The following is a 72,089-nucleotide window of genomic DNA, read 5'->3' on the forward strand; positions in this document are numbered from 1 at the left end:
ATAGGCAAATTCTCATCATCCACAGGTTTACCTCTGTGACAGCCCCACTTTCCCCTAAGGCGAACCAAAGGGTTCGGCGGACTGCCTGCCCAGCTCTCGCCGGGACTCAGTCGATCACTTCAAACAACCATAACAATATCTAACCACGATCCAACTTAAAACAAAACGTATATACAATAATATCTCAAGAAGAAGTACAACCGTCAAATATACAGAGGTTTTCAAATCACCATACAACCAGCCCGTGCCAAGCACTAGGGCGAGAACCATTACAAAAGAAAACCAAGGGCTAGACCCAGCTAGTCTATACCGGTTCTCGTCCTTGCTCGCCTTCCCCTGTTAAGGAAAACAAAACTAACGGGATGAGCTATAAGCTCAGTGAGGTTCCGAACACGTAGGCAAACAAGAAGTGCATTGCATTCATTACATGAAACCAATAATTCAAGATACAAATACAAAAGAAAGCGATAAACACATTCATTAAAAGGATACGTGCTCACAAGGAGCCATTCGTTCATTCATTCTCCTTTCGTTCCCTTATACCTTCAATCATTTGAAAATGCATTTGTATATAAATAAAACCCTTATTCATTCATTCGTTCATTCATTCATTCACCAGGCTCCACCAACCTCCACCAACCTACAAGGTAATACTCGAGTATACCAAAACGTCTACCCAGGTCCCTAATCGCCCGACCGAGTCCGCTTCTGGCTCGAGACGACCGGTAACAAGGGGCAGTGGCCAGTTCAGCCAAAAGGCTTACATTCATGCACAAATAACATTTCAATCATTCAATCATTGAAAACTTTACAATCATTTAGGCCGAGTGCGATAAAGTACACACTTGCCTAGAAAACTCGTTTTAATAATCATTGAAAGCATTTAACATGTTATCAATCATTCATACCAGCCATATAATCATGGAACATAACAAACAAGGAACACTCACCTATACACGCAAAATAACGTCCACTTCTCAATCACCAATGAAACCTAAAAGTAAACAAAGAACACATTACAATCCATCTAGCATGATTTGGATGAAATCAAGGATTACCCGACTACTCGCGAGTAAACGTTTAAAATGACTTTTAAAGTGTCAATAGAGCATATGGATCCGTGGACGGAAATTACTAGGGTTCATAAACCAACCGTGAAGCCAAACTCAAAAGGTTATGAAATTTCGGGCAGAAAACACTTTAACCAACGACAAATCGAAATCCAATAAGGTAAGCTAAGAAGTATTGTTTCCGGAATCGTTTATGTAGCTCAAAATCAATAGACTATATGCCTTGATGAAAATCATGAAAAGGTGGCAAAACTATCTCACTTTCACTCTTAAAACTTCACTTAAAAGTTATTCACTTGTGGCCGAGAGAACCCTAGGTCAACCTCTATATTTTGGTAAACAGTAAGTAAACGTTTGGAATTTCAACCCAAAGATGTATTAGGTTTTAAAATGGTAAAATGATCATTTTATTTGCCAAGCGGAAATATACAGGTTCAAATAGAAATTTAGCCTTCGGCCACCTTTTGAAAGAGCCGGTAACATTTTCAGTAAATACGTCCAATTCGTCACGAAATACATTCGCAAAATCACTTTAACTTGCTCACATTACAAGAAGATAAACGGACGGTATGTCCCTTGTGTTTACCTATTTTCCAGCCATTAATGGCTTCATTATTTTCCTCAAAATAGTCCCAACATCTCATATAGAATAATCTCATTTCCAAAGCCGTTCACTAGGCTTAAAGTCATATAAATACAAAAATCAAGCTAGAAACATTTCTGGATAAAAACAGTTTTTTGACATCATTTTGCGGTTTTGGCACCATTGGCGCTACGATTATCGGATGGAGGTGCAAGACACACCGTTTCGAAGCTAACAGATAGGGCTAAAATGTTGAAGAAGGCCACTCAGTCCAGTTTGTAGTGCAACTTGGTCAAAATTGACATATATGAAACCAGAAACTCACAAACAGGTTGGCTAACCGCACAATTGTTAAACAGCAATAATTCAGGCTACCGAAGTCCGATTGAAGTGTATCTTATGGTGTTTCGAAGCTAAAACACAACCCTACATTTCTTATGAAGACCTCCATGGCCAAATCATGCATTTTCATGATAAAAAAATGGAAAACTACACAAAAACAGAATTCTGGGCGCGAAACAGGTTTCATGGACAGTCAAGGGTATTTAGGTCATTTCACATGTTACAGTGGTCGGATCAAGCTGAAAGTTTTCATTCTACTAGTTTATACTATTGGCTACAACTTTCATGTTTTGGCCAAAATCTAATTCAGTAGGGATCATGGTGAAAAGGCACGGTCAGATTGGGTGAAAAGACAACCCTGTTCGCTGAACTCCTACCTAGACCAGTCTGGGTATTTCCGTCTTATCTCAGGCTACCGAGCTCGGATTGAGCTGAAATTTTACAGCCAACTAGAAAACATCATTACCTACAACTTTTATGTTTTGTGCTAAGACCAATTCGGCCTCTAACCGGGTCGAACAGAAACGGGCAGAAAGGAAAAAAAAAATGGACCCTAATCTGGAAATTCATGCATTCATGTGCCAATCTTCCACAAAACAACATCTAAAACAACTAAAAATCACTAATAAGCAATTAATTGAAGTAAAGAGGAAATTTGTAAGCAAGGTACCTTGACACCTCAAAAAAGATGATAACTTAGGGTTTTTCTTTCACAAATCCCTCCACTAGAAGCTTTAATCCTCCTTAATAAGTAACTTTGATGGAGTAATCCTCACTTTTAATGGTTGGAAATCAAGATTGGAGCAAGGGATTGAAGTACAAGATGAAGGATTTCCTCTCTTTTCTCTCCTCAAAATTTCAGCCAACAAGGGGAAAAATGAAGAAACATTTGGTCAAAATAGATGTTTAGTAAAGTTAAGAAAAGTTAATCAAAGTTCCCATCCAATGGTTTCATGACACTTGTCCCTCTCATTAATGTCATGCCTAACTTTTTTTGTCTTTCTCACACCTATCCACTTGGTACCTCTAAATATCTCATAGCACCCGCTAAATTAAACCAAGTATCCAAAACTTAACCTAACTGGCCGAAATTTCCCGAATTTCGCACTAGCGGGTCCCACGTTCGATATACGCTCTTAATTTCTCAAAAACTAACCGATACTAGAAAAATCATTTAAAAACTATATTTACTCATAAAATTGATCTAGAAAAATTTTCTAATAAAGAAAATGCAGAAAACGTGCAATTAAGAAAAGTACGGGTCCTCACAACCTAACTTGTTGGCAAACATCTTGAGGTGCGTCTTAGGATTTTCAGTTCCATCATACTTGCTGAATTTTGGAGTTTTGAATCCCAACGGTAGCTGAATATTTGGGAAAAGACACAATTCATCGTAGTCCAAACCACCATGCCTGCTCAACCCTTGATTCTTTTTCATAAAATCATCGAATCGATCCAACCTTCTTAACAGATCTTTATCAATGGGTGTAGGTTGTTCTTCTATCGCCGCTTTCCCTTGAGATGCAGTATCCAGTACAAAAGACTCTGTAATGTGGTGGTGAGGTCCCTGAGGGTTGGGGGGAACGTTCAGATTGGTTTGTGGAAGGGTTTGAGGGATTTGGCTACTAGTTGGGTTCACCAATACATAATTCGGATGCATATAGGAAAAGTCTGAATTTAGTCGGCTAAAGGTATTTTCAAGAGGGTTAGAGAAAGGAGGAAAGAAAGGTGTTTGGGTATTGGATGTGTGGGGTGGTTGGTAGTCTTGTGCAGGTGGGTGATTATCGATAGGTTCTTGGTCGTTTGGGACACCACCACCACTGTTGCTGGTGACCAACTGATTAATTACACGCCTTTGCGAGGCCATTTCAGCACTTAACTCGTTGAACTTGCCAAGTATCTCACTTAATTGAACTCCCAACGCTGTGAGGTCCGGTGATGTAACTATAGCAGATCTTTCTGAAGTTTTTGGTACTGAACTCATGTTTACAGACTGTCTCAAGGCTCTACTTCGGGACCTGGTGATGATGGGGCTTTTTCGAGTAGCTATTGTGAAAAATACCTGATAGTGGAGAAAAGAAACTGATTTAGGATTGAATTTTCTGTCAAAATGCTGTAATTTATTCAAGAAAAAAGAAAAGAAAGAAAAAAAAACATGAGTTAGTAGATATTTAAATAATTTGGATGCATGTCCTATGGGAGAACCCTTTTCTGCCAAGGGTAGGCCTAATATGATGCAACGCCTTCGTGGTAAAATCCCAATTTCAAACATGTAAGTGAATGTAGAGATCAAAGTAGAAATTCTCATTAAACACTGACAAGTTTAATCATACTTTACAGCATCATTGATGGTTCGGCTGACCATTTTTACAAAATCCTCATGTCTTGCTAAACTAGTACGTTGAGACTCCCTAGAACTTCCTATACTAAGTTTCCGAATTCCATCTTGAATTTTATCAAATGCATCCAGTGCTCTTTCCAACTTTTCAGTTTTTCTTGTCTCCCACTTTAATTGTGCTCGGGTGTCTTCCAGGGCATGGTCGCCCACTATGAGTTGCAATTGATAATCCTCGAGCTCTTTTTTCAGCTTGTCTATCTGCTCTTCAGGGCTAGCGAGAGCGGACTGTGACTTCTCTCGTGCTTGTTCGACTGTCAGTTTGATCCACTCATTATATTCTGAAATGATCTTAGGTTCTAATTTGTTGACTTGATCCAAGTGCAAGTTCTCTAAACTAAGAAGATTTCCCCAAGCTTCCAATACCATGCTCCGACTTTCAGCAACTGTGTTGAGTCTGATATTTTCAATCCCTTGTATCATCGAAATTCTTTGTGGATACCCAAATTACCTCATGACTCGTTGCGGAACATATGCGACCAATCCATTAGTGCCTGCTAGGGAGATAAAACTGTGTTGGGTAATCGTGAAAATCGGATCCCTAACTTTTGTCCAATCCAAAATCCATTGTATTTTTTCAGGTGTCAAGTTATCGAACTCTTGAATAAACTGACTCGGAGATGCAATCCGATAATACTTTTTGACCCTTTCTCGGTGTGATTCGATCCAATTCTCTGCGGGGAGACAAGATCCCAAAGGATTGAGCGTTCTCTTCGCTAGATGCTCCATTGCCCACATTTGAAGTATCAAATTTGACCCATAAAAGAAACCTCTCTTCTTTTGACATCCAGTAGCGGCCGTGAAGATGTCGGCAATGATCACAGGTATTAAGGTAGGGGTCATTCCATTAATTCCTGAAAATAGGCTCTGAACCATGTTGATAGTGAAAAACGTGATCTTTCCATGCTTTTGCGGGAACAACAACAGATTGATCAAAGCTAATCCAAACGCTTGCACTCGTTTCTCTACCCATTGCTCTTTACTTATGAAAAAATCGGTTTGGTACTGTTCATAGGACCCTCTTTCACCAAATCGCTCATACAGAAACTCTAACGGGCACGATCTCGTATCCGGATATTGGTTCATACTAGCTTGCCTTAATCCCAAAAACCTATAAAACTGTTCCCTTATTCCACTAGTTGGATATATCATAGGATAACCTTTCCTGGGTATCTGCAGTAATTCTTCTATTTCTTCTAAAATTGGTGTTAATTCACATTCACCGAATCGGAAAATAGAACCTTCAGGATCCCAGTACCCAAGTAAAGCTTGAATTATTGCAATATTCGGGGTTATGCTTAGAAGACTCGGTAAATGTCCCACATACTTGAACAGTCTTTTCACCTCATGTCTCATATTATTTTCCTAATCTTTTAGTTCCCGAGGTATCTGGTTCAGCATTCTACACGGAGCCATCTGAGAAGAAATTTCACTTTTATTACCTTACCACGGGATTTTACCCCTTAGGCAATACAAAATTGTAAACATGCAAGTCTCATTGGATTACATATCCGAGACAAAAATTGGCTTATTCCTAACGTGGGATTCCCTAGGCGGCATTCCCTCTAAGGTTAATGCATGATGACAATTGATTAAAGCATATTAAATATACAATAAAATAATTGAAATATGACCTAAAAGTGCCCCATTTAGATGCCAAGGTCAGCCTAAAATGATGTGCAGTACATATGCGTATGCAATTAACTAAAATTTAAACATGCTTGATATAAAAGGCGGTCTTATCCTAAACGAATACCATGTTAGGACTCTTATTTCTAAGGTTTGTGTATGCAGAAAAGGAGAAAACAAAGAGAAGTTAGTTCAATTGATATATAACACATAACACATTGGAGTAAACAAGAATAATATGAAAAATAAAAGGCAATTAAAGAAAGAGGAGTGTAATCCCTCCTCTCGTGCCTAGTGTTCCTAATCGGATAGGTTGACTCTAACCTGGGCAATTTCTATCATGGATGCATGAGGTTTGGCTTACTAATACATCTAGACTCGATAAAGTTCAGGCTCCCAAGCCTTCAGACAAAAGGGCGGAGGGTCATCAATCCCAAGGCCTTCGGTCGGTGGTTTGAGTGATCCCTTAGGTACCGCTATGGGCGCAGCGCATACCATCCGCATACCTAAGGAAATCGATTCTAATCCTACAAGGAAATGTGGGATGGCGCCCACAAAAAAATAAAAATAGGGTAAAAAGCAATGCATGCACGTATGATGTGCTTCCTTTTGAGGGGAGAGATTATAATTAAAACACGTGTGGAGGTTCTAAGGTGATATTCCCCCCACCCAAGATGCAAGCGCGATACAAGTATACAAACATAAGTAAATGGAAGTAAATAACAAATCATCGCATACACGGATATCAAGAGACGGTCGCGTGTGTGAAATGCAAAATATCCTAAAAAGAAAAATACAACCTAGAACATCCAAATATGATAAATAAAAGGGTTAGGAAGAGAAAAGACAACTAAACCAAGTGCTTGGACTCTCTAGCGTCCCCAGTGGAGTCGCCAAGTTGTCGCGCCCCATTTTTCGCAATAGAAAAAATGAAATATAATGAGTTTTATAAAAGATGTGTTTACAAGGGATGTGATTTTATTTTAAAACAAGCGAAAAAGGATCTAGAATGGGATTTTAAAAAAAATGCGACAATTTGGGTCCAAAATTTAGTCTAAAAGGGTTTTTAAAAAAAATAGGAATCGCCACTTGGTATCGAGTTTGGGTGTACCAAGTCACCCAAAAAAAATGTTTTTAAATAAAATAAAAATAAAACCCTTTTCGACAAATCCAGGTCTTTGAAAACAGAGAAAACGAGTTCGGGAGTCACGGTTGGAGAAAGGGAAGGCAAAGGTTCAATTATCTTAAACCTAAGGCACCCTTTCAACCTAGTCTAAGCTAGTTGCGAGGTTTAGTCAAAATTTTCCTAATCTAACCCTTAATTTTATCATGTTTGGATGTTTCCTACATGGATGCAAATCTAAATTTATAAAAATATCGAAGGGACAAAATGTTCATTCAAGGGTTTAATTGAACCAATCGCATTAATTGCGAAGGCCAAAAATACTTCCTTGAAAGGGTCACGAGTGTGCAAATGATGAAAAAGAAACGTAAAGTAAAGAAAAAGAAATTAAATTATATACATAGATATAAGTGATCAAAGAAAAAGGGAATGCAACATAAAGGGTACGGGAGGCAAAAACTCGTGACATAATTTTCTTATATAGGGATTAATGGGGTATTTAAACTAAAAAGTTATAATCACCCATTTTTCATGTTTAAAAAATAATTCCCCTAATATGAACAAGCAAATGGACCTACTTATCATACAATTTCTTAAATGAAATGCGATTCTAAGTGATATGATTAACACATATAGAGGATAGGGGATAATATAATAGGAAATATCATACAAATGAGAAAAGATCCTAAAAATGAAAATATGTATGAAAATGTAGTGAATAACACACAAAGATGAATCTAGCGCAAGACGACCTAAAAGGGTCTAGCGTTGGACTAGCCCATCTCTAAAAATCCTTACTAGCGTTGGACTAGCAAGTAAGCGGAGGGAGAAGCCACAACTAGCGTTGGACTAGTGTGGTGACGTCATGCATTAACAATTCATAGTGAAACAAATAAAGCATAAATTAAAACAAATAAATACGTAAGAGCACGTAGCTCGTAACACATAAGCATAATATCTAGATGCAAAAATCCTAAGGAAAGCGGGTAAGGCACGTAACACATAAGCCACATAAGCACACAACCTATCTATTAAATCGGGGAGCGCCTAACTACAATCTAAAAGGGGAAATAAAATAAAACAAATCTAATTATCCTATCTATTACATTTTTTTGAGGTATTTAAATGCCTTTCAAATAGTTATAAAATTAACTAAACAAATATAAGAAAATTTAAACGAACATTCAAATCAAATAAACAAAGCATATAAAAATATATAAACACATAAGAACACGTAGGAGCACATAAGAGCACGTAATTGACATTGAAATAATAATAATGGAGTACCTCCCTTTTGAAGTGGTGACTAAACGGAGTCAAATTGCCCTATTTATACTCAAAATAAACAAAAGAATCATGACACCAATTTAATTGAAAAAGTAATAATAATAATGAAAATTCACCTTAATATGTCAAACGTAAAAAAATTTAAGAATATCTAAGAATTACAAGTTAAACATACTCAAAAGTAACATAATTAGCTATTAAAGAAAAGAAACAATCACAATAAAGAGAGTCAAAATTCACTAGGAACTGAATTGCAAAAATTGAAAAACTTTTGGGGATAAAAATTATATTTTTCCAAAGTTTAGGGGTCAAAATTAAATGAAAGATAAAAATTCAAGGATCAAAATGAAATTAATTTAAGGACCAAAGTGAAAGAAATTTAAAATGTTCTGGGCCGAAGTGAAACTATTCCAAAGATCAGGGGTTAAAGTGCAAATTTCACTAGGAGATCTTCTTAAGAAAACAGGCCACCGAGCCATTCTCTATTTTTCTTTGGGCCACGGCCATCTGGCCCAATCGAAGTCCAGGCTAAAATACACAGGCCAGCCCGTCATTTTATTACTTAAGCCCAATAAAAAAAAGTATGGGCTCTGACCTCCTAACCCAACCAAAACCCAAAAGAAATAAACCAAAACCCAACTAAAAAGAACCACAAGCCCACCCGAAAATAAAAACAATAGCTCAAACCATTTTTTTTCTTTTCTTTTTTTTCTTCACCGTCCGTTTCTTCTTCTTCTTGCCTGGCCAGCTGAAGCTTCTTCAGCTATCGGCCATGGCAGCTGCCGCCGCCGGACCGCCGTCGCCGGCGGTCGTCGGCAACCTCTCCTGTTACCAAATTTCACCAAAATACATCCCCTCACTCGATTTTTCGCGTAAATTCCATTTTCGAATTTAGTTTTTACAAAAGATGATCCGAAAGTGGCCAAAATGTCAAAATACAGTCCAGTTTTTATTATTATTTTTTTTAACACCCAAATCTTCACCAAAAAAATATATAAAACCTATACTACAACACTCCTTGTAATTTTTACAACCTAAATATCAACTAAAATCAATAAAAGTAACAACAGATATGATAAAATTAAACCAAAACAGTCCAAAAATAACAAAAATCCTTCAAAACTTTTAACACTCAAAACTTAAAAATTTTTTTGAATAACCACACCTTTTCAGACTTACACTAGCAAACGGTCACCTATTTGACAAGAAAACATGTACAATGTTAAGCTTTTTAATTCGTTTGTCATTTTGGCATTTTTTCAAACGGTTAATATGCATGCATGAGAAACATTTCCTTTTCCTTCATCTAGTTCATGCCATTTCCCAAATTTCAGCAATGCAACAACAACAATAAAACCCAGCAAACAAGAGAAATTAATATACAACCACAACAATAATAAAAAAAACAGCAAAAGCAAGAGAAATTAGACACTGAAACATGGATTGTAATATGGTAGAAGGAAAACTAGAAAATACCTCAATGTAGGTGGTAGTTTCTTGACCAAAATGTTTGATGCAATTTCCACACCTTGAGCGAATCTCCCTGGCTCCCAAAGTTTCTTTCGTCTAGCCTTTTCTCTCCGTTGAGAACTTAAGGAAGGCCAAAATGGGGAGCTTTGTTCTTGTGTGTTTTCTGGTGTGAGTCAAAGAAAGGGCCGAGGGATGTATATTGAGAGGGAGAAAGAGTGGAGTGTTTTGTGTGTGGTCTATTGAGAGAGAGCCGAGTGCCGAGAGTTGTCTCCGAGCTAGAGTGCCTTTTTTTTTTTATCGTCTCCGAGACCAGAGAGTCAATATTGTGAGAGAAAAAGAGGAGCTTGTGTGTGTGTTTGGTCAAAATGATTATTTTTTACCAAATGACAAGAAAGTTGAGTGTAGGAATGGGTTAAGTGTATTTTGTGGGAAAAATGATGAAAATGTGTAAGTTTAGTAATAATTTGATTTTGACTGGATTTTTTTTTTTGATTTTATTTTTGTTGTTGTTTTGTCTTTTTTTTTTTAACAAACCTGCAAAAATGAGAAAAATGCACATTAAAATGCTAGAAAATAAATAATTCATTAAATAGAAAATCTTGAGAAAACATTTAAAATCGACAGAAATTTGGTGTCTACAGATACATTTCAAGTACCTGATTCACCCTCTTAGATTGACCATCAGTCTGAGGGTAGTATGCAATGCTTAGGCATAGCTCAGTCCCCATCAGTGTGAATAGTTCTGTCCAAAATTGACTGGTAAATACCTTGTCTCTGTCTAATAACATGCTTAATGGCATTCTATGTAGTCTGCAAACCTGATCCAGGAAGATTCTGACCACTGTTGGAGCATCAAAGAGGTGAGTTAGGCTGATGAAGTGAGCATACTTAGTGAATCTGTCCACTGTCACCATGATAGTGTCCCTCCTTTCTGAGGTAGGCAACCTCTCAATGAAGTCTATGGTGACATGGCTCCAGGAGTACTAAGGTGTGGGTAATGGTTGCAGGAGTCCAGGATAAGCAACATGCTCATCCTTGCACCTCCTACAAGTATCACATTGCAGTACTGTATCCTTGACTTCCTTGTACATCCCTGGCCAGTGAAAAAGCTGCTTGGCCCTCAAGTAACTGGCTTGTACTCCCGAGTGACCTCCTAGTTGTGAGTCATGAATGGCAGTGATGATTTTTCTTCTAATCTCTCCTCCTTTTCCCACCACCACTCTCCCTTTGTATCTGACTATCCCATCCTGGTAAGAGTAGTCCTGTAGGGAGTTTGGTGTAAGGATCAGACCCTTGATCATCTCCTGAACTTCTTCATCCCTTTGGTAACTCTCCACCACCTCCTTTACCTACTCAGGGATGACACAGGTCATTTCTGTAAAATCCCCTTCTTCCTTGCTGGTTCTCCAGGACAGTGCATCTACAACAACATTCTTCCTACCCCTCTTGTATTGAATTTCATAACTTAACCCCAACAGCTTAGTGAGCCACTTCTGTTAGAGTGGATTGGTGACTTTTTGTTCTAATAGATATTTGAGGCTCTGGTGATCTGTTCTGATTATGAAATGATAGCCCTCCAAGTAATGCCTCCATTTGGTGACTGCAGTAACTAATGCCAACAGCTCCTTTTCATAAATGGATAGCCCCAGATTCTTTGTCCCTAAACTCTGACTTAGGTAAGCAATAGGCCTCCTTTCCTGCATAAGCATAGCTCCTATCCCTCCATAGCAGGCATCGGTTTCTATGATGAAAGGCTTATCAAAGTCTGGCAAGGCTAGCACAGGTGTGCTGCACATAGCCATCTTGAGTCTCTGAAATGCCCCCTCAGTCTCCTCAGTACATTGGAATCCCCCTTTCTTCAGTAATGATGTCAGAGGTTTGGCAATAGATCCATATCCTCTTACAAATTTCCTGTAGTACCCTGTCAATCCTACAAATCCCTTTAGCTGCTTCACATTTTCGGGTCTTGGCCAGTTCACCATTCCTTCAATCTTCTTAGGATCTGCCTGCGCTCCTTCAGCAGAGATTATGTGGCCTAGGTACTCAATTTGAGTCTGTGCAAAATAGCATTTACTCTACTTGGCATATAGCTGGTGCTGCTTCAGCAGTTCTAGCACTTCTGTCACATGTTGAAGATGGGCCTCTAGTGTAGGGTTGTACACCAAGATGTCATCGAAGAACACTATAACATACTTCCTCAGTTGCCCCTTGAAAACCTAGTTCATTAAGCTCTGGAATGTATCAGGAGCATTAGTCAGCCCGAATGGCATCACCTTAAATTCATACAGTCCCTGATGAGTGCTGAATGCAGTCTTGTGCCTGTCCTCTACTTTGACCTTGATCTGATGGTATCTTGCCCTAAGATCAATTTTAGTAAAGTACTTAGATCCATGCAACTCATGAATCAGTTCATCAATCAGAGGCATTGGGAACTTATCCTTCACTGTGAGCTCATTGAGTTGCCTGTAGTCTACACAGAACCTCTAACTCCCATCCTTCTTTTTGACTAACAGCATAGGAGAGGCAAACGAGCTGTTACTAGGTTGTATAATCCCCATCTATATCATCTCCCTTACCAGCCTCTCTATTTCTGATTTCTGCACATAGAGGCATCTGTAGGGTCTGATCTGAAATGGTTTGGCTCCCTTCTTTAGTGGTATTCCATGGTTATGACTCCTAGGGAGAGGCAGACCCTGAGGTTCAGCAAAGGCATCCTTGAACTGGTTCAAAATCTCTTTCAAGCCTATTGGGATCTATTCCTGTCCTTCCTGCTCCTCTTCTACTATAGTGAGGTATGCAGTAACTCTATACTCTTTTTTCTTCTCCACTTGGCCAACTTGCCCCCTTTAATGGCTATCAGTTTTAGATCACTAGGTTCACCTTTCAATTCCACCATCTCCTTTCCTTTGCAGAATTTCATGCTCAGTTTGTTGAAATCAAACTCGATGGGGCTGTATCTGGCCAGCTAGTCCACTCCTAGTACCATATCACAGCTCCCTAACTTCAGAGTGTTGAAGTTGTGTTGAAACTCATACCCCTGAACCTTCCATTCCAAGGGTCTGCTGAGTTGCCTGTACTCCAGCCTTTCCCCATTAGCTACTCTAACTGTCAGGGGTGTTCCTGATACCTGTAGTCGTAGATGAGAAGCCAGTCTTTCATCCAGAAAACAATGTGTGCTACCACTATCCACCAATATTAGGAGCTCTCTTCCCTCAAGTGTCCCCTTCAGTTTGAAAGTGCTATGTCCATTTCCTCCAGCCAAGGTGTGAATTGATACCTCTATCCTCTCATTACTGACTCCTCCTTCAATACAGTCACAAAACTCCTCTCCTTCATCCACTACCCCACTAGTGACCTTAACCAGCTCAGATTGCTTATCCTCCAAGATATACTGAATCTGTGTTTGCTTGCAGATGTGGCCTAGAGTGTATGGTTTTGCACATTTGTAACATAACCCCCTCTCCCTCCTGTAGTTAAATTCTGAGGGAGAAATCTTCCTGAATTGGTCTGCTGTTGTACCTCTCATCCTGTGTCCTTTATTGTCATTGCTCCTAGGTCCCTTAGAGTCATCATTAGGCGACTTGTGCCTCATATGTGTTGTAGATTTGGCCTATTATTCCCCATGGAATTAGAGTTGAGTGGGAATTTCTGAGGTATTATCCTTTGTGTCCTCCTCATAACCTCCCAGTCCTTCTCTTGTAGTTTAGCAGCCTCTGTGGTATCTACTAAAGTGCGAGGTCTAGCCATTCTCACCATGTTTACAATTTCACTCTTCAAGCCACTTAGAAAACAAGATTTGTAATAAGAATCAGGTTGGTTAGGTAGGAACGGCATTACCAGGGATTTCAGCAGTTCAAATTTCTCCAAGTCATCAGCCACACTCCCAGTCTGTGTCAGCTTGTTAAACTCCTCTATGGTCTCTTCTGGTGTTCCCTCTCCAAATCTCTCACACACTACCATAGACAACTCCTCCCAGGGAACTATATCTCTCCCGTGATACATCCCATGGAACCATATGTCTGCTTTCCCTCTGAGGTGTAGTTGAGCCAGATCAGACTTCAGTTCTTCTTCTACCCCTTGGATTTGGAAGTACTTGTTGGCTCTCCTGACCCATTTCCTGGGATTATCTCCATTAAACACAGGGAAGTCAAGTTTTGGCAGCCTAATTTCCTCCCTTCCCTTCTGTTTTCTCAGATTTCCTGTTGACCAATTCCAGCTTCTGATGCCCTCCAGAGCTACTTCCCTCATCCACTCTTTCCTTATCAGTCAATTTGGCCATCATCTGAGCAATCATATTCATCACGCTCTCATACTTCTGATCCAAGTTTTTTATGATTTTCTCACTACTCTCCTGCCTGTGTTCCATGTCTCTCATAGCTTGCTCCAGTCCATCATTCTTGTTGGCGAATGTCCTCATGACACTCCCTAGCTCAGTCAGGTCCTTCCTCATCATCTCTTCCTATGTTTTAGTCATCCCAATGGCTCGTAGCTGGCTCTGATACCACTGTAATGGTACTAGACTGAGCTAAATAGAAATGTAAACTTGACAATAGAAATTGATAATCGTAACTTGACAATAATCAACTAAACAACAAGGTAAGCTGAGGAAGATAACTCAGAAGTTGCTTTTATTAATGAATGAAGAATTACAGAAAAGGGCGAGAAAATTAAGAAGATGAACAGAAATAAAGGAATTTGGGGGAAAAGGGAAACAGAATGAGGTTCAGCTCAATTCTGTTGAAATTACACCAAAATTGTTCCTCCCTATTACATTCATCCGACACCTTATATAACTATTAGCTAATAACTAATTTCCAAAACTTCCAATTACACTCGCCCACATGGCCAAGTGGCTGAGGGTCTATTACAACTATTTGAAAGTTTGTTGCTGAGTTTCGGTTGTCTTCTTGCGCTTTTGTTGCAGAACTAATTCCCAGCAAAAGTATGGTTTTTGGAATCACGCTTTTGCTTGTTTTTTCTTCCTGTTCTCACGCCTTCCTTCCTTCTATCTTCACGCCTTCAATTGACTTCATGACATCAACAAAAAAAAATTTGCAGCCACTAGGGTTTCTTTGTCCCAAACAAAATTAGGGTTCATTTTTTTCTAGTCGCTGTCTGACTTTGTTCTTTTTTATTGCCTTCAATACTTGTTTCCAAAATCTGGTGTTATTGTTGTTTCATAATTTAGTTAAATTTTTGAGTAAAAGAAAAAAAATCTGTTCATATCTAGTTAGGGTTTTTGAGTTGTTCTCATAGTTTTCTTGAAGAAACCTAAAGTTGTCTTCTAGGGCCCTTCTTGTTCGAGGTACAAAATGGGAAAAGCAGACTGACCTTGTAAAAATTCTTGGAATCTGAAATCAAAACATGAGTTTCTTGAAGTTCTTGATTGTTAAAAGAGTCAATCTTGAATTCTTGAAGTCGTGAGTGATATTCTTGAAGTTGTGCGAAGAAAACCTAAATCTGTCTTGTTGAAACCCAAGGAATCTTTGGGCTATTGGGGGATACATCTTCAAAACTTTCTTCTTTCTTGAATTCTGAAAATACCTTGAATTCTTGAGAGAATCTAGAAGTTTAGCTGGGCTCTTGGGAATCGATTCTTGTCCAAATCAAAGCTGCAAATTTCCAGCTGCCAAAGACCTAGTATCCATCTTGACGTTTTGGTTGTTGTATAAAAAAAATTGTTGCAGCCACGAATTTGATCCATAAAATATCCAGAATTGAGGCTTATTTGTGTTTGTGGAGTTCTTGTATCAACTGAACAATTACGACAAGAAAATAGCTGTAGTTTCTAATCCAATTCCTATTCGGATTCCTTGAAAAGCTTAACCGCCAGCTATTATCCAATTTCCTTTGGGAAAACTTGTGAACCAGCCTTGAAATCCTTGTTTCTTTGGGAAAAGTAGGTAGTTCTAGATTTGTTCTCAGATATTTAGTCCAAATAAATTTTCCAGATCACATCTGTCGTTATAATCGGGTAGCATCCTGTCAAACTGTTCTAGAGTTGGATTCCTAGCAGTTTTTGTGTCAATATTTTTAGTTTAATTCTAGTAGTTTCTAACCATAAACTCCAGTAGTTTCCAACCTTAAACACATCATCAAAATTCCTATTTGTCGAGTGTCAAATTTCTAGATTTTGGTGTTGCCTTTTGAACTAGTCTACGGAGTCATTTTTTACTAGCTATTAAGTTGTTATCTCCAGCTTAATTCTAGTAGATTTTCATATTTATTCTTGTTCCAAAAAGTCAAGTTTTCTCCCTCAAAAATTCCAGAATGTCATGAAGCTAAAGCTAAAGGAAATGAGAAGTCGTGGTCTCGGTAGAAGAGGCATGGAATGAAGTGAAGAGGAAACTGCAGGAAGTGTGGAGTGAAATCACGCTTTTACTGGAAAATCAGCTCAAAGAACGTGACTGCATCATCAATGGTGGTTCTGTAACAACCTCTGACACCAGCAAGCCATGTGTTCGAATACGATTGCAGCATTAGGGAGCTAGTTATTAGTTAGTAGCTTTATGTAGGAGATTTGATGTCATTAGCAAAGAGAATATTCAGATTTCAGTTTAGAATTTGAGAGATTTTTTCTCATTCTTTACTTTCCTTTTTCCTCAAGTTTTCCTGCCTTTCTGATCATCTTCTTCACTGTAACCATTCTCTCTGTATCTGAATTTGTTACTTAATGAAATATTAGTGTTTGAGCTCAATTATTAGCTCTTAGTTTCAGTTACTGTTCCATTACATCGCCATTAATCTACTGGAGTCAACCATCTTTTGGTTCGATACCATTACAGTGGTATCAGAGCCACCTACGAGCCATTGGGATAACTAAATCACAAGAAGAAATCAAGAAGGATCTTACTGATTTGGGAAGTGCTATGAGAACTTTCACCAATAAGAATAATGGATTAGAGCAAGCAGTGAAGGCCATGGAACATAGACAGGAAAGTACTGAGAGGGCCATTAGGAATCTGGACCAAAAATATGAAGGAATGATGAATATGATGGCACAAATTATGGCCAAGCTGAATGACAAATGGAACGAGGTAGAAGGCAGTAGTCCTGGAAATGATCAGAAGATGGACATGATCACGGGCAAGGTTAAAAAGATAGAAGGGAAATGGGGAGCTAGACTACCAAAGATGGACTTCCCTATGTTCGATGGAGATAACCCCAAAGAGTGGGTCAGGAGAGCAAACAAGTACTTCCAGATCCATGGGATAGAGAAGGGAATGAAATCAGACATTGCTCAACTCCATTTTAAGGAGAAGGCAAATATTTGGTTCCATGGAATGTACCATGAAAGAGGGGTGGTTCCATGGAAGGAAGTTGCAGTGGTAGCATGTGAAAGATTTTGGCAAGGAGATCCAGAGGAAGCCCAGAAGAGTTCAACAAACTGATGCACACTGGAAGTGTAGCTGAGTACCTAGAGAGGTTTGAACAGCTAAAATCCATGGTAATGATATCCCTTCCTAGACAACCTGATTTTTATTACAAATCATGTTTTCTTAGTGGCTTGAAGAATGAAATAGTGAATATGGTTAGGATGACAAAACTTCTTACCCTAGCAGATACCATTGTTGCTGCTAAACGATAGTAGAAAAATCTGGAGGCCATTAGGAGAACCGAAGAAAAAATGATACAGAAACACCCTTCTTCACCTACTACCCCAATTGTTAACAAATAGAACTTCCCTCCACAAACAAAAATGAGGTGGCCTAACTCCTAATATAGGAAGCCAGAACTCACTCTTAGTAAGAATAGGACAGGAGCACATATAGTAGATCACTTCAAAAAGATCACTCCCTCTGAACTTAGCTATAGGAGAGAAAAAAGGTTCTGTTTCAAATATGCTGAGCCATATACCTTGCGGCATGTTTGCAAACAAGCTCACATGCACTACATCTTGGTGGATAAATTTGTAGGTATAGGTGAGACACAAGAGGGACAAGGGGCTAATACAGAAGAATTCTATGACTGTCCTGAGGGTGAGTTGAGCAATGAGAACATTGAGGTTTCTATCCATGCATTGGCCGGGTCGGGTCCGAACGCTAGCAGGAAGAGAGGTAACAATACTTGTGGACAGCGGTAGTACTCACTATTTTGTTGATGTAAGGTTAGTAGAAACTTTACAATTATAGGCCATTGGGACACCCTTGACTGTCAATGTCACCAATGGAGAAAAATTAGAATCTAGATAGCTATAAGGAACTTTGCGGTGGGAGGTACAATGATATGATTTCCAACATCAATTCAATATATTAAAATTGGGGAGCTGTGACATGGTGCTAGGAGTAGATTGGCTGGCCAGGTATAGCGCTATTGAATTTGATTTCAAACAACTCTCCATGAAGTTTCTTAAGGGGAGGCAGCCAGTGGAAACAGGCATATAGGATCACTGCCTGGTTGTATGTAATAGAGGAGAGGAGTGGAGATCTTGAATTTGATACCAACAGGGATGAAGGAGTTGCTAGGAAAATTTGACGGAGTTTTTGCTGAACTACAGGGCATGCCTCTAGTTAGGAGCCATGATCACAGCATTCTATTGAAGAAAGGAGCAGCCCCATTCTAGATCAGACCATACATATGCCCCTACGTGCAAAAATCAGAGATAGAGAGGTTGGTGAAAGAGATGTTGCAAATGGGAATCACACAGCCTCGCAACAGCCCTTTTGCATCCCCAGTATTGCTAGTTAAGAAGAAGGATGGAAGCTGAATGTTTTGTGTGGACTATAGGCAGCTCAATGAGCTCACCCTGAAAGACAAATCTCCTGTGCCACTAATAGATGAACTAATTGATGAACTACATGGCTCTAAATTCTTTACAAAGATTGACCTGAGTGCTGGTTACCATCAGATCAGAGTTAAGGTGGAAGACAGACACAAGACAGCTTTTAGGACTCACCAAGGGCTATATGAGTTCAAGGTTATGCCCTTTGGCCTAACCAATGCACCAGCTACCTTCCAGAGCCTCATAAATCATATTTTTAGGGAGCAGTTGAGGAAATATGTCCTAGTTTTCTTTGATGACATATTGATTTACAGTCCCACCGTGGTAGATCACTTTAAGCAGGTAGCAGAAGTGCTGAATAAACTGAAGGAGCACTACTTGTATGCCAAAAGAAGTAAATGTTCATTTGCACAAACAGAGGTAGCGTATCTTGGCCACATTATCTCTGAAAAAGGGGTGATGGCAGACCCTAAGAAAGTGGAGAGCATGGTGAACTAGTCCAAACTAGTTTCTATTAAGGAACTAAAAGGATTCCTTGGGTTAACAAGGCATTACATGAAGTTTTTGAAGGGATATGGGACTACTGCAAAACCCCTTACCATGTTGCTGAAGAAGGAAGGGTTTGTTCCACTAGAATGCAGAAGCAAATGAGGCTATTCAGAAGCTTAAGTTGGCAATGTGCAGCACCCCTGTGTTGGCCTTACCTGACTTTACTAAGTCTTTTGAGATTGAAATTGATTCTTGCTATGGAGGTATTGGAGTAGTGCTAATGCAAGACAAGAGACCTATAACCTTCCTAAACCAGAGCTTGGGACCCCAAAATTTGGGGATGTCTATTTATGAGAAAGAATTGCTGGCCTTAGTGACTGCTGTCACCAAATGGAGACCCTACCTGGAAGAGAACCACTTCATCATTAAGACTGCTCACCAGAGTTTGAAGTACTTGCTAGACCAAAGGGTCACCACTACACTTCAGTAGAAATGGTTCATCAAATTGCTAGGACTGAGTTATGAAATTCAGCACAAGAAAGGAAGAGAGAATGGGGCTGCAAATGCACTATCCAAAAGAGCCAACAGGGAGAAGGGAGACTATGCTGAATTGGTTTGTGTTATTCTAGAATGGATGAAGGAGGTCATAAGGAGCTATCAGGGAGATGAAGAGGTGCAGGACCTTATTAGGTAGCTGCTACTCGTACCTGGTAGTCTACCAGATTACTTTTATTAGGATGGAGTGCTCAGATACAAGGGGAGGATAGTAATTGGTACAACAGGAGAAGTAAGAGGAAAGATTATTGCTATATTACGTGAGTTACAGCTGGGAGGACACTCAGGAGTGCAAGCCAGCTATCTTAGAGCCAAGCAACTGTTTTACTAGTCAGGTACGTATAAGGATATCAAGAATACTATACTGCAGTGTGATGCTTGTAAGAAGTGTAAGAATGAATGCACAGCCTATCCAGGGCTCCTGCAGCCACTTCCTATCCCATAATATTCTTGGAGTCATGTCACAATGGACTTTATTGAGTGTCTGCCTATGTCTGAGAAGAATGACACTATTATGGTAATGGTGGACAGATTCACCAAGTCAGCTCACTTTGTCAACTTGTCACACCCCTTTGATGTACCATCAATGGCTAGAATATTCTTAGACCAGGTCTGCAAGCTGCATGGAGTACCTCTCAGCATGCTCCCTGACAAGGATAAGGTATTCACTAGCCAGTTCTGGATTGAACTGTTCACTCTGCTGGGATCTGAACTGAACTTAAGCACTACATACCACCCTTAAACAGATGGCCAATCTGAGACGGTGAATCATGTGTTGGATATGTACTTGAGGTGTATGACTTACTTAGAACCTAAGAGGTGGAATGCTTGGCTCTCCCTTGCTGAATGGTGGTACAACATCACCTATCACACTACCATTCACATGAGTCTATTTGAAGCTTTATATGGAATACCCCCTCCCCAATTGGCACTTGGACCCTAGACTCACTCCAAGATAGCCACTGTGGAAGACCATTTGAAGGACAGGCAAAAACTGGACGAGTTGTTTAAAAAGAATCTCCAGGAAGCTCAGAACAAAATGAAGTTATATGCTGACCAGAGGAGTGAGAGAACCTTCAGTGTAGGAGATTGGGTATACTTGAGGTTGCAACCTCACAGGCAAACTACTGTGGACCTAAGAGGAAATACCAAGTTATCCATCAAGTATTTTGGACCTTATCAGGTGATCTACAAGGTAGGGAAGGTGGCGTACATGCTTAAGCTACCTGAAGGATCTAAGATACATCCTGTATTCCATGTATCTTTGTTGAAGAGGAAGATGGGAAAGAGTGCAACTCCTGTGTTCCAACTACCAAACGTAGACGAAAAGGGACATCCGAGGCTGGAACTAGTGTCTATACTAGATCGCAGAATTGTCAAAAGGAAGAATGTTGTAGCTATACAATGGCTCATTCACTGGTGGGGCACTACACCAGCTGAAGCTACGTGGGAAGATACTGAACGAATTGAAACGGAGTTTCCTGAGTTTGAATCTTGAGTTCAAGATTGTTTAAAGGAGGGGCAATTGTCATGAAGTTGAGCATAAGCTAAAGGAAATGAGAAGGTGTGGTCTCAGTAGAAGAGGCGTGGAATGAAGTGAAGAGGAAGCTGCAGGAAGCGTGGAGTGAAATCATGCTTTCACTGGAAAATCAGCTCAAAGAACGTGACTACACCAATGGTGATCCTGTAACAACCTCTGACACCAACAAGCCACGTGTCTGGATACGATTGTAGCATTAGGTAGTTAGGTACTAGTCAGTAGCTTTATATAGGAGATTTGATGTTGTTAGCAGAGAGAATATTCAGAATTTAGTGCAGAATTTGGGAGATTTTCTCTCATTCTTTACTTTCTTTTTTCCTCAAGTTTTCCCGTCTTTTTGACCATCTTCTTCACTGTAACCATCCTCTCTGTATCTAAATTTGTTACTTAATGAAATATTAGTCTTTGAGCTCAGTTATTAGCTCTTAGTTTTGGTTACTGTTCCATTACTTCGCCATTAATCTACTGGAGTCAACTACCCTTTGGTTCGATACCATTACACAGAATCGTGTCACCTATTTGGGTCATTATACATGCTCTTTGGTTGATGAGTTAACTTGAACACTTGAAAGAACTTCTAATTTATTCAAGGGAGGTGACAACGGCCTTGAGAAAGTTGTGGTGAGACTACTAGAGTGCTCTAAACATCGATGTGATACACGAGTGTTGAGCGCATACATGTGAGAGAGTGAAGTGAGGACAAATTTTTGTCACTTCCTCCTTTTTGCAGGTTTCACTCTAAGATGTCTAACCAAGATTGGAAGAGATTAGATGAAGTTTTAGATGCAATGAAGGAAGAATTTGATCAGATTTTAGATGAAATTTTTGAGAGAAAAGGAATGCCAAGAGATAGGGTTCCTTACAATCTACTTCTTCAAAGTCAACATATTCAAGAAGAAAGGAGGAGGTTCATTTGACAACTTCCAAATCTAAGCATGTAGTTGAAGATGGATTTGATCAAGTATGGGAGACTTAGCAAATCTTCTACAACAACTAGGGGTGGGTACCGGTTGGGTACCTGTCCAGTCCACCATTTGGCTGACCTGACCAACACCTAGCAGGTCAGTTATTTTTTGACCCTTACCCACCTCGTATATTAGTCGGTACTCGATTATAAGATACCCGTTAATATAGGGTCAGATCAACTGGCATCCGTCCCACTCCACTTATCATTTAATTTTTTTAAAAAAATTATTTTATACTAATTTAATTTTATATTTTACACATTCATCTAAGATTTAATAAAGATTTTTTCTCAAAAAAATCTCCCATCAAGAAACAAACATGCAAAGAGAATACAAGAAAAAGAAAAAAATTAAAAGAATTCAAAATCAATAAAAAGTTTGCAATAAGTAGCATATTTTTTTAACTATATGTTCCACATTAATTAAATTCTTTTCTATAAAATAAAAGATCACGACCTCCACAAATGAATCTTATTAATAAACTATAGTCTCTCATATTTGTAATGCAATTTGTTCAATGAAATTTCTTACTTAACTCTAAAAATATTATTTTAGAGTATATGTATAAAAATAAAAAAATAAAAATGTATATATCAAGGCGGACAGGGTGCCCGCGGATTTTTAATTATGTGACCCTAACTCGCACCGCATCTAAACGGGTATCCAAACCTCTTTTGACTCAATCAAATAATACAAATCAGGTATCCTAATTTTCTAATTGGATATGACTAGTTTTCGGGTTAGCAGATAATTTTGCCCACCCCTAATGAGAACAGCAAATGAAGAAGTTAGTTGACTGCAATCTTCAAGGATCATCTCAGGACCTTGTCGTACCATTGGTTGAGAAGGATAACATTAATAATGTTATACATCCAAACTTTGACCAAGAACAAGCTGTGCTTGAAGTTCTAAACTAGCTACCAGTCAAGAGTTAGCTAGAGAGATATTGTGTGAGATGCAAAATGAGACTATGAGGGGTGAGGCAAAATTTGAGGAGAGCATGAAAGAAAAAGAGAGTGAGCATTCAAAAGAGCTGAGTGAGAAAGAGAAAGAACAAGAGTTGAATTTGAATGATCATAAGAATGAGGGCATGATTGTAAAATCCAAAGGAGTTAATAAGAGAGCTTATTGTTTTACTAACGATAGTAAGAGAGCTTATTATTTTACTAAGTATCTAAACTTTTCTTTGTTTAGTGTTTCTTCTTGTGTGCAGGTTAAGCAAGGTGTTATTACCATGATCTTAACGTGTTCCATCCTTACATTCATTGGAAAGTTGAAGAGTTTTCATGGAGTTTGTGTCTTAAATGTTATATCTCTTTGTTATCAACAAATGCTCAATTTCTTACCTAGGGCTGATTTGCTTGTTGAGAAGCCTAATGATGTTTCCAAGGGAGTAACTACACTTAAACCTTGTTCTATACTTAGTATTTAGATGATGATGTTCCATTCTTTCTTTGTCAATTTTCTGGTTCTTGAAAAACTGATTTTGCTATTTCATTTATAGGAATTAAAATTGTCCATCTCTGTCTAGCTCTACCCATGCAAGATGTGCCAGACGAACAACAACCTATGATTAATTTTACAATTTTGAACAACTAGATTTGGGACTTTGCTAGTCCATTGGAGCATTGCTATTTGAGTGGTTTTATACCTATAGATACTTATTGTGTGATTTCCTGTGTAGGTCTAGATTTGACAAACCATGTAGAAAGGTAGATTCGAGAGCTTAGGAGTGCAAAATGGAACTTTAACAAGCATTATATGAGATGGTTGATGACTTGGAAAGTGTCTGTTCGTGAACAAGAAGGGGTTGTCCAAACAGCATGCAACTTGGCTCATAGCAATTCATCTATTTCCAACATTGCTGTCCTATAAACGCACCAATGATTTGAGGGCAAATCGCCTTCAAGAGGAAGGGACTGATACGAGTATGAGGTCTCAAAGTATGGAACTATTTCTTTACTACAGGGGCTACTCAAAGTCATTTGGAAGAAAGAGATTAAAGACCGAATTTTCCAGCTTATTGCATCATGGACTAGCATCTTGAATCCATCCCTTAAGTAGGGTTTATGGACCGATAAAAGGTCCAACTAGCTGTTTCGTTAGGAGTTTTGTCAAGATACATTAAAAACATCGTTGCAATCTTTTCATGAATAACATATGACATATTTTTCAGAAAATATTCTTGACAGAAGCGCTCTCTTAACTCTATGAGCATCCCTTGAACACTTAGAAATGTCTTGGTGTTCATTTTGCTAATCAATTAAGACATCACCCTTGATTGTGGCACCTACCTACCATTCCTTGGGTTCAATAGTTCAATTGGTTATGGGTTAAGATCATGTCAACGTTTGCAACTACGGGGATTTGAGGGGCCCATATAGAAATTTCACTGTCAAACTTGTGTTAATCATCAAAGATCAGAGGCTTGTTAATGCGAATTTCGTTTCATCAGCAGAATTCATATCACATCTACATCTGATTGACTTGGCATTGACTTATTCAGCTTCTTTATTGCATTTTGATTGAAGATCATTGTATATATTTTTTGTATTATTTACTTAATACTTATTTAATATGATATATATATATATATGGTAAGAAGATAATTACGTTATGTGTGTAGTGAATTACAACAAAATATTTTGTACATAATGCATCTTCAAACTAATTGGTGCTCTTTTTTTTTTTTGGTTCTTAACTGTTTTATTAGTGATTTCTGCCTCTGATTTTGTTTCTCTTTTATTTTTTTGTGATAAAAATGAAGGTTTTTAAGTCTTTATTGTCGCAGTTTCATACCTCTGTGGCTCTATCTTGTCGGAGACACTCATTTAGTTGTTGGTTTGGGAGCTTCTTGAGTCACTGAGAACGATACATTATCATTTTGAATATCTTATTCTTAGCAAGATATTCAAGAATGCCTGGCATTAACGATTAAGTAAGCAATTGAATGTTGATGAAATTGTTTGAATGCGGGCTTTTGAGCTAAATGAGTGATTAGGGAATTTCGACCATTTATTCACAAAAGATTCCATAAACTTCATGCCATCTTATGCTTGTCATGGTTATTCATGCTTATTATAGTTTGACTAATCTTGTGTCTAAATGAATATTTGTTGCAACGACAATTAGACTAATTAAATATAGTTGCCTATGTTATTTTGTTGTTTTTGTCTTGCTTTGAATAATATTGTTGATGAATTATTTTGAATTTTTTTGGTGTTATTACTCGGGCAGTAAATGAGCGGCTCGAGTCAAAGTTCGACTCGAGTTCGATATTAATCGAACTTGAGTTGACTAAGTCGAACTCGAATTCAAACTCGAATTCAAATTCAAAGATAGTCAACTTGTTAGCTCACAAGCTGACTCAATTATATTTTTTATTTTTTATTTTAATAGTAAAATTACATATATATCCCTAATATTTTATTATTTATTAAGAAAAATTATTATTTTATTCATTTTTTAAAAATAAAATAATTATTTTTTTTAACTCAAACTCGACTTTGAGCTTGATAAAACTAAGTTGAGACTTGGTTCGATTAGATCAAAACTCTACTCCACTTGACTCATTTTGTGGTTCTAGTTATCACTCGAAGGTTATCTTAAAATAAAAGAAAAGCAAGCTTGATAGTTTTCAATAATGTTGTGTTATGAGTTTCATTAGCATTAGAATAATGATCCCAGAAGCTTGAGAGCATATTTTACTTCACAAAAATTTTGTGTTAGTGGCTTCAAAAATTAAAAATAAATATTCGATCTTATATTTAATTACCAAATTTCTTTTGGATTCCTACCAATTTAATATCAAGACTAAAAATAGTTTACTTCTCTCTTTTTTGTTTTATTTTTTCGTGATAAATATTATTTCCCTCCTAAAGGCTAATAAGCAATAAGAGAGTATTGGCGCCAAAATATCTTTAAAAGAAATAAATAAACTGCTTCAAAGTCAAAATTCTTTTTTTTTGACAAACAATAATATTTTTATAGATATTAACACTTGATAGTACAAGGGCTAATTACAAAAAAAGGTAACTACCCCCATATCTTTCCTAGCTAAAGCTGAAAGCCAAGTTGGAAATGTACCTTCCCATTCAAAACTTCTAGTTGCCTTGACTGCAAATTGAGCCAATTCATGGCTACAACTATTAGCAGTTCTGGGAACAAAAGAGAAAGTGCAACTTTCAAATCTTTTCTTCAGGACATCAATGTCATCCAGGAGTGTTTGGAGTCTACATTCCTGAACATTGTCTGTATTGATGAGGTTCACAACATACTTGCAGTCAGATTGGACTTCTATGTTTGTCCATCCTGCACCTTGAGCCATTTCCAGCGCACCTCTGATTGCTAGAGTTTCCTCTGTGGCTGCTTCCCCTTTCCTCCTCTCAGTAATTCCCTTCGCTTTCACTATCGCCCCGCACCAGTTCCTTGCAATGATCCCCAATCCTGATCTGACCATTTTAGCTGAAATTGCTGCGTCCGTGTTGATCATCATTGTTCCTTTCTTGAGAGGCTCCCATCGCTGCTGGACCTGTCTTTCCATTTCTAGACCTGAATTTGCTCGTGTCTGATTCATACGCTGCCTCAAACTCGATCCATTCCTGCTGTGCCTTGTCTATTATTGCTTTTGCATCCACTAACTCACTCTGGAATGTTAACTTGTTTCTAGCTTTCCAGATTTGCCATAAGAGGTTCACCGTAAGCCTGATTCTATCTGCTCCTTGTGTCTCCTTTGCTGAATGCATCACAGCTTCCCACCATCTCCACAAGTTACCTTGTAGTGCAACTAAGCCCTCCCACCTTACAGGAGCTAACTTCCATATCACTTTAGCTTTTGGGCAGAAGAAGAAAATGTGCTCAATGGTTTCCGTTTCCTCTCCACAACAGTGACATATCTTGTTACTGATTCCAAATCTCTTGTAGAGAGCTTTATTTGTGGCCATTCCATTTTGCAGACATCTCCATAAAAAATGTTTTAGTTTCATCTTAACGTTTAGGCTCCACAATCTTTTCCATACTATGTGCTTTCTAATTTCCCAGCTGGTTTCCGGATCAGATGCAAGTCTTTGATTCGTCATTTCACTTTGCTCCTTTGCAACAACATATCCAGTCTTCACTGTGTAAATCCCAGACTTGCTATAATTCCAAAACAATCTGTCTTTTCTATCATATAAACTAAGGGGGATATTAGTAATGTGATCCACATCAACAATATTAAACCAGTGCTTCAGGAGATCATTCTTCCACTTTCCTCCCTCTATTAGCTCATGGACAAACTCGAGTTGACATCCTATTGGTTTAACCGTTGTTACTCTTCCATCAACCAAGCCAGGTATCCATCTATCATGCCAAATTTTCACTGACCTTCCATCTCCCACTCTCTTCCATAGCCCCTTTTGAAGTAGTTCTCCCCCCTTATGCATGCTTTTCCAGCACCAAGAAGCATTGTTAGGTGGTTGTTGTCCCAACCAGTCATCCTCTTTCATATACTTAGTCTTCAGGACTTTGCTTACTAACAAATTTGGATTGGTAACAATTCTCCAAATTTGTTTTGCAAGCAGGGCCATATTGGAGGCTTCCAGGTCTCTAAAACCCATCCCCCCTTTCCCTTTGACCTCTGAAAGTTTACTCCACCTAATCCAATGTACTTTTTTTTTCAGATTCCCCACCACCCCACCAGTACCTAGCGATTCTAGCACTAATGGCTTTGCACAAACCTTTGGGTATTTTAAAGCAGGACATAATGTATGTAGGCATTGCCATAATGACTGATTTGATCAAAACCTCTTTACCCCCTTGGCTAAGCAACTTTTGTTTCCATTCTTGAAGTTTACTACTAATGTTACTCATCAAATATCCAAAAACCTGGTTTTTAGCTCTCCCAATGGTCATCGGAAGACCTAGATATTTACCACTATGAGCTTCCCTCATATTGTCCAACACCTCACTAATTTCCCCTCTAAGCATCATGGGAGTATTTCTAGTAAAAAACATGGCAGATTTGTCAAAATTTACCACCTGTCAAAATTCAAAAGACTCAAAACTAACTTGCTAGCTAAAAGGATAAAGCTTGGGTACTAACCAGTCATGGTATGATACTTCATTCATCAATTTACATTCTCTTGGCAGATTGGGACATTCACCAATTTACATTCTCTTGGTTGATGAAGATTAGTCTGCTCTATGGCTTTTGGAATACAAAATGATTGTTATTTTATAATATTTTAATATTTTATTGTTTTGGACTATTACTTGTTAATCCACTTTGTTTCCTTTTTATATGCTTATGCTCTACGTTCTCGAAATTTTGTGGTGTTTCATTACTAATTTTCACTTAAAAAGTTAATTTATGACTAGTAGTGTAGAAAAAAATTACTACATTTTCAGTATATAAAAAATAATCCAAAATTAAATGAGCAAAACGAGTTAAGACACGATACTGACATATTACCAAACAAATAGAATATGACAAGACCATGACATAAAATTTAAATGTGGAATTTATGAGTTTATATATATTTTGACATGCACAAGAAAATGACACAACACGACATGTTTATAGCCCTACAACCATTAATCCAACAAAGTAATGATTTATTTGATCGCTGTAATGTAATCTCAAATTGCTAAAATAGATGCATCATTAACCTTATCAAATCCTATTCTCACTAAAATAAAATCAATTTAAAAATAAAAAACAGACCATAAAAAAATTACCACGCTCCTAACTAAAATGTATTATACATTAATAATAATCACAAAAAAAAAAGAAACAAAAAAGCGACAATACCAGGACCCTCCACAGGCAAAGCGTGACCTCACAAAACTTTAAGAGAAGATGACGCATGAGACTAACTGTACGGAAAAAAAATATTATTCTTTCTTAAGTACTGATTCCTGCTGGGCTTGCCCCTGTGGGGGTTTCTTTCCCATATCGGTACTGGGGGGGTTTAGGGATGGGTAGATAAGTCCCTCGGGTGCCTTCAAATGTTACCGGCCGGCTTTTGAAGGTTGCTCGAGGATTAGGTTTCTTTATGCATTCTTGAGTTCGCTTAAGAAAATGAGAGAAAAAGTACTGATTCCTGAATTTTGGGTTCCTGCTTTTAGTTTATGACGCTCAGGTTGCACATAAACTGTTTGTCACAAGTTCAAAAAAGAAAAGAAACTAGAATATAGGAAAAAGAACACATTCAGTAACGCAAGATAATTCATCGAAGATGAACAGTTTACCCAAGGTAATGGATTATACATTTTTCAGTCATACAATTTTGGTAGAAAGTTACCGACCGAAACATTCCAAGGCAAATAGAAGTTGTCAACACTTTAACAGGCTTTGAAGCTCATTCAAGTTGGAAGCAGTAGAATTGAGTAATTGTTAACTTTGCTTTTGAACTTTCGCGGACACAGCAGAAAACTGCACTTGGAACACCCATTTGTCTAATCAAGGCGAGGAGTTTTAACAGAGCCTACACAATTTCCCAATCCATGTCGACACTATGATCTTCAGCATCAGGACATCTGTTCTTCAGCTGGCGATCAAACTGCATCTCAGCACGAGTGTCCCTGAGCTGATTAGGTTGAGTCCCATCAAATTCATCAGGCAAATCATCCAGCATACTGGTAATGTCACTGTAGCCTTTCATGACACTAGAAAAATCATGGTAACAGTCATGCTTATCTTCCATTAGATAATTGGAAACAGAAGGTTCGACATTGATTTCCCTGATACGGCCAACATCTAGTTCCATGCTAATATGGCCATGCTCTCGAGCTATTGCTTTGTGCTTGACAGTCCAATCAGGGCGACTCCATAAATATAATGGTGGTGTCTCCGCGTTCCACTGCTCCATTTGCTGAGCAAGCACATCCACTGACCCAGGCAGATAAAAGGACTGATAAAAAATTATTTGAGTAAGTGATTTACTTCATCCTCAAATTAGATCAATATCTGGGGGTTGGCAGGCAGTGAAGGGGAGAGCGAGAAGATGCTAATTGCTAATTTTCTTACCTTCCCAGAAAGTAATTTGTCATCTTCCCAAATCAAATCATATGGCAACTTTCCCCTGTCAAGTCTGTAGTTGCCAGAAGGAAAATAATAACAATAATAATGAGCAGGTAAATCATACTTTCTGGAATTTCTGAAGTACAAAGTTTATCTTATAGCTTCTTTAAGTACAAATTTTACCTTTTAGTTTCTTTAGGAACAATGAGAATCATGAGCTTTGGACTGAATGTCAGAGCTTTTGAAATGAACGTATTAGCCAGAGATGCATGGACGCCAAAAGGAGGATTCAGCCCCATGATCTGTTCAAGATGAATAGTGAGGATCTTCAAATATAACTCTACAACATAGACAAAGTCACAGAAAGCCACCTATTTCGCAACTTACAAGATTTGATCCAGCAGGTAATTCATCTTGACAAATACTCATCCAATTCCTTTTCTCAAAACTGAAAGCATTCTGAAGAACAGTAGCAAAGCATTAAAAGGAGAAAACTAGACATTAAAAATCATTGCTCATGAGTGGCAATAAACGCAATCTTTATCAGATCAAAAGATGTGGGATGAAAACCAAAACATTAGCAATGACCTTGAACATGATCATGAACTGATAGCCTAAACAGTTTTAGGTTTATTACTTTCAGCTATGGCCTTATATATACTTAAAAATGATCCACACATGGAACGTAAAACAATTGGGCCAGGACATGCTTCTTCACTTTAAGTTGCTACTACCTTAGAAAGACTGTAGGAGAGATGCGAATATCATGAATTTCCAGTAATATACTTTTTTCTAATGTCTGCCTAAGAAGCAAATTGACTATGCATGTCCCCAGTAGTTTCTTGTTAGGTTTGCAGTAAACTTAGGGAAAAAGGAAGGGTTGTTATATGAAGATGCATGCATTACCTCTTTTCCCCAAATATTAAAGCTCTAGCTGCACTGAAGGAGAAAATTAATGATACTCAGGTTAACCAAGTTAGTCTTTGCGGTGAAACAAGCCTTATGTCCCATCCACATTTTCTAAAGTTATGGAAGATGATTTCTTTTCAATGCCTAAACCTAAGCAAAAGAAACTTTCCCTTTCAGCACTTCCTTTTTCCTATCTCAATATTACAAGATACAATATAAAAGAAAAAAAAAACAACGGAAAGATAAGTATCATCCCATAGGAGAACAATAAATTATAACAGCACATAAAATAAGAAGATCCCTCACTAGAAAAACAAAGCAAAAGCTAATCCTGGCTACTGATTCTTCTTCAATTAAAGATTTTATCCTCAGCATGGATTCTAATGCCTGTCTTTGAACAAAAAAATAGAGATGTATATGTCGGATCTAACCTAATGTACAAGACACATGAAGCAACAATCCAAACTGTCGAAGATATTATCTCCCATGATTATGAGAGATATTATCTCCCATGATTATGGGATTTTATTGCTTATGTCAATCAAGTTTGAATAGATTAACTAAAATAAAAGATAGGATATGAGTTGGTTACGTAATCCCTAAAATCATGGTTCTATTACCTTAACTTGTGGCAGAACTGTGATAGGGTTGTCCTATAAATGCGTACCTTGTAAGCATATTCGGTGTGTGGGAAAATAAAGAAAAGCAGAGTTTTGTTTATTTCCTTTTCTTTTTTAAAGTTTACACAAACTTACCATGGAATTAAAAGCAGCTTGCACAGGAATATTGGTATTTTGCCCGACAACCTTGTTCTATTCAATACCTTCCAGAAAATATTTATATTGCTTTCCAAGCAGCACGAAGAAAAAAGAGCAAACCCAGCAATGACATTGGTCGATAGGAGACATGCCTCACTAGCACTGACCTTTATAAAATAAACAAAGCATTCTTATTCAAAACCCACCATCTTAAGCAATTGACTTGTTTATTGAAAGAAGTGTTAATCGTCTGTGATTGTTCGACCCATGGAAAGGATACCTTTTGAATCCCTCTGAACCTACTTTACACCAAAGAGCAATGAACTGCATCTCTAATGCATTGAATCTTGGACGATTGTAACAGATCTGACAGATTGTCAGATCAACATTGTGACTCCTATTTGTATCACATATAACTACCCATCAAGCACATATTCAGAAGTGATTACCTGGTTTAGAGCATAAACTGATCACAAGCATCCTTCACCAAGAATCATGAATCATAATACAGGGGTTTGTCAGTCGAGGAAACTCTAAGTTTGACAATGGCAAGAACAAGGACTAGAGTAAAAAGAACCAAGGGATTTTAACTGCTAAGACAAATAAACCTTAAACTGTCTTGGAAAAAAAATTGAAAAAGAAACTTTCAATAAGATGCATCTTTCTGTTTCTCCCAAAGACACAAGTCATTCACCTTTTTCCCTAAACCTTCTTTCAGAACTTCAATGCTCAACTTTTAATATATCAACTAGTTTCACCCGATCTGTTGGAAGTCATACCTGAAAGTATTCTTCAAATATTTCAAGCCAATCAACAACAGCTCAACCATGGCTTTTTGCTAAGATCAGGTATGTCTACCCTAACTTTCTTTGCAAAATCTACTTGCTCAAATATATCTCTAAGCAGCACTTACTGCAGTAATAGATTATCCTGTATGGATATGCAAAGATCCCCCATTACTGAACATTGCTTGGTCTGAAATAATTTGATCTTTTAAAATCCTAAACAAATGCTGGACCAAGCTAGTAGAAGCTAAAGCTAAAAATCATTAATCTAACTTGGAAAGGCAATTTTGAACCTGTATGTACTTTGAACTTGGGCCACCAAGATCACTACTACCTTTAGATGGCCCAGTTCTCTTGGCCTATGAGAAGTTGCAAGCTTTTGTGTTCATTTCTGTTTCATGTCATAACTAGTTTTATTTTCTTTTAAACGAGGTTCAGAAGAATATCTATTACACCTTCTATGATTTCCTACTTTCTGTACCATACTCAGTGGTTATTATACTTACCCAGAGGCTATTTTCCTTTAGATCTCTTAGAAAATGTTCGGAAAATGTTCGGCAGAAGATTTTGAACTGTTTTTATTTTGCAAACCATGATAAACAGGGTTAGAATACGTGGCAGGTTGACATCAATGAAGCATTAAATGCACAATAAGCTATTCTCATAATGATTAAGCTAAATAAAGATACTTATGGTAGAGAGTTTACTTATTAACTCACATCAAAAGCAAATGGTAAAATCAAATTAACATAGATAAAGATTTGTTTGGTTTTTGACACAGAACAACGCAAGGAATAAAACTAGATGCAGTCACGAACATAATTCAAAGGTCCTTAGTCTTCAACTAAGGCAAGCTGTCATTATGCGAAGCAAAATCGAGAATTTGCATCTAGATTGTGTGAGCAAAAAGTGCCTCAAGCTACATTCTCAGAATGCAATGCCAAGAACATATGATGAAAACTGCACCTTGGGTTGTATAATATCATAGTTTTTGAAGGAGCACTTCCTGCCCAATTTGTCCAGAGCTTCTTTCATTAAACAACTGAAATCATTTGAGCCACAACAGAAGTCGACTATCTGCTCAACAGCGTTAATTTAATCAGATATGAAATCAAAAGAACATGAACAACCATAATACTACAGATGCCAAGGATACAAAAGACTCCCCCAGCAGTTTAATAATTTAACAAGGCAATCTCTCCAATTGCAGATTGTCAAGGCAATCTCAATGAAGATTAAACCAATCATTTCAAAGAAAACCATGACAGCCAAAATAAGTTCTTCCTGTTGCACATATCATCTAACTCACTATACTATTTAACTCAAGAAAGTACATGTTTCATAAAACCAGAAAGCACATAGTTGAAAACTTCCATTTTCATCCTGAATTCTTCCATCAGTCAGACAAATCTACTTCATTGTGCAGATATGTAGCGAATTTCAGTAAATGGTCAGAAATTTAAAACTTGAAGAGTGCCAAGCACATCAAAACACGAGGATTAGGAATGTGCAGAAAATGGTGATATTTTAGATGTGAAGGCGGATGTATTATAACGAAAAGCTTCTGTACATTTATATTATACAGATGCATAAATCTTCTACATATCAACGGACAAAAATAATCAAAGACCTCATTTTCAGTTGCCACAATCGCAGCCCATGATGTCTCAGAGTATGATGCCAAGCTAAAATGGTGAAATGATATCCAGCATGGCAAAAGTTCAATAGTTTCTTAAACATTTTATGGTAGATGAATTTGGCATGTTTCCACAGAAAATGGATATCTACAGATTTATGCTTCATACATCACCCAGATAAACAACATTTAAGAAGACCATGCAAATGCACATTTTGCTTCTTGTTTCCAATGCAATCATTCCATAGTGCAAATGGCTAAAAGCAATCAAACTTAGCATGTTCTATTTAGTAATGGTGCCTAGGATATAGGTTATGTTTAATAAAACCAGAGGATTAAGTCTACACCAAAGACAAAATTGCTGAAACAGAGAACTTTGGCCATGCAGAACAACACAATCATTTCTGCACTACCTAATTCTTTCATGTAAAGGAGTAAAATCATTTCTGCACTACCTACAGTTCCGCCCACTATATACACAAAATCAAAGTAGATGATAAATATGAGATCAGTTTGATCTTACTGTATCACCATCTTCAACGTACCACCGGAGCCTGTCAACTACCTGGAAAAGAAATTGAGCATTTTATCAGCAGGTATTTATGTTCAAACAAAAGGAAAGAGCACATATAGCTAACTATTCCATAAAAACAGAAAATTGATAAGTTGATGGGAGCAAGAATGGTTCATTATACTGCTAATTGTAAGAAAATATTAAAATGCAAAAACAAACGAAGATGCAAAAAGTGTGGAGTACTTTCATGTATGCACAAACACATAAACAATCATACTGCGGCTTTTGTTTTCCTTTTCCAGAAAGATGAATTATACACATAGGTCTCTAGTTAAGATCTCAAATAATAGAAGGTCCAAAAAGCTTGGCTGCTGTATATGAAACATCTGAAAAAAGTATTAATTATGCTGAACCTTAACAATCAACAGTATGAAATCCAATAAAGTAAGCATTGCTTACAGCAATTAGAACGCAACATCCAAGTCAAAACATGATAGGATAGAAGCACATCATGCTGTGCTTGCTGTCCCAAAATCTCCATGAAGGAAACCCTTTCCACTACACATATACCCAATAAGTAAGAGAAGATTAATAAAACGGCAATGTAAGACGACCATCCAAAAGTCCCAATATTCGTTCTCTCTATGGGTAATAATATTTATGGCATTATAATATCCAGAGGTGCAAAACTTGGCCAACATGAGTTCTTCCTCTCACCCTTCTTCAAAGTTGCTGTTTCCAACAAGTATCCCATAAAAGTACCCTTGCTGTATCATATCAAACTGAGTTCTTAAAGTAAAATGATAAGTTGCTTTGAAATATGCAGTAATTTTTGTTATAAGATTAACAAAAAATTCTTTAACTATTTGCAGGTTGATCTCAAGAACAGAGATGTGAATGAAGAAAGCTACCCAATGACACCATTGGAAAATTGTGCCAAAACGTAAACACTGAACTTAGGCATTGAAAGTCCAGAGTTCCAAGAGTGGTACTGGCATAATCCTTTCACAAAGAGTTAAATTTATTTTCACCTTAGATTCAGACAAAATGACGAGATAAATGCTCAAGTTTAGACAAACTACTAACAGGCCTTTTGCAATGACATAGCCAAAGCAGTTAAAGGCCTAAAATTTTAAGTCCACATTAGTCATGTACGAATTACGACAATAACAACATGCTTAAATAAATCTCCCTGAAATGCCCATACAGTACTTTAAAGGACATTATTGCTCTTCACATAACATTTAAGTATCCCAAGTACCTTTTCCTTCCACCAATATTTCAAATTCCACATCTAAATAGATCCACCATAATTACTAAAGCCATCACTTTGACAACACCTACCAGTACCTACAATCATCACTCCAAGGCAAACTGCCTAACAGTACAAACGTACAACACAAAAGACAAGGACAATAAAGTTCTCTGCCTGTATATCATATTAATTATTCATACATGGTCTACATCCATTGCTGTTCATCTCTTTTCTATTTCTGGTGTATGTATAATGTATCTTTTGAATGTGCATCATGTGTTTCTGTCGGCCAGCTTTCATGGCTGTGTATATCAAGGAGAACAAGGAGTAGAAGGGAAGAAAAAGCGGAGGTGGGTAGTTGGAGAGAGATATATGGCACATCCTGGGGTAGGGAAAGGAAACAAGATTGAGGTAGGGAAAGACGAATGAAGCTGTGCAATGTGTGGCACATGAGGAAGCTTGGTGGGGAAGGGGATAGACTTTTTCTCCTACAATTTTTTGGCTTTTCATCTCATAATTACTTCCTTTTCTTAATCAATTGGGAATATGATTACTTTCCAACAAGTTTTGACAATTTCATGTCAAATGATTAAACAGTACAGTCATGAGAATTCTATTCTAACTATTTTCTAAGAGATAAATTTGATTTACCTAAACTTCAGGGTCTAACTTATAATATGACCAAACCTCATCAGTGAAATGTAATTGGTCTTTCAAAATATTCTAAGTTAAGAAGAGAACTACTATAATAAAGCCCAAACTTTTTTCTCCAACAACATTGAGGCCTTTTTAATTTCTAAATTCGGCTAGTAAGCTTATACTTTCTTCTCATTTTCATAGTTTTCGGCTAGTTTTCTCATTTTATAGTTTTCTTCTCATTTTCATAGTTTTCATAAGTGTGAAGTTTCTGATTACAAGTACAGAATATGAACGAGTACATGCAATAATCAGACAAATAAAACAATCTTCTCTCACACATCACAATTCGAAGACATGCATCTGATTAACTTTTCTATGTCCTATCCACTTGTCATTCAGGAAAGAACTTCAAAAGCCTCAAGTCAGAGTTAGAAAGGCGTCCTAATTGTTATTGCATTTCAAGAGTAAGCAACAAAGATGTCCTAATACAAAGGGACAAAATTTATCTTGCCTCCTTCAGCTTATCCACTTTGGTGAAGTGACGACCAAATGAAGTGTAGCGCTTAGAATGGAGAAAAGGAGCTAGAGAAACCTTCAGCTTCCGCTGCATAATTTGAACAAAACATGCATTTAGTGTTTTTACCTCTTAGTCAAATAGCTGTGAAACTATGCAAGAAATTACAAATCATGAAGGAATATTGAAGAGTTTCTCATAATCTTATAGGAGTATATCATCACTCAAACATGTCACTCAACCTGAATGGTATGTAGTTTGAGTATACCAAAATTTGAAAATTACAATGTGACTTCTACAACTGGAAAATTATGACTGGCATGTGAAATTATTTACCATCTCAATCTCATATATTTACCCATAAAACATGAACAAAAGCATATAAGTTCCAACATAAGCACTCAAATGTTCTCAACCCTTTGCTCTATGATTTTCACTTAATTGTTTTCAGCAATAAAAAAGTGCTGTCTTCAGCTCAACTTTCTGTTACTGTTTGTTTACTTTGCAGGCAACAATCGACGGCTTGATTAATCCAGTATTATCCCTTTTCTGATGGAATCTCTCACAAGGGATGACTAGTCCCACTAGAACGTGTTATCCCACATGTGTAGGATAAAATTACACCATCCAGGGGCACAAGGAAATTTTTTGAAGGACGGCAATATGAAGCCTGACACGTAATTTTTTTCTACCTGGCCCTCAATAAGGACATTTGTAAGTTTCTTTTGGTTCTCTCTCGGCAATATCTTATCAATTATGTAGAGCAAACAAAAAAGCCGAATCACGGCCTTAAAATGGGTTAAGAGCCTAGGAGTCCTTCTGAGATGACTCATTTGTCAGTGTAGTCTGTGAACTCAAGCAACCTAATTGTGCAGAATTGAAGCTGCAGTCATTGGCTAATGGACTCTTTGCATATTGTGTTCCATCAATGGCTTATGAACTGCCTGAATAAAAGCTTTGACACTGTTAATATTCCCAATGGTTCACCTGATAATGTTCCAAATCAACTTGTCAGCACGTGAACAAACGTTTGAGAATAGGTCAAGAGGGACAAACATGATGTAGTTTTCCTGACCAAAACTACTTGCAATTATCTTGGTAAATCATAATGTTTCAATAAAGCACTTACAATTCCCAAAAACCAAGGGATACTAAGTATGAATCTAAATATCAATAAATTGCTCTGATGTTAATAATGGCCAAATGAAGCAGAAAGAAATTTCCCCCTTCAAACTCTGCATACAGCAAATTGGAAGATGCTAAAGTTGCAGATGATGATCATAATGGTTTTTCAAGAACTATAGCCTTGTTCCTAGAGTAAAATGTTTAGTTCCTATTTCCATACAAAAAATGCATTAGGACAAAGGAAAGTCAAATTTATAAGTCTTTCAGTTGTGAACAGTGGCATGGCCACAAGGTCTTTCCACTGGGTGCTAAACTAATATGTTGTAGTAGTACAATATTTTAATGTACTAGTAGTTTTCTCTCTTCTCGCCTTCCTTCTCCCCACCCCTCTTCTTGGAAAGGACAAATCTTAAGTTAAGAAATAAAGGATCCCAAGCTGTCAAGCCGAAATAAGAATACTATATTGTGTGGCAACTAAGAACCGAGTTTTCCTCTGGAAGATAAAACTTTATTGAAATGCTATGTTGGATCAAGTATTTAAAGTCAGCAGTAGGAACACTTATACAATGTAAATGAGGTAAATGAGGCTATATAGAAAAGGCAAAGATTTAAAATGAATTGCTGCAAAAAATTTGGTGAACAATTTATGCTGTGTCTATGCATATAATCATATTTAGGCCTAGTTTGGGAGTTTAGGAGAGAGGAGAAGAGAATAGAAACCTTAAATTATGAGAGAAAACAAGGGAGAAATTCTAATATTGTTTGGGAGTCAAGGAAAGAAGTGGAATGGTATTAGATATATAAGTCAAATAAAAATTTGTATCACATCAAATTTAAGGATAAAATCACAATTTTAAAAAGATTTATTAGTTTCCAGCAACTCTCTCCCCTTCTCTTCCCAATTTTGACGGAAAATTCTTTCTAATTGTACAACAACTACAGATCCTCCCAAATCAGTTTGTTTCTCTTTAAGAAACTCCCAAGCAGTTGAAACTTTAACTTTCTCTCACTTTCTTTTCTTTTCTTCTCAAATCTCCAACTCCCAAATTTAGTCTTGAGGATTAGGCAGTGGCCGCAAGCTACACAAAAACATTCAGGGTCTCATATTATCTATGTAAAAGGCTCCAACAGGGTCAGTGGCAACAATTGGCCCATTGTACGTCATTTCCTGACCATAAGGGATCACATTCATGGTACAAGGAAAATTTTGCTTAAACCCAAAAGGTTAGCATATGGGTAACTGCATTATGAAGGCAAAATAACTAAAGAATGTAAAAGATACTTCACAAGTACTACATACGAGTGTTCCAAAGATCATATCAACTACTTGGTAAAACTTAAGAGTGGTGAACTTAAGTCATTATGAACTTAAGTCATTAAGTGGAAGAATAAATAGAATTGACATTAGGTTAATATTGAAATTGTGAACTTTGAACCATCAGGACTTGCAATTAAAATTTCCGCAGGTCTTGTGTGTGAATTGGTACATGTAAAAATGGAACTTTGATGATTTGACTGAGGCTACATTGATTGCAGGATATTGAAACATTATTCCAATGTGGATTGGGTCTAAACTCTATAAATCTAACTGAAGTTAACTACAATGCATCGAACCAAAAGTAGTCTTGCTTAGGGAGTTTAATCTATTGCCGAGAAATCTATAGGATGCCATCTTCAGCAACAGGGCATGACATTTATTCTACAATGATTTCGTAGCATTAACCTTTTGCAGATTTGAGTAACTATATTCTCAGATATCCTTTGTTGCTACCAGGCTGCTGCTAGTGAATCATAAGTAGAACTAGAATTCCTTGTTTCCTGCTCCTTTACTTCTTGTTCTTGCAATTATTGAATTCAGATGCCACTCTCAACATGCATAACCTGCTGCATGAATATTGGCACTAGAACTTAAAGTTTGACCACCATGTTCTCTGAAGGAGAGAGATGCAATGATCCTAGAACAAAAGGATTTAAGCCAATTAAGAGAGAGGGGAAAAAAAGAAGGTATTTTACTTGATTCCTGAGTCCGGTGGGCTCTTTTTTAATAGTCAAGTTGTTGAAATTTCCCAGTAAAAGCTGGTTTGAGAGATCAAGGACAATTTGCAGCAAAATCCAAAATATTGCATGCAATATCACTTTGAAGCTGCTACCTGATGAGTTCGTCTATTTTGAGACACCAAAAGATTCTCAAAGGAAAACTCTTAACTAGAAGATGTCAACTAATGGACTTGAGAATGATTGTTCTCCAACAAAGGGATTTTTCTTCACAGCTTCTCCTCCTTCAAAACTTGTTGGACAAAATTATAATATTTACTTGTCTCAAATGTTTTGAAAAAGTCAAAAGCTTTCTCATGCGCACTGTACTGGCTGGGATTCAGAATCAGCTTTTTTCCAGTTGAGAACACCTTATATTTATAACAGCTTTTAGCTTAAAGCAGAGCTAAAATCACAGGATATTTAAGCCCACTTCACAACAGAGATATAATCTCGAGAATATGAGGATAAAAAATAAGAAAAAGAAAAACACTACACACACACAGAGAGTTCTAGATAAGCTTATCTGGCAGGAAAAATAAAGCTGAAAGTAAATGTAGTGCAGGTAGGTAAAGTATTGAGAAGTAGAGGATCTTAAATACATTTAAGATAACTTGAAAAGGACAGATATGCTTTGTTACTGCAGAAATTGATTTAGCAATTCCAGCAACTATTTTGAAAGGTTAGAAGTCAATAACTCATTCGATTTGAAGACAAGTCAAATCAGCTAGCTGTCCTGCCCTGTTATTCAGCCACAAGAATCACTCAAAAGAGTGGTTAAATCTCATGTTGAAAAGCTCAAGATCAAGTTTGACCAAGGGAGAATGATGCAGAGTGCTGAAACCTCACTAGAGTGTCTATGGGGGCCAAATTATTTAACTATAAAGCCTGAGAATACGTCAGGCCATTCATCCAATTTGACTACTAGAAACTTAGTTCAAGTAAGGGTCTGCGTATATGTCTAGGATCTTAGAGTTTAATTAATTCATAGATAAGTCATTCCAATTTGTGGCCAATCTAATGTCAACCTGCCTATAACAGGATATGATGAGCTTGTTATAAGCTGATTTTACCAAAAGAATATTCAGCTCACAGAGCTTTGATGTCAAACATGATCCCAAGGAATCATTCCTTATTTTTTTAGACACCCTCCAGTTTATTTTGTCATTTTCAATCCATTATCTTCTGAAACACTTCTACAGTTTTTGCTCAGAATGAAGCTAGTAAAAACATCAAGGTAAGCCATTATAATGAACTTGTTATATTCAGTGATGTATAAAGTTTCTTAAGGAAATGGGTCTGCTGATAAAAAATTGCTTCCCTGGTACATATTTAGACTTTAAATTTTCAAGTACATACCCTCCATTTGACTAACTGATGAAGAATTTCCGGTTCACAGACTGCTTTTGCTTCCTCTATGGTGCCCCCATCTTCTAGTTTCTTCAATGCAGTGCGAACAGCCTGAGAAGGATTATCAGTTGAGGAAACAAGGCCTTCAATCCAGTTTCTTATTAAATTATTGTTGTCAGCAATAGATGTAAGCTAAGACAGTACCTTTACAGTGCGCTCTACCTTTCCCATGGTCATGCTCTTGTCATCCATGGATTTTGAGTATACATCCATGCTTTTGTTTTTTTTCTGCTTTAAAAATTCTTCTTGATTAAATGATGCAGTGGACCTTTTGATTAATGCAAGTACTCTGCAAAGTGGTAAGTTGTACTTAAACTAATAAATTTCATAAAGAGGTATAATGCAATAGAATACTCTTTTGATGGTGAAAGAAAGGAAAGGCATTAAGATTGCAGCTTCTATAATAGGCAAAAAGAAGACCAAGACAATTACCTCTTTTCTGCTTCTGCATTTCCTGACGGCTCAATCCTTTGTGCCTTGTTTGTAGCAGTTGTCGCTGTTTGCCTGCTGTCAATATTGCCACTCGATACATTCTTAAACTTCAATTGATCATCTTTTACATGTGACTTACCTTTATCCGCTATGGATTGCCTGTATTTGTCCCTGACGGGCATCCAATTATCCTTGGAAGAGTTTGGAGAGGATCCAATTTTTCCTACCAGGACTTGTTTGCGAACTCCTTTCTCAACATTTTCAACAAATTTACCAACTTTAAAGTTGCTATGAATTCCCTTTAACTGATAATTCATTTTTGCTACAGGTTTTTCTTCAAGAGACCCAAGAACCTTACTTCTCCTTCCAGACACAACCTGCACTTGAGCAGGTAGCGAGCCTGAAGTATGCTGCGGCTTCTTTGTATCAACATCAGGAAAGACTAGATGGTTTCTTTTTGGAGTTCCAATTTTAGGAATTATATTATGGTCCCTAGACAAAGAAGTGCTTGGCAGTTTACAAGTGAATCACTAAATGAGCAAAAACTCAAGCAGTAAGTTCAAAGAAACTTACATGCAATAAATCAAGACACGATTGTGCAAAAGATTTTCCCAAGCCCGTTGATAAATCTTTCTTTCTTTGTCACTTTCAAACATTATAGTCCTGACAAGAATATTTGCATAAAGAAAAAGTTACCATTATCTGAAACTGAAGTCTTCTGGGCAAATTCACAAACAGCATTAATGGAAACCTCAAATAGGAAAATTAAATTTGGAAACCTGGGCAAGCATTTACGGTGGTATGCCTTTGGGCAGCGTCTGCAAATTGCAAACTGCAATTCATAGACCTTTTTATCTTCAACTTGCTTACATTCAAAACATTTATGTACAGGGCAGGTAAATGAATCTCCTTCAGCAATTTTACTGCAAAGTTCTTCTGCTTTTGTAACATCAGATGGATGAAGGAGCTTTGAAACACACTTCGGATGATAAAAGTGCCCGCAAGTTGCAGAAACACAAGGGAAGACCTTGAAAAGATGAGATAAATTGGTTAAAGGCTTCAAGCTAAATGCTTCAGCAAGTCAAAGGAAGATAAAGAAATAGAAGAATTTAGAAACATATTCACAATCCAACAGAATAAGGACCGAAACTAAATGCAGGTCAACCACAGAATTCATTCTGGAAAGAGAATATTCAAGAGCAACTAATCTGTTCACCTTTCAATTTCCATTACCATAGAAATTGTAAACTTCACACTAAAATCTGAGCTGTGTATTCTTCTGAATCATGATGCTGGACTTTCTAGCCACACAAGAATTGAGGGCTTCCCTCTATCTAGTGCAAATTACTATTATTACATAACAATGCTTCATGTTTGGTGATTGTTATACATCTCTTGCAAATGTAAACGCCAAGCACTCATCATGTCTTGAGTAAACGCCAAACTGAAGATGAGAACTTAAGGAGATGAGAGGATCATCGATGTGCAGCCTAGTCCCCTGATGTTTCAATTTCATCAATCTATCTCCACAACGTTTCAAAAATTTTTCTTTTTAATACAACCTATCAATCTAATTTTTAGTCTTACATGTATTTGTCCTCAAGAGAATACAACCTTACCAAATTCCCTTCCCCTCCAAGCCCGTACCCTTGCAGCCTATTACAATCCCCTCAACACTCACCTCCCAAATCCAGTAGCCATCTCCTTCAGGCCAACTACAAGCTGCAGTCATGACAAACCAATCCTCTTTTTACCCACTGCCACCCCCCACCTCTTCTAAATGCACAGTGACCACCCCCAAACACCTCGCAGATCCATCCACATCCCCCTTATCCAGGCAGCCTCCTTCCTCCCAGCACCATTCAACAGCCAGACTGCTGTCCCCACTCCCCCCAAGGCAGCCTCTTTCCTCCCAGAACCATTCAACAGCCAGATGTCTCCACTCCCCGCTTTCTTTGCAGTATCTTTTGTCCTTTCTATTTAACTCTCCTAGCCTACTTCTAACCACTTCTTACAGCAGCAATACCCTCGTTTCCACTCCTCATAATCCCCTACGTTGTCATCTTCCAGTGATACCCACTTTCATGCCACCCCATGTTTACCAAAGGGTGTGCGGATTTTTGTTTGCCTGTATTAGGTGATCCAGAGAGACATAGGAGAGAAAATGCTGAAAAATTAGAAAATTTAGTGGGTAAATAGATGCAATTGACTCATTGACTCTATATCAGAGTCAAATATACCCTGGAGAAGGGCGCTACTAGTGTAATAAGACAACTGTTGCTTTTACAAAACGAGCTAGTCTAATTGAGGAAGTTGAAATTAACTACCATAAGATACCACCAAAAGTTACTGAACACGTAGCAGCAGGTTGTTTGCACTTGTGCAGTTAGAATAATTCATGACAGATTGCTTATTCATCCAAGCAAAAGCATCATTTTAGGCCCCAATTAGAATATCCAAACAAATTTGACTGCATTATCAAGTGCTCTCCAACAATGTCGTAGTCATATTGGAGGCATGTACTTATTCTCCAATAATGCCAGATTACTTACAGACATGTACGCTATCTTTACAACTCGATGGACGTAGGCCACAACTATAATATTCCAACAAATTTGAATGCATTATCAAGAAGCCCTCCAGTGATGCTGTAATCATATGTAATCTAGTAATCATATGTAAGATTCTCACCTCTGCCCCAGAAGATTTGTTGGAAGAACCCAATGAGCCACAAGCAAAGCATTGATGCTGCTGATACTGGCAATTCTTGCAAAGGAAAATCTGAATTGCCTGTTGGAAAAAAGGAATTCACAACACAAAAATTCTGAGTTAGCTAGTTCCAAACAAGTGCCAGGGAACTATTTACAACAGCACAAAAATGAGGCTATGAGCTTAAAAGTGCTCCTACTTCTGCTTGTTCGTGACTATAGCCAAGAGATTCACAAAATGAATGAGCTCCAGATTCTTTGGTAGGATGAAAGGATCTTATGCATCTTCCTTCACAACTGCAATGTGTGTAACGCAAAATGACATGATAAAAAGTCAGAAACAGCTCTGGTAAAAGCATACAAGCTAAAAGGGAAGAATAACAACATTAAATTAACCCCGGTATGATGTCAGGCATGTGAAGAGAAAACTTGTGGATTACATAGTGAATGAAAACATAAAGGTTTTACCCAGTTATTTATAGTGTACACTGTCCGCCAACAGTGAGTACAATATTAGAAGGAAGAAAGAGACATGCTTAATCATAATAAATCCAATGGCAGGTCAGCATGTTGACCAAGGAAAAGGAAAAGGATGATTGGGTAGGATCATGGTGAATATCCATTTAACAAAGTTGCAGGACTAGCAAACTGCTAAATTGTGTATCCAACGCATTTCTACAAGAATCACCTTAGTTCTTTCCCCTTCCATTACTGGCAGAAAAGAACCAGAATATGACATCCTTTAATCATTTTGATTATCAATCTCCTAATAGGATTAAATGACAAAGAGACTAGGAAAATCTTGCATACCACAAAATTTCACCACCATCATCACAGTATGCACAGACAGAATCAAAAAGTTGCTTCCTGTCTTCATCACCATCATCATCCTCAACATCAATATCATCATCACAATCATCAATAACAAACTTGAGATTCTTTAAAGCTTGAGTGTCCTGCAACGTAAAGCAAGTAAGTTGTAGGTGTAGAGAAATCTAATGAGCACCAAATGAGGGAAAAGGAGGATATAGGTAGCACAGACCTCCTTGGCAGCTTCTCTCTTATCATGCATCTTGGAAATAAAAGTTGCCATATACTGTCAGAAAAATTGTAAAATTTAGCAGCAAAAAAGCAGACAATTTTGGGAAACACTTAGAATACCTTCGCACATTTGTTGAGTATCAATAATCTGACAGTATTTAACCACAACCATCACAATAATGCAGCGGTATAAATGCACACAATTGAATGTAGAATTTGATGAGTCAGGAATTACAGTTTATAGCTCAAAATGGAGGGGGAAAAAGATGGCAAACATCAAGATGAGGGTTACATGTTAACTTGTGCAATTCAGGAACAAAGTATCACTATCCTAAAATGGTTCTCTGTGGCAATCTCTTCGGGTTTCTGGTGTATCATAGGAAAGAATTTTAGTTCATTGATATCCAGAGCAACCATTGCATGTTCTGATGTCCCATTACAGCAATAGGATGTCACTGCATAGGAATGCTGATTATGAGAGGCCATCTGAAGTGTCACTCAGAGAACCAGGAATATGTCAGCAAAGTAGATCGGGCAGATGTATTTTTGGTACAGCGATGGTTTCCAGCTAATGTAGTTTACTACTACCTCCATTTCAAAATGGACAGTCTACTTCATTAATCTAATGTAAGTACATAGAACGGTAGTAAGATGTGTTACCAAGAAACGCTTTCTTGGTTAAGGATCAAGATAACAGATATCGCACTTTCTTAATACATATAATGCTGAAGGGAAGGATTTGGTGTGATGTTGACTTTAATTTAATCTTTGCAAAAGACATTATTGTCCATATGCCTAATGCTATTGTGACTCAATCACTACTAAAAACTCAAAAAGATTGACATCATTATGGAAAACTCAAGTCTAAGAAATGAAAGTAAAGCATGCATTGGATACTGAGGGAAGGAACAACATGGCAGAAAGCGAGTCAACAGGTGATTACAATACTTATAACTGCTGATAATTTTCCAGCAATTCACCTTGGCTACAATGTATTCCTTTCAATATATATATATATTTTTAAATACTTTCCGTAAAGGCGCAACTTCTTACCAATAGAAAGGGCTTATAGAAAGGAAACAAAAAGTATAGTGGCAAGGTTTATTTGTCTACCAACTAGATAGTCAAGTACAATTTGACTATTTAGATGTTTTAGTAACTGGTGCTACTTAGGAAGCACTGTAACTTTTGGTCCAAAGTTACATATAAAAGCAGTTGATCAACAAAGTGATAATAGTGGTCAATTCTAGAAGTGTAATTTACCAATTACTCATGCAAGTAAACTGGTTATGCAAAAAACACAGCAGCAAATCTATTACAATCTGATAAATGACAATGAGAGTGAGGTTCTCAAATTGAATAGATAGCATTGTTAATCTTGGTTGAAGTCAGAGAAGATGAGTAAAAACCAATTGATGGATAAGACGGATCCATAAACTGGTGTATTCAGAGTAATGATAATATAACTAACCTCAGATTTTGCAAGATCTTTATCCCTCAATGCAGCTTCATTGATCAATGGCATGTGACCCAATAGATCATTCTCAGATGGCAGAATCTCAAATGTACTACATTACATGATTTAGTGAGCAAAAGAAACAAACAAAACTAACCAACAAGATTAGAAAGGAAATGTAAAATTACGCATGCCTGAAGGTTTTCAGTATCTGATTCCACGGGGCATCTTGAGATCCACTTGGATTTTTTTTAACAAAGTGGAGAAAGTGAATTGTAATCAGTATTGTTTTAATCGTCTCTTCATAACTCTTTCTTGGTCGATAAAGTTTTACCCACAGTTTCTCCTTAGAAAGCACATATACTTCAGGCATGACATAAGAAATATCAAATTTCCATGCAATGACTTTCTTATATATTTGCTGAAGACCATCATCAGAAGTCCCACATACATAAATCTGCGTACAGAGCTCCTCTGTTATCTCTCCATCATTCCACTGAAGCGGCAGCGTGGAAAAGGAAACCAGTTCCCCAATGTGGTCAACAAAGTAGTATTCCGTTACGGAATCTGGTACAATCTCACCTTCTTCATCAGATGAGGCCATGACCTGTATGCACCAAAAGAATATCTAAATGTTCTTCCATCAATATTTACCACAAAACTATGGTCAGATAAAAATGTCATAACTATCTACATGTTGGCATATCTGGGTATATAGGCTTGTAGACATGCACATATGCACCAAAACAGCGTGATCAGGCCAACAACCAATCAATTGTATCCTAGTATGACAATTAAATATAAAATTCGTGCAACCAGTAATGCAAGTATCATAAAATTTCAACTTGGAAAACAACATAAAACCAAGGAAATCTGTGCAGTTAGACAAAGCATCTTCACCATAGTTGTCAAAAAGAGGCATATGAGTACCTGAAAATTGGAAAAAATCAAAGATCATAAATCCTCAAAAGCTAAGCATTTTTCCTGGCTGCTACAATAAAGATGAAAAATCTGTTCAACAAACAAGCATGACAATTACGCAAGTGGCAGATTAGCATTTTACCATCTAATGGAATTTGCACTAATGTTTAAAGACTCCTAACTTTCGAACATAAAAACCATCAAATACAAATTTTCTATAGTATGACTCGTGACAACAACTTGTTCAGTTTAATGCCAAAACTTGCAATCTCAATCATTTGATTTCCATTCAACTATTAGCCTAAACCAAAAAAATGTTAAAAAAAAAAGTACTACATCTCAACACAATTCTTGAACTCTTCTCTCATAATGTCCACATGCTGGCAGCAAAGTAACATTGACCCTTTACACCTATAACTCAGCTGCTTTCTTTCAATAACTAGCTCTTTAAATTAAAAGAATATTTGCCAACACAATATCTGGATAAATCTGCACAACTTTTCTTGTCACGTCCTGGTTTCGGGGAAAATTCAGCTAAGTAACACTAACCATTTTGTCTTAAGTTTTATGAGGAGTCACCATATAATAACACAGTAAAATCCAAACTATGATAGCAAAGAAGGAAATAACTTTACAAACTCTAGACCTGCAGTCTGCAGAAAAGCAAAAGACAGCCAAAGGAACAGAATACTGCAAAGAAAAGAATCCTAGAACATTTAAGTGATAAACAAGAACCACATTCTCAAAAATTTCCAAATTGCTTCTAACTTTGCTTGATTTAGTGGGGAAAGTAGCTAAGAAGACTTATACAAGAAAGCGTGATTCAGCGGGAGAGAAGAATTGAGCAAAGAAAAGAACAAAATAAGCAGAGCCCAAACGAAGAAACTATGGGTTAGAGAGAAAATGGGGGTTACCACTAGCTCGGAATGAAGATGGAAGTTACGATCACTCAAGCTTTTTGTCTGTTTCTGTCACGCTTTTTTCTGCGCCTTTGTCAGAGGAAAAGACAATGCGACTGTTGTGAGTAAGAGAAATGAGTTGAGAAACGAAGCGGTGAAATCATTTTTGGGTGCAATGGATGGTAGGAGATTGGGCCAGCCGTCCATTGCACTGGGCGGTTGGCCCTGCAGCTGCAGACCCCCAATCCTGGTTACATAAACCAAAGGGATAACTTCGGAAACCTCTCATGAAATTTTTAATAATTTGATCGTTTTTCCTTATGATTCTAAAAATATCAGTAACCTCTCCTGAAACCAATTTTCTTATAACAATTTAGTCCAATTCAAAAAAAACAATAATAAAAAGATAATTTCATATGTGAGAAGATTTGTTTATGCTAAAAGTGCCCCTCAACTATTATATTAGTTAGATTAAATATTTGATCTAACTTGTTAATTTACTTATGGGGCCATTACTATACATGGTCAATAAAAAATTTCCATTATCCATAACAAAAAATAAAAACTTTCAAGATTTAACAAAAACATTTTTTCCATACCTGAAGATTCTTGCTATCACCACGATTATAAGAAAAATCAACTCAAGTGAAATCTCTTTATATCTTATTCCTTTTATTTATCAAGTGCATAAATTGGAGAAAAAGATGTCTAGTATTGGATCCGCTTTAGATGCCAAATTAGTTTTTTTCTACATTTCAAATTATGGTTAATTGAGTTTGTAAACAGTTTAATTATTTTTCATGTCTAAATCCTTTAATTTATCAACTGCATTACGTCTAATTTCTTTATTTGTCAAGTATATAAAAATTAATAAAGATGCACCTAATATTGGCTCTATGTTTAGATGACAAATTAATTAACTTTTTACAATCCATATTATGGTTAATGTAGTTAGCAAAATTTTAACTCTTTTCCTTCACATATACGTGTAGTTATCCTAATTATAAGGGTAATAAAGTCATATGGCCATTAGTGATGTAAACATTGGGTCCTAAATGACTGACAAGGGAGGTAAATGAAATTTTTAAAACCTTAGTGGAGGACAGTGAAATTGTTAAAAACCTCAAGGGAGGTTTCTGAAATTATCCCTAAACGAAAGTATTTTATACCAACATAATTCTTGTTCTTTTCAAAAAAGGTATAGGGCTAATAACAAAAAGGGTAAATTTTATTGTTGCCCGAAAAAAAATAATAACAAAAAGGGTAAATTTTATTTTGCACCCTTGAACGATATTGCAACTCCCACTTTAGTCCCTGAACTTCAATTTGATACATTTAACTCCTTAAACTCTTAATTTTGTGCCATTTTAATCCAATTGGTAATGGAATGTGTAAAGTTAACAGAATAATTACCCTTCTTCATTAACTCACCACTGCAACTCAAATATACCAATAAACTAGGGACATACATGTTATTTCATAAAAGAAGCACTCTTCACAAATTCCTTTCTTGTTTGGTTGTTCCCTTCTCTTCCAACAAATCTACATAAAGACGGCAACAGTTGAAGAGCTAAATCCTTAAGCAATACAAAAGTACAAATTACAAACAAATTAATGAAACACGCAATGACATTGAAATAGCATATATTGAAACCAGACTACGGGATGGCTCAATTAAGAATCTATGGACTTGGATTTGGAGGGTTTAATGTCTGTGAGGACCAACATCGTGATATGGTGAAGGTGTTGGGAGACTTTTGCTTTGGTGCTCAACGCCTGCGGCATTATGCACTTGGTGGTGGCGGCGTTTGCCCAAGACATGGATGAAGTGAATTATGCTAGTGGTTGTACCTATGGAGCCAATAGTGGAGAATTGGGAAACAATGATTTTTTTTTTAATCAGATGGTAACAATTAGTCTAGCTTACTCTTACTCCTACTCTTATATTAACCTACACTGGGGGAAGAGGCCCAATGAAATCCAGGGACAGTGGTTCTTGGTTTGTAAATTTGGGGTACCAATCAAGACAGGGAAGACGGGTTACCAATCAAGATCAAATTTGGGGTGATAAATTTTTTTTTTTTGTGATTTATCTAGAAACTAAATTCTTTCCTTTTTCCTCTATTTGTTGTAGGGCAATTCAAACTAGAGGAAAGTGGTATGTGGAGTAGATATATTATAATGGATGGAGTTATGACTCCCATGTGATTTTACAGAATTTGGGTTGAAGTATTAGTGGTTAGATACAGCTCTTGCTGGAATTAGCGTTAATACCCAAGTCAGGATTAAACAATTAACAATATATATATGGGTGAGGATTTAACGTGAGGTGAGGGGCTGAGGCAATGGTGGAGCACCAAATCAAGATGTTGTTTATCTCAATCCGTAACTTTTGATAATTACAAAAAATGGATGTTTCTAATATTCTTTGATTAGATCTTTCTAGAATTGGAGCAGAACAGGTTTAAAGGCTAACATATGCTGAAATAGCTGTCGGACGCATATAAAGACTGCATCGGCCGTCCGACAACCATTGAGTAACTTCGGACGCATGAAAAACCCACTCTTGGACGTCCGAAGATGATAAGTCAAGTTCTCTAAGCTGATTGACCTTGATCGGACGTACAACACCTGAGTACCGAAGGTCCAATAAACGTTGTGACACTTCGGACGCAAAACATTGGAGGCACCGGACGTCCGAACGAATTGAAGGAGAATTTTTCAGTTTTACATCATACCTTCGGACGCATATTCTGGAGGTACCGGAAGTCCTAAACATTTCAAAAAAATTTCTTGAACTCACTGCCTGCGTTCGAACGCAGAAAACTAGCCTACCGGACGTCCGACACCACCAACGGCTAGTTGACTCTTCAGCTGTCTTTTATCGGTTGGTATCATTAATTGAAGAATTTTTTGGTCCCTTATAAAAAGGAAAAAGTCAACCACTTCAAACAACTTTCACACATTGAAACTACATTAGATCTTGAGTGATTCAAGTGTGAGAATACTCTTTAAAGAAGATTTGTATTCTTAGTTGTGAAATTTTCAATAAACTTTTCAAGTGTGTTTCTATTTCTTCAATAGTGTAGTTTTGTGAGGGTTATCCGAGTGATAGTAAAACTTCCTTACTTGACTAAGTGCGGCTTGGGGCGAGAAGGAAGTGATCCTTCCTTTGTACACAAGAGATTGGTTGTAAGTTGATCAACTTGAAGAAACTTGTTATACAAAGTGGTATTCAAACTCAAGTAGAGTTTGAAACTTGGTTTGCTATTCTATCTTTTTACTTACTATCTTGCAATATAAATTGTCTATCTCTTCTACTCCCAAGCACTTGTGCTTATTTATCAATTACTCCATTGTGTGGTCCTTTAGAAAAAGAGGGCAAGTTCGAAAAAAGTGAATCATATCTTGGCTAGTTTTTAAACCACATAATTCACCCCCCTCTTAGGTTGTCTTCGATCTTTACAATTGGTATCAGAGCTTAGTCTCCTAGAGATTAAGCTCAATCGGCTTTGGAATAAAAATGACAACCAACAATGTCATGTTTTTTGAAGGACAATCCGTCACTGGACCCCCAATGTTCAATGGATCAATTTATATCTTTGAGAACAAAATTGGGCGTTTCAAAAAAAATTCTCTGGTCACTCTTTATCGGACATCCGATGTGTTAGAACGGACCTCGACAGTGTTCTTGATCATTTACTCAAAAAATTTTGGTTCGGACGGAGGTGTCAAACGCTCTACTTTGTTCGGCCGTCCGACACTCAAAAATTGCATCTTATAAGGAAACCCTCTGCGTTATTCAGTTCATTCTTACCCTTTAGTTTCGGATGCAACTCTTCATATTCTCTCAATTTCAAAATTCAAATTCATCTCTTCTTGGAACAAGTACCAAGAAATCACTCTGACCGACACCTTCACATACCTATTGCGAGTTTATTGTGCATCATAACTTCCCCCAACCGCCAACTGCACTATAAATCTCAATTCTTACCCAAAACCCTAACCACCAAAATTTCTCCCTCTATGGACAGTTCGTGCATTCACTGTAGTTCATACTGCACTCCTCATCATTTGATACTTATTTGTGTCACATTACACAACAAAATCACACTGCATTGCAATCATGCTGAGGATTAGAGGAGGATCCGTGAGTGCCGGATGCACCTTCAAGCTTCGTGATGAGGAGGATGAAGATGTTCAAGTTATCGAACCTTCCATCAAATCACCCAAAAAGAAAACTGGAAATCGTGGTGAAAAAACGAAGCAATCTGTAAGGAAAAAGCAGAATGCGCAAACCAGAGAGCCATCTATTGAACCATCCGATGAGCAGATGGAGGAGCATCAATCTGAAGGGCATTCAGGAAGTGGCAATGAAGAGGAACTGGAGCAGCCTACCAATATAGATGTAACCACCACAAAATCACCCAGAAAAGGAAAAAGGACTGCCAAAAGGAAGAGCATTGCTCAACCCAAGGGAAGGCAAACTGCTGATCCCTCTGGGAATCAACAGGATGCAGAGAAAAATGCTGAGGAACAGCAGACTGATGAACCATTTACCAGGAAGTCACCAAGGACAAGGTCTGGTGTCCAGGGTACTGCATCAACTACTCAGCGCAGTGGGAAAAGAAAGCATCCAGAAAATGAACAACTAGGGACCCAAACTGCTGTTGAACCAACTCCCCTGCCCAAGTTCATCGATGATGAAGCTAGAGAGAGGTTTGAATAGATCTCGCAGAAAGGATTCATCACTCAAAGGACCATCATTCCCTACGAATTCCGTAAGCTTGACTTTCAATCTGTTCTCAACCTTTTTGAATTCCAAAAATGGACCCATTTTCTGACCATTCCAAACACTTACTATCCTGACATGCTTCATCAATTTTTTGCAAACCTTAGAAAGGGTAAATCACATACAGATCTCATTTCACGTGTCAATTCTATTAACATAGAACTGAATCCTGAAATTGTCAGCTCTGTTTTGGAAACCAAAATTGAAGATGATTTTAAAGGCAAAATTACAAATTTCTTTTCTTACCAAGAATTTCTCTCTACATACCATCATACTTTCATGTTGCAAAATTGATGATCTATTTTTAGTCTCACTTTAATACTCCTGTTGAGGCAAGATTGAAAGATCTTAGTCCTCAAAACCTTATCATTTTTACCATAATTTCAAATCTGTTAGTGCCCACTGATGGTCACAGAACTGATGCAAACAAAATGAAACTTTATCTGCTCTACTGTTTTCTTGAAAAAGTTCGAATTGATTTTGATTTTGTCATGTGCAAATTTCTGCTCAAAATCAACGCTGACAGTCGTAGGAAACTATCCTATGGAAAATTTCTGACTCCTATTTTTACTCATTTTGAAATTTCCTTTACTGGCAAATCTCCAAAAGAGAGCGCATCAACTGTATTTTCAAAGGCTTACTTTGAAAGAAAAAATCTGAAATTTTTTGAGAGTCATTGGTGCTATAAAGAAACTGTCTCTGAGTTTGGGAGAAAAAATCTTCATGAAACTCCTGTAACCCCTAGGACTCCTCGAGATCAGTCTATGTATGTGACACCCTTCACCATTCACCCTAAAAGGTCAGTCTCTATGCATACTTCATCCAACCTTGAGGTCATCTCTCTGCTTGATGACCTCAAACAACATATCCTGCTTCTTGAAGATGGCTTGATGATGACCATGACTTCTGATCAACAAGTCACCTTTGTTGCCAAAAGAAATCTGCTTGTACCTCTCATTCCTCCAGAAAATGAAAATGCACACCGAAAGAAGTCTAGAACTGAGCCAACCACTGAGACTACCCCAAAATACCGTGCCTCCAGTTCTCAACCACAGGACAAGGGAAAAGTTCCGGCAACTGAAAAAGAGACTGAAGCGGATGATGATGATGATGAGGATGAGGACACTGAAGAAGAAGACCCTGCCCAGTTTCGCCTGGCTATAAGAAGGCTTGGATCCTCTAAGATCACCATATAGGCACTACTAGGCTATTGCACTTCATGATTAGGATAATAGTTCATGTTAGATTTTTGCATCTTTTGCACTTAAAAACATTTATTGTGCTCTGTCTTAAGGATTTTACTCCTCTACTGGTCTGTAAAACTATTTTGTTATCCTTTATATTGAATGTTGCTTATTTCAGTCTATCTGCAAATATTAGTTTCTGGTTGATAATGTTTTGGTTTTAGTTCTGAATGGATGGTGTTGCTGTGTTCTGCCAATATTAGTTTTGCTAAATTCAATTTGGATGTGTGTTGCTGATAATACCTGTGACAATATTGGTGAGCCAATGTATTGGTAATATGGATAATTTTACTAATTGATTCAATGATGACAAAAAGAGGGAGATATATGGATATGTAATCTATATGTGAGGGGGAGTCATTTTAAGGGGGAGTTGTGATGATGCGAGACGCGGAAGCTACTTCGGATCTAGAGGAACACGATGAAGATTTGATGGAGTTGAACCCGAACTTGGACCACTCAAGAACAGATTTAACGGTAGAGGACGCCACAATCAAGTGTGTGTGTTTGATTGATAAGTCAAGAACAGCCTAGGATCAACTCTAGGATGTTCAACTTAGCTTTCACAAGCTAAGGGAATTTGCCACAAGGAATGGACGAAATTCTGGAAATTTTATTCAATACTCTCAAAAACTGAATGTAACATGCGGCTTGAGGCTATTAATAGCCGTAACTAAGACCTAATAAACTGGAAAAATAACAAGGAAAGTTCGGCCAGCCCCTTGGGCCTATACTTGACCGAAAGCTAGCCCAACTAACTATAGATCCCCGTACGGCTCAGCGACGGTACTTAACTTCAGCTCAACCCGCCGTTTGGAGCTTGAACACTTGCATCTTCAATTGTAAGCAGCATTTTAGTAGTCGTGCAAGGATATTCCAACTCAATTCCTTCAATGGCCGGTTTCTCTTGGGTTTGGATGGCACGTACCAAGGCTTGGAGGGACTCCTTGAATCTCTTAGCTCGTGCTCGTGTCACTGGGTCTTGGGGCACTTTCACAGGGTCTACTTGTGCACTTTGGGCCTCGTGCTCAACCGCATCATTCCCCTCCTCTTGAAAAGGATTTGCCCTCAAATCGTACTCGTCCCCTGCAATAAATGGACTTAGATCAGCAACATTGAATGTAGTACTAACAGTATACTCACCAGGCAGATCTAAGCGGTATGCATTGTCGTTGATGCGCTCAATAACTTGAAAAGGCCCATCTCCTCTTGGTGACAGCTTGCTTTGCCGTTGTTTTGGAAATCTCTCCTTGCGCAAATGTAACCAGACCCAATCACCTGGTTCAAAGACAAGCTTGCGCCTGTGCTTATTAGCTTGTTGGACATAGGCTGGTTTGTTAGGCAATGGTGCTCCAGGAATGAGATCGATTTGGTGCTCGATTCCCCTTAGCGGTGGTAGTCCATCAGGTACATCCTCAGGAAATATGTCCTCAAATTCATCTTTGGCTTTTGCTAGCAAGCTTAGCTTCCCCTTATTTTCTTCTCTCATAGCCGACCCACTTGTTGCCTTTTTCTTCCCTAGGGTTTCGGCCCTACTCTCTCCTTTTTCTTCCTCACTTTTCTCTCGCTTTTTCCTCTCAAGTTCTAGCTCATACTCCTTTTGGAGCCTCATTTGATCTTCATACACTTGTTTTGGGGTGAGAGGTACAAGTGTCACCTTTCTATTGCAATGAGTAAAGACATATTTATTAGCTCTTCCCTTGAATTCGACATCGCGATCATATTGCCAAGGCCGTCCAAGAATGAGGTGACTTGCTTGCATTGGCACGACATCACAAGTAACCTCGTCTTCATACTTGCCAATTCGGAATGGCACTTTTACTTGTCTAAACACACGGACTTCCCCTTCATTGTTCAACCATTGAAGACGATAAGGTCTTGGATGTTTGATAACTTGGAGCCCTAGCATTTCTACCATGAGTAGACTAGCGACATTGGCACAACTCCCACTATCAATAACAACACTACACACCTTATCCTTGATATGACACATTGTGTAGAAAAGGTTGTCCCGTTGTACCTCCAGTTCCTCCTCTTTGGCGCGGGTAGTGAGGACCTTTCGAACCACTAGGCATCCAATCTCCTCATGCGTAGGTATCTCCTCACTCGATTCATTCTCTTCCTCTTCTAGAGGTGGTAACCCCTCGTACTCCTCTTCCTCATCTGATACAATTTCCCCATTTGGCAACATCAGCATGGTCCTTTGGCTGGGGCATTGAGAAGCGATATGGCCAAATCCTTGACACTTAAAACACTTGGTGTCTCGACCACGCGGTTTGGTAGCTGCATTATTAGCCTTAAAGTCAGGCTTGGGCGCTGCCTTGGAAGGGAGGTTATTCGGCCTTGGAGGGTAAGAAGGAGCTGCGGCTTTCTCCTCCCTTTTTGGTTGAGAAGTACGCCAATTTCCAGCTTGATAAGTAGTGCTTTGTCGCACAGTACCCCTCCTCTTGAGGCGCCGTTCAATTGTAACCGCCTTTTCGAGCATTTCATTCATGTCGAGGTAGTGTTGGAGTTCCACTACTTCGGCAATCTCGGGCCTCAATCCATGTAGAAAACGAGCCATAGTGGCCTCTCCATCTTCACGCAAATCCGCCTTCATGATGGCCATTTCCATCTCCTTATAATAATCCTCAACTGACATGGACCCTTGGTTGAGAGCTTGCAGCCGACGGTGTAGATCTCGACTATAGTAGCTCGGAACGAACCTTTTTCTCATCAGACTCCTCATTTCCTCCCAAGTTTCCACAGGTCTCTCACGATTTCTCCTTCGGCTTAGCCTAAGTTGGTCCCACCAAATGGAGGCGTAGTCAGTGAATTCTACGGCTGCTAGTTTCACCTTTTGCTCCTCCGTATAGGTGTGGCATTCATAGACTAACTCAATTTTCCGTTCCCACTCCAAGTACGCCTCGGGGTCCGACTTGCCTTGGAATGAGGGAATCTTGAGTTTGACACCTTTAATGGTGTCATCTCCTCGACGTTGGAACCTTTGATCATTTTGGTACCTTCCCTCAAACGCTTCCTCTTCATCGTTTGAGTATGCAGATTCTTTGCCCTTACTCGGGGTAGGTGGAGGTCTCGAGTTCTCCAACTGATCAATTCGATCATGCAATGGTTCAATTTCATTCTTAAGCAGTCGCTTGAACTCCCCCATCATGGCTTCCAACTGTAGTTTGATGTCCATGGTTTGGCTACCCACTCCACTAGACATATTTAGTTCACCTGCAAAACAAATAAACAAAAACGAGTTCCTCTCTCTCTCTTTTTTTTTTTTTTTTTTTTTTTTAAATACGATGTATAGGTCACTCACACTCGTGTTTCACTCAAGTGTATCACTCTCTAATAATCTTACCAAGCAATTCCTTGGCTTGCTAGTTGCTCGAGTTGAACAAACTAGGCGTCACCGCAGTGTACGTTCTTGACTAGTCAACAAGTGACACACAAGCTAGTAGCAATAAATGGAGGTGAATGACTGAAGACCTAGACACGACTCAAGACTCAGAATATAGCTGGACAATAACTAACGACTCAAAAGAAAGTAAGACAATTAACTTGAATGCTGAAATTTTGAAAATCCTAGAAAACTCTACCCGAAACCCAAATTTCTGGAATGTGTTGAGCTGCTGGTCCGTGGTCTTTTTGGTCCGTGATCTGATTTGGACACTTGGGGTTGCCAAGATTGGAAACCTTGGAGTTTGGTCAGATTTGGGAGTCCCAAGTGGTCCAAATTCGAAATTTTTGGGCTGGTCAGATTTGGAAGTCAGATTTTGCACAAAATTTGGTAAACTTGTAGGCTGTCAAGAATTGGATGTTGTTCAGATTTGGAAGTCCAAGTTTGAATCAGATTTGGTGGCTTGAATGCTGACCAAGACTAGGGCTGTTCAGATTTGAAAGTCCAAGTTTGAATCAGATTTGGTAAAACTTGAAGGCTGGTCAAGAATTGGAAACTAGAGCCGTCTTTCTTGAAATTTTTTTTTGACTTCTGTTGGGGTGTTTTCACACAATAGCCAGCTAGCTTAGACCACAATTTCACAGCAATTAACGTAAACAACTTGGACAGATTTGGTTTCAAGATCAAAGTTCCATGAAAACAAGAACACGGTTGAAGGTTTATTTCAGGTTTCAAGACTGCCAAGATTAACCTCTTTGATCCAAGAAGCTCAAGACTTCCCCAATAAGGTTTTGATGTTCGAGTTTTGCAAAGCAACAACACAAAGGTTCAAGAAACAAGTGCAAACAGATTTGGCAACCCAGCAATTAATTCCAGCAACGACTCAAGGGAATGACAATAAGGTATGCAACACAAGAGATTTTTTTTTTTTTCTGGATTTAAACAGAACATAAACACAAGACAAAACTGGACAGAAAATTTCGGACAACAACTAAACAACAAAGACAGATTTCTGACAAGGAAACAACCAAGACAGATTTCTGACAAGGAAACAACAAAGACAGATTTCTGACAAGGAAACAACAAAGACAGATTTCGGACTTGACAAACCCGAGCACTTGAGCTACGAATTTAGAAGACTAAAATAGATCTAAAAACGATAAAAAGGGATATTCGTGATACCTCTAACTAGCTCTGATGCCAGCTGATACGAGACGCGGAAGCTACTTCGGATCTAGAGGAACACGATGAAGATTTGATGGAGTTGAACCCGAACTTGGACCACTCAAGAACAGATTTAACGGTAGAGGACGCCACAATCAAGTGTGTGTGTTTGATTGATAAGTCAAGAACAGCCTAGGATCAACTCTAGGATGTTCAACTTAGCTTTCACAAGCTAAGGGAATTTGCCACAAGGAATGGACGAAATTCTGGAAATTTTATTCAATACTCTCAAAAACTGAATGTAACATGCGGCTTGAGGCTATTAATAGCCGTAACTAAGACCTAATAAACTGGAAAAATAACAAGGAAAGTTCGGCCAGCCCCTTGGGCCTATACTTGACCGAAAGCTAGCCCAACTAACTATAGATCCCCGTACGGCTCAGCGACGGTACTTAACTTCAGCTCAACCCGCCGTTTGGAGCTTGAACACTTGCATCTTCAATTGTAAGCAGCATTTTAGTAGTCGTGCAAGGATATTCCAACTCAATTCCTTCAATGGCCGGTTTCTCTTGGGTTTGGATGGCACGTACCAAGGCTTGGAGGGACTCCTTGAATCTCTTAGCTCGTGCTCGTGTCACTGGGTCTTGGGGCACTTTCACAGGGTCTACTTGTGCACTTTGGGCCTCGTGCTCAACCGCATCATGTGATTATTCTGAATGGAAGTTGTGAATACTACCTGAATGCATTAAGTTAGGGGGAGCTGTACCTAAAACTTTTTTACTCCATCCATTTTTTTGTCATCATAAAAAGGGGGAGATTGTTTATCTCAATCCGTAACTTTTGATGATTACAAAAAATGGATGTTACTAATATTCTCTGATTAGATCTTTTTAGAATTGGAGCAGAATAGGTTCAAAGGCTAATATATGCTGAAATAGCTGTCGGACGCACATAAAGATTGCATCGGCCGTCCGACAACCATTGAGTAACTTCGGATGCATGAAGAACCCACTCTCGGACGTCCGAAGATGATAAACCAAGTCCTCTAAGCTAATTGCCCTTGATCGGACGTACAACACCTGAGTACCGGACGTTCGATAAATGTTGTGACACTTCGGACGCAAAACATTGGAGGTACCAGACGTCCGAACGAACTGAAGGAGAATTTCCAGGTTGACATCATACCTTCGGACGCATATTCTGGAGGTACCGGACGTCCTAAACATTTCAAGAAAACTTCTTGAACTCACTGCATGCGTTCGGACGCAGAAAACTAGTCTACCGGACGTCCGACACCACCAACGGCTAGTTGACTTTTCAGCTGCCTTCTATCCGTTGGTCGCATTAATTGAAGAATTTTTTGATCCCTTATAAAATGGAAAAAGTCAACCACTTCAAACAACTTTTGCACATTGAGACTACATCAGATCTTGAGTGATTCAAGTGTGAGAATACTCTTTAAAGAAGATTTGTACTCTTAGTTGTGGAATTTCCAATAAGCTTTTCAAGTGTGTTTCTATTTCTTCAACAGTGTAGCTTTGTGAGGGTTATCCGAGTGATAGTAAAACTTCCTTGCTTGACCAAGTGCGGCTTGGAGCGAGGAGGAAGTGGTCCTTCCTTTGTACACAAGAGATTAGTTATAAGTTGGTCAACTTGAAGAAGCTTGCTATACAAAGTGGTATTCAAACTCAAGTGGAGTTTGAAACTTGGTTTGCTATTCTATCTTTTTACTTGCGGTTTTGCAGTATAAATTGTCTACTCTTCTATTCCTAAGAACTTGTGCTTATTCATCAATTGCTCCATTGTGTGGTCCTTTAGAAAAATAGAGCAAGTTCAAAAAAAGTGACTCATATCTTGGCTAGTTTTTAAACCACTTAATTCACCCCCCTCTTAGGTTGTTTTCGATCCTTACAGATGTTTTCTATGTCTTTTGGGGAAGATGAGAAAAGAATAACAGCGAAAAATGAAAAAAAATTCCATTTGATGCTTACAACGAATCTCAGGAAACCACCTAACCTCTTGAAGGCATCATCACTATTTTCTACAAACCCAAATTCCAAAAACTAGAGCAGAGAGATAGAGCAATTAGGAAGATTAACTTGTGCTAACATGTCAATTTATATTCAATATTCAAGTAAACAAACTCCACTAGAATTCCTATTACACGTATTTTGTCTTGAAGGCAGTTTAAGGTTTATTCTGCTCCAAAAATCCTAAGAATCTAATGGCTATTATGGGTTGAGAAGATTTTAAGGAGGAGAGTATGACTATCTATGCTTTGACCCTAGAGAAAAATCCCAAGAATATGGCGTTTTGCTCAAAGGGAAGAACAACATGGGTTTTTGACCTCTGATGATGTGCTCCTAGAGAAGAAGGAAAGGAATGAGGAAGAAGATAGAAGAAAAATAAATGGAAAAGTGAGAAGAAAAGAAAATTTTTGCTTAATTACAAATCTCTATAGTTCTTTTTTGGCACTCATGAAATTACATTTATGTCCCTATTAGATTTGGTTTAGTTTAATTACAACTAGTGTTTGAGGCATACCCTAACATGTGTGCAGTTAATAAAAAAATATTTATCAAAATTATCTCTTTATAATACTTTTCTTATTGGTTAAATTATTTTATAATGTAGATACTTATACAGGAAGATGATGGAAGTTGAGCAGATTACGTGACAGTTGGAAGCTAGTGTGGAAAAGTGAATAATCTCAACAAAAAACTGATTTAAATAGCTCTCTCCTAATTGAAGGGAAGTTTTTTCTAATAAACTAGGACAACTTTACCCTTGTCATTAAGGGTACATTTGGAAGTTTAAAAAATGACATTATGTGTTTATACCATACAATAATGCTCAAACATTATATATAGTATAAATAACAAACTAACAGTATTGACAATTGTTCTGTTAGGCTTTGTACATTTCATCAAAAACTAAAGTGAAGTGGAACGAATTTTTTAGTATAGGGATTTAAGTATTCCATTTTGAAATTTAGGGACTGAAGTGAGATTCTACATATAATTTGAGTGGACAAAGTGGAATTACCCCTAACAAAAACTCCCCTTAAGGTATAGTCCCTTTTGCACTTTGTATCATTTTTTTCTCACTTTATCCCAAAACTCTCAGTTAATTCTAATATTATGTAATGATGATATTAAAAAGACATTTATACCCCTAAGAGTTAACTATGGTAAATCCCCTTAAAGTATACCTTGTTTGTGTTTTATTCCCTAATGTCATTTTTTATCAATTTGTTTTTTGTTATTAAAATTATTAGTGAACTTTAATATTTAACACCTAGGGCAATTAATATCTAAAAAATAAATGTTCCTAACATAATAATAAAAATATATTTTATATATATGGTCTCAGTCAAATTTCATTCCATAATTGCACTTTTTTTAGATTGAGAAGACTATCTTGCTAATTTGACTTAATAATGGGTAAAATTGTTATTAAAAATTAAATATGAAAAATATTTTTAAAGTCTAAAAATGATCGGGATATTGTCAGTTTCTTTTGGGAATGTGAATATGTCTAAAGTTTTCTTTTAGTAGCTCTTTTTTTTCATAGAAGTATACATTTTTTTTCTTGATAATGCTAAAAAAGAGAAACATGGTTGATTTGGAGTTCAAAATTTATAGAGTTGCTCTTTCAATACACCATGCTTAGATGCTATTAAAATTTATTTGGATTTCTAAATTTTTTTTATTGCATCTAAACATGTTTTTCAATCATATTTTCATTTTTTCAACCTCCTTGTTATCTTACAAATATCAAATTGTAAAAAGCGCTATCATTCAAAAAAAATTTCAATAATCCTAGTTGCAACTCAAAAGGACTTGAAGTACAAGTTATAATCATAGATCATAACTACAAATCAAGTTTATTACAATTTTAAAACGTCGAGACTTAAATCCACTATTCCTCGTCTCCCTTACCCGCCATCCCTGCAAGGAAAACAATTAATGGATGAGTTTACGTACAGTGAGGTCCCAAGCAAGCAATAGTACAAGAAACAAGTATTTGCCAACCAAAGTATCAATTTATAATAACATATATGCAAATCCCACAAGTCTCATTAACAACTTTGAAGTAAAATAGCACAATTCACTAAAAGGATACGAGCTCACTATGGAAGCCAATTCACTATTACCATACCATCCACTGTCAATCGTCCAACGATTTATTTCATTCAATAAGCAATTCAATCATCACTGGCTACAAGACAATACTCGATTATACCACAATTTCACACACCAGAAAACCCATAAATCTCCCATGGGTCAACCAATCTACGACATCCAAGACTGCCAGAACCATGGGCTCTGATACCAGAACCAACCCAAGTATAAAATAAATCTAATTAATGATATTAAATGGATAAGCATAATAAAGAACTTACAGCAAATCAGAGTAATCTTTGAAACAGAAGCTTTTAATTGTAGAGCCTTTGAGATGAAATCAAACTTCAAATCTTTATTAAAATATTGAAATATGAGTACAGAGGAATTTAAAAACTAAAGGGAAGTAAGAGGTTTTCAGAGAGTTTCTTAGAACAGCTAAAACACTCCATGCCTCCTCTTCTGGTTTTGAACTCTATTTATAGAGGTTTTTTTAATTTCATCTTCATTTGGTTCCTGACACTTTTATTTGAATTTCATTTGCTTTTTCTGCCGACACTTTATTTTGATTGGTTGCTTTTGAGATTCTTATCCTTATTTTTGAAATTTGCCGACAACTTTATCAAAAATCTGTCGGGTCTTGAGCACAAGGACCACCGAAAGGATCAAAAGTAGATTCTGACGATGACCCAGCTGACTCATCTTTTTTGTCTTGATTCTACAAATAATTCAAATATTCTTTAAACATTTCCGGATTTTGCATCATCTTCTTCATTTAGAAATCATTTGCAATTGTCTCTGAGACTGGGCTGCTTGATTTTTCTTTTTCTTTCTTTTGTGGAGTTGTTGGGGTACTAACTCTTTTTGCATTCTGTTGATTTGGATTTGTCCATTTGAGCTTTTCTCCTGTTTCTAAAAATCTTAAAACATTCTTTTGATCACAGAATTCTTGATTGAATCTTGTCCACCATTTGATCTTGAATTCTCTGACTAGTGACATTGGAAGTGGTCTTTCTAGTTCTTGATGAATTTTGAAACTTCAGCAAAAAATCCATGGTACTTTGAATTTCATGTAGAATAAAATTGGCCTTGTATACTCTTCCCCCTTTGCTTTTTTTAAATAGGTCTGGAATCCCATTAAAACGTTTGGAGGTAGAATTTCTTTTTGAGACCCAAACCATTGCCACCAATGATTAAACCAAATTGGGAATTCTCTGCTGCAACTTTCTTTGAATGTGAAAAACCATGAATGATTGAAAGGTCTATACAAAAAAGCACGATACCATGCCATTTTGTAATACTGATAAGTAAATCCATCTGGAATCAATCTAACTGAGAAGGACTTTTTTGAATAAAGAGAAGTCCATTCATTAGGAGAACAAACTTTCTTTATAATGCATTTTGAATGGCTGATTATTTCTGGGTTCTTTTTATCTGGAATAGGGAAAATTTCCACAGATTGAGTATCTGTGAGAATCAATTCATAATAGTCTAAATTTTTGGATGGGTCATCTGGTTGCCAAAAACATTTTGAAGGGAAAAGTCTTTGAGTAAAGGAATTGAGTACATTGTAAAGAGGCACTTCTTGAAATCTAGTTAAAGTAATATGTTGAGTAAATAGTTTGGTGAAATAGGGATTTTCATTGGATTTCTCAGGAGTTCTTGGAATTTGTTAAATTGGTCTTATTTGAGAAGAAGTTGGAGTACGAGCAGCTTGACTATAAGTCAATGCTTGAAAATCTTGCAATAATTGAAATCTATTTAGAGTTACAGGAGTAAGACTCATCTCATAGTCTTGAGGAGTCTTAGGTCTAGAACTTCCTGCTTTTGAATCCATGATCCTGCAAAATTTAACAAATAATACAACTCATAATTATTGCTTTTGTTTTTTCTCTTTGATCTCATAATTATATCCTTCTATTGACTCATCTTCTTTTCCATGAACTCTTTTGGCCCATTCTTTTTGTAATATAGTGAGATCAATCAATCTTTTTTTTTTGCAAAGCACTGTTCTCGAATGCTAAGAATAGCGTTTGAAGGTCTCATCTTCACTTCATCATATTTAGGAATATCATATACTTGAATTCTCTTAGTTTTTTCCCCTTGAACTACATAATGTATTGTATCTCTCGAAATAATACGAAGATATTTTCTCGTATTATTTTTATCATTGTATCCTTTTCGAATTGCCTTGAGCAATTGCTTACTTTGCTCCATTTCCCTGTAGAAACTCTCTTGTCAAAAAATCAGGAAGAGAATTGTTTTCTCCTTTGATAAATTCTATTTCAAAATCAAATACTGATAAAATTGCTTGCCATCTAGCAAAAATTTGTTTTGAAACAATATTTTGGACATCTTTTTGTAAAACTTCTTTTACCAATTTACAATCTATTCTAAGTAAAAAATTTTTGTTGTACAAATCATCTTGAAATTTACATAATACTATAGATAAAACCTCTTTTTTAATAGTAGAATAATTCTTTTGTGGAACAGACCATGTTCTTGAATGAAATCTAACTAATTCCTCTTTCAAATCATCTAGTCTTTGTTTTAATATTCCTCCATATCCTAATTCTGATGCATCTGTTTCAACTATCATAAAAGTTTTAGGATGAGAAAGACATAAACATGGTAACGATTCAATTTTTTCTTTAAGATATCTAACCTTTTGAGTATGGTCTTCTGACCATGGTTTAGGATTTTTCTTTAATCTATTAAATAATATGGAACATTCATGTCTTAATTTAGGAAAGAAATCTGCAATATAATTTAAACATCCTAAAAATCTTTGCAATTGATTTTTCTCTTTTATTTCATCTGGAAATTTATTTGCAAATTCTAAAACTCTATTTATTGGCTTTATTGTTCCTTTATCTATGTCATGTCCTAAAAATCTTATTTTATTTTGAAATAATTTCTTTTAGATGCTAATACTACCAATCCATTTTTCTTAACTACTTTTAAAAATATATTTAGATGTTTAAAATGTTGTTCTAATGATTCTGAAAATGTTAACACATCATCAATATAGACTATACTAAATGAACTATAAGAGTTGAATATATCATTCCTTATATTTTGAAATTTTGAAGGTCCGTTTTTTAATCCAAATGGCATTACTTTCCATTCATAATGACCAAAGGGTGTTGTGAATGCTGTCTTATATCTATCTTCAGGAGCTATTGTTATTTGCCAATATCCTGATTTTAAATCAAATTTTGAAAATATCTTTGCATCATATAATCTATTTAATAAATCCTTTTTATTTGGAATTGGATATCTAATCCATTGTAAAACTTTATTCAATGGTTTATAATTAATAACTAATCTTGGAACTCCTCTTTCTTTTTCAGCTTGATTCATTACATAAAAAGCTGCACAACTCCAAGGTGATTTTGAAGGTGTTATTAATCCTTTATCCATTAATGTTTGTATTTCTTTCTTACAAAAATCTAATAATTCAGTATTCATTTGTATAGGTCTAGCTTTTGTTGGAATATTTTTCTCATTAAAATCCTTTTCATAAGGTAAATTTATCATATGTTGTTTTCTATCCCAAAAGGCATTCGGAATATCTGCACAAACTTTTTTTTTAATTCTGAAATTCTTTTTTGCATTTTTATCTCTTTCAATTGTTCTTTAATTTTTAAATAAGATTTTTCTTCCTTTATATAATTTATATGTTGTTTAACTTTAGTAATAGTTAAGGGTGGCAATCGGGTTCAAATTGGGTTGGCGGGTCGGGTTGAGGTTCAAGTATAACAAAAATCTAGCTGACCCGAACCCGACCCGCCAACTCGAAGCGGGTCATTATATTTGACACGAACCCGAAAATTTCAAGTTGGCGAGTTGACGGGTCGACCCGAAATGGCCTGAAATTCAATTTCAATTTCCTGATATACCGACTGTAAATTTTTAACAGAATCAATTCCAAACTAAAATAAGACACAATAAGAGTACAAATAATGTAATAATACATCATCCATCCAAATCTAATAACTTCAACTTTACACAAGTCAAACAAATTCAGTTAGAACAATCTAAACAGAATGCTGCCAACCAAATACAAGGTTAGATCCAATACATTACAATTCATATGATATTAAATCATAACATAGTGGTGCTCCAAGGCCAACCAATGCTTCAGCCCTCATCATCAACAACAATAGCATGCATAATGATGCCAAACTTGTGCTCCAAGCAACCTCCAACTGCAGTCGGACTGCTTTGATTATGACAAGCACATTCATAGCAACTAAGTATCATGGATTAGAGATTAACAACATTAGAATTTGAATCCTCAATTATTGTTGCATCAACCTCATCCGTGTTGATATTTAAAGACATGATATTTTGAGTTGACTCCTCCAAATTCATATTTAGAGATCCTACATTATAAGAATGAAAAAAATGAGTAACAAAACCAGAAAACTAAAATATGTATAAAAAAACTGTATTTACCTTCACTTTTATCTCCAAATAACCAGTCCTTAGTGCAAACTAAAGCTTCAACAATTTGGGGTGAAAGTGAACTAAGAAATTGATCCAAAATTCTACCACCAAGACTAAATGCAGATTCAGAAGCAACGGTTGAGACTGGAACACATAGAATGTCCCTTGCCAATTTACTCAAATCTGGAAATCGAAATTGTTGAGCTTTCCAATAATCAAGAACAATAATATGTAAGGATCGTTTAGCTTTTGGCTCATCTAAATACAATTCTAATTGGCTTTTTTGTGCAATACAGGCAAATTGAAAGGTGTCAAGTTGATCAAATTCCTACATAAGTTACAAACAGAGATATATTAGATATGATAATAAAACAAAATAGTTAAAAATCATCATAACAATCATAATTTTAAAACGCAATAAAGTCACAAAATGTTAATTTTCATACCTCTAAAATATCAAATGATTGGTTGGCTTCTTGTTCCTTGGCTTCATGCGAATAAACTTCATTGCTGCCTCGAGAACATGAAGATGATGCACCGGGTATGTTGAAAGTCTTCACATACTCATTATAGACATCAAAAAGTGCATTCCTAATCTTGACTAATTCATTAGACCCCAGACCATACAACTTATTATAACTAAATTCAATAAACTGAAATTTATACCGGGGGTCGAATACCACAACAATTGCCCACAAGAGATTGAACTCAGACCAATATTTGTTAAACTTCACAAACATTTGGGAAGCAATCCTCCTCATAAAATCATCTGAACCATTGTACTCCTCAGATAGCTTCAATTGAATCTTAAAAATTTGAGGAAAGTATAAGTTACTAGTTGGATACTTGGACCTCGAAAAAACATTAGTTGCCTCATAGAAAACTTGAAGAAAACTACAAATTTTTTCAACTCTTCCCCATTCTTCAAGAGATGGACAGCACCGAAAATTTGAATCACTTAATTGTAAGTGACAAAATGCAAGGTGATAATAAAGTGCATTGGAAAGCATCCTATATGTGGAGTTCCATCTAGTAGGAACATCTTAAACTAAGGCTTTTCTGGAATCAAGAGAAGTCTGTGTTACACATTCGGTGAACCTTAACTTCCTTGTTTGAGAACCCTTGACCTATTTGATTGTGAGGACTTGTAAAATCCCTTATATTTTTCTTAAAATTCCCTTTAATTTAGAATTTATTACTTTAGAATAACTTTACTACTCATTCACTTCCCCAATAGTTACAATTAATCATAGAACCAAGGGTTTCTTCTTCATTGTTAAGATAAACTAGGGTTTTTACGTCTTTTCGTAGTGTGAGTAATCGGTACGGAGTGTGTACTAAACTTGGTGGTTAAGAGTGAGTTTTAGATAAGAAAAAGTGAGTGATTAGAAGTAATAATAATAAGTTAGAGAATGGTAAGTGAAAACCCTAGTACGTGTGAGTTAAGGAAAAACGGTGTGAACCGACGGGTACCGTTTGTTACCGAGTAAACACACCACTTGACCACCACTTTATTAACTTAATTTCATTGTCATTAGTGTAAAAATATCAGCCCTAATTACCCTAGAGAGAGAGCCGAAATTCTTGACTAAAAAGAAAGGAAAAAAGAAGAAAAAAATTCAAGATGAAATCTTGTGGTGACACTTGGAAGTCATCCAACCATCTTTGACCAACTCAAGTCTTAGCTTCTTATCCTTTCTTGGAGCTTCATTCTTCCCTCAAAATCCTCCATGGTGGCCGAAACTCAAGGAAGAAAAAAGAGAGAAGAAAACTTCATTTCCATCTTGATTTGTAGCTTAGTTTGAGTGAAAACCAAAAATCTAAACCGATTAACCACTTACTTAGGAACCTAGAAAGCTTTGTGTGCTAAAGTTTTGAAAGGAAAGGTGGTGGATTTCTCTTGCAAGCATCTTGGTGAGGTATTATGGATGTCCTTCCTATTTTTTTCCCTTAATCTTGTTTAAGTTTGTATAGCAACTTATACTCTTCGCTAATGATGGTAATTTAAGTAGTTTTGATGGATATGGTGTATTTTTGAGTTAGGGTTTGAGTTGTTCAGTTGTATTTCTTATTGTTTAGATAGCATATGATGTCTATAAGCTGGGATAGGGAGTTGGGATAGTGGTTCAAGACATGAATGAGAATGTAAACCTTGAATTCATCAAATTTCCAGCTTTAAAGATTGAACTGCCCTGGTTCTGACCAGTTTCATTCATCCATGTTAGAGGCCGAATTAGGCTTAGGTCAAAACATGAAAGTTATAGGAAATGATGTTATATAGAATTTCAGCTCAATCGGAGCACTGTAGCATGTGAAATGACTGAAATACCCTTGACTGCCAAATGTTCTTTTTCGTAGGCAATTTTGAGCTTTCACATTTCAAGCTTCGTTTTTCACTTTGATCTGTATCAAATCAGCCTTTGGCCAAAGCACAAAAAGTTTAGCCCTATGTTTCAGCTTTCCAACACATCTAAAAATGCCTGAATCGGAATTATGTAGCCTGAGTTATTGTCATTTGAATCCAGTGCTGATAACCAGACTGACAAGGAAATTCTGGTTCTGTAATCTGCAAATTCGACCTGGATCAACTGTGAACTGGGTTGAGTTGTCTTCATGAAAGTTGTAACCCTTTGTCTTAGCTTCGAAATGGTATAAAGTCTATCCCAATCTGATAAGTATAGCTTTGGTTGTGACCGAAACGCTAAGAGACTTTAAACCTATTATTTTGATATTTGTCTTAAACATTAGTTCCGGTCAATTTGCTAGCATTGTTTTGTAATTGAGTGACATTGAGCCTATTGAAAGACTATTTTGGTATGGTTATTTGTGTGTGATTTTGGGACTGAATTGAGAAGAATAATGAAGCCATAAATGGCTGAAAAATAGGTAAACACAAAAGGCGTGCTGCCCAAATTTTCACTTGAGACTAGGTAGAGATACTAGTGACTTGAGTAAGGGTTTGAGAACTAATCTCACTTGAATCGTCTAGGGTATTCAAGTCTTCTTTCATAGAGGTATATAAGTTAAAATTCGGCCGAAACTTGTACCCTTGGAAAATGATAGTAACGACTAATAGAAATACGTTTTTTTTGTCATTTCGACTCAAATGGAGATTTCAAAGTTTAATCGCTCCAAAGTTTCAAAGTTTTAAGAGCGAGCATGAGTTTACAAATATTCTCCAAAAGAGTTTCAATTACTTGATTCTTGTTAAACGAAATGTTTAAATTTCGAACCTTAGTTGATTTTCAAAACTCTTCAACGATGTTTTAGTGCAGATTTGGACTCCTAACAAGGAGTAATACCTGAACGTGATCCGTAGAAGCACTACATCTTTGGTGAGTGCTTCCAAATACCTGATTGAACTTGACACTTGTGTTTAATACTTGACCAATGTGATTACATGATATATGAGTGGATTGATAGGGCAAGAGTGTACTTTATCACAGTTACCCTAATATGATATATTCTTGTTCAATGATTTCAATTGAATTGATATACATGTATATGAGTTGTATTTTGTCTGAAATTCCAAAAACCCTGTGGCTAGTTAATCGAGTCGAACCGGCAAGGGTTTGGTCGATTAGATAACGAATCCTGGGTAGTTATTGTTATCGAGTGGAGTATTATCTCCTCGACTAATCGGTATACTCGAGTATTACCATTAGTGTTTATTGAGGATTTTGGGCCCAGTAGGGGGTTTGGTTGGTGGACGGAGAT

At 37.1% G+C, this 72,089-nt stretch overlaps 3 protein-coding genes and 1 long non-coding RNA gene across 9 annotated transcripts; 2 read left to right on the forward strand and 2 right to left on the reverse strand.

Moving 5' to 3' along the window:
- Positions 1 to 18,606: 18,606 nt before the first annotated feature.
- LOC140006963 (uncharacterized) lies at positions 18,607 to 21,163 on the forward strand. Its single transcript, XM_072049639.1, has 6 exons — positions 18,607 to 19,110; positions 19,256 to 19,373; positions 19,623 to 19,800; positions 19,937 to 20,000; positions 20,168 to 20,326; positions 20,609 to 21,163. The coding sequence occupies exons 1-6, from the start codon at positions 18,607 to 18,609 to the stop codon at positions 21,161 to 21,163; spliced, it is 1,578 nt and encodes a 525-aa protein (XP_071905740.1).
- A 3,866-nt stretch (positions 21,164 to 25,029) lies between these two features.
- On the reverse strand, positions 25,030 to 26,629 carry LOC140006964 (uncharacterized). The gene is made up of 2 exons (XM_072049640.1): positions 26,257 to 26,629; positions 25,030 to 25,091 (listed from the first exon to the last, which is right to left on the reverse strand). The coding sequence occupies exons 1-2, from the start codon at positions 26,627 to 26,629 to the stop codon at positions 25,030 to 25,032; spliced, it is 435 nt and encodes a 144-aa protein (XP_071905741.1).
- Positions 26,630 to 29,364: 2,735 nt separating this feature from the next.
- Positions 29,365 to 49,452, reverse strand: LOC113687888 (protein ENHANCED DOWNY MILDEW 2-like). 6 transcript variants are annotated; one of them, XM_027205414.2, is made up of 20 exons: positions 49,224 to 49,445; positions 48,289 to 48,318; positions 47,583 to 47,995; positions 47,404 to 47,500; positions 45,934 to 45,987; positions 45,702 to 45,847; positions 45,092 to 45,188; positions 44,875 to 44,973; positions 42,963 to 43,210; positions 42,757 to 42,846; positions 42,184 to 42,675; positions 41,896 to 42,040; positions 41,701 to 41,802; positions 37,180 to 37,272; positions 34,784 to 34,825; positions 33,591 to 33,701; positions 30,560 to 30,631; positions 30,356 to 30,474; positions 30,179 to 30,242; positions 29,365 to 30,062 (listed from the first exon to the last, which is right to left on the reverse strand). In XM_027205414.2, the coding sequence occupies exons 2-20, from the start codon at positions 48,289 to 48,291 to the stop codon at positions 29,637 to 29,639; spliced, it is 2,913 nt and encodes a 970-aa protein (XP_027061215.2). In that variant the 5' UTR covers positions 48,292 to 48,318; positions 49,224 to 49,445; the 3' UTR covers positions 29,365 to 29,636. The 6 variants fall into 6 exon arrangements, 5 of the variants coding, with proteins under 5 accessions (XP_027061215.2, XP_071904582.1, XP_071904581.1 ...); XM_072048481.1 differs by lacking the exon at positions 48,289 to 48,318 and adding an exon at positions 48,319 to 48,376; XM_072048480.1 differs by lacking the exon at positions 48,289 to 48,318 and adding an exon at positions 48,319 to 48,379.
- On the forward strand, positions 32,006 to 38,107 carry LOC113687889 (uncharacterized). The gene is made up of 3 exons (XR_003447803.2): positions 32,006 to 32,687; positions 35,647 to 35,762; positions 37,691 to 38,107. It is a non-coding gene; the product is annotated as an uncharacterized lncRNA (long non-coding RNA).
- Positions 49,453 to 72,089: the final 22,637 nt, after the last annotated feature.

Source organism: Coffea arabica, chromosome 5e (genome assembly GCF_036785885.1).
Source record: "Coffea arabica cultivar ET-39 chromosome 5e, Coffea Arabica ET-39 HiFi, whole genome shotgun sequence".
NCBI lineage: Eukaryota > Viridiplantae > Streptophyta > Magnoliopsida > Gentianales > Rubiaceae > Coffea > Coffea arabica.

Excerpts from the sequence above, each read along its gene's own strand:
- LOC113687888 (XM_027205414.2), bottom strand. Across the intron at positions 44,974-45,091 it reads ATAGTCACGAACAAGCAGAA|GCAATTCAGATTTTCCTTTG; the intron begins GTAGGAGCACTT and ends TTTTTCCAACAG. Across the intron at positions 30,063-30,178 it reads ACAAATTACTTTCTGGGAAG|TCCTTTTATCTGCCTGGGTC; the intron begins GTAAGAAAATTA and ends ATTTTTTATCAG.
- LOC140006964 (XM_072049640.1), bottom strand. The coding sequence starts at position 26,629 with ATGGTCAGATCAGGATTGGGGATCATTGCAAGGAACTGGTGCGGGGCG. Across the intron at positions 25,092-26,256 it reads TAGAAGTTTTGAATGGGAAG|GCATTCTTGAATATCTTGCT; the intron begins GTACATTTCCAA and ends CGTTAATGCCAG.
- LOC140006963 (XM_072049639.1), top strand. The coding sequence starts at position 18,607 with ATGTTTTGTGTGGACTATAGGCAGCTCAATGAGCTCACCCTGAAAGAC. Across the intron at positions 19,111-19,255 it reads CTAAGAAAGTGGAGAGCATG|AATGCAGAAGCAAATGAGGC; the intron begins GTGAACTAGTCC and ends TTGTTCCACTAG. Across the intron at positions 20,001-20,167 it reads GCAACTGTTTTACTAGTCAG|AATGACACTATTATGGTAAT; the intron begins GTACGTATAAGG and ends ATGTCTGAGAAG.